General features: G+C 42.0%; 4 protein-coding genes across 9 annotated transcripts in view; 2 read left to right on the forward strand and 2 right to left on the reverse strand.

Moving 5' to 3' along the window:
* The window catches only part of srsf3a (serine and arginine rich splicing factor 3a), a 5,103-nt gene extending 381 nt beyond the window's left edge, over window positions 1-4,722 (reverse strand). The window contains exons 1-7 of the mRNA XM_080000369.1: window positions 4,611-4,722; window positions 3,862-3,905; window positions 3,554-3,761; window positions 3,305-3,439; window positions 1,114-1,152; window positions 321-407; window positions 1-238 (exon numbers count right to left, since the gene is read on the reverse strand). The exon at window positions 1-238 is cut by the window's left edge and continues 381 nt beyond it. Coding sequence (XP_079856495.1) covers window positions 211-238; window positions 321-407; window positions 1,114-1,152; window positions 3,305-3,439; window positions 3,554-3,761; window positions 3,862-3,868 — 504 coding nt within the window. The 5' untranslated portion in view covers window positions 3,869-3,905; window positions 4,611-4,722 and the 3' untranslated portion in view covers window positions 1-210. The remainder of the gene's footprint in view (window positions 239-320; window positions 408-1,113; window positions 1,153-3,304; window positions 3,440-3,553; window positions 3,762-3,861; window positions 3,906-4,610) is intronic.
* Window positions 4,723-11,367: 6,645 nt separating this feature from the next.
* Window positions 11,368-24,578, forward strand: fkbp5 (FKBP prolyl isomerase 5). Its single transcript, XM_080000360.1, has 11 exons — window positions 11,368-11,491; window positions 16,609-16,738; window positions 16,936-17,080; window positions 17,197-17,339; window positions 17,760-17,874; window positions 18,967-19,123; window positions 20,237-20,327; window positions 20,501-20,584; window positions 20,679-20,864; window positions 21,644-21,883; window positions 22,442-24,578. The coding sequence occupies exons 2-11, from the start codon at window positions 16,634-16,636 to the stop codon at window positions 22,538-22,540; spliced, it is 1,365 nt and encodes a 454-aa protein (XP_079856486.1). The 5' UTR covers window positions 11,368-11,491; window positions 16,609-16,633; the 3' UTR covers window positions 22,541-24,578.
* Window positions 24,579-24,767: 189 nt separating this feature from the next.
* LOC307230134 (sodium- and chloride-dependent GABA transporter 2-like) lies at window positions 24,768-46,260 on the reverse strand. 6 transcript variants are annotated; one of them, XM_080000356.1, is made up of 15 exons: window positions 46,092-46,260; window positions 43,209-43,516; window positions 42,931-43,065; window positions 38,639-38,779; window positions 33,396-33,480; window positions 33,166-33,298; window positions 32,714-32,848; window positions 28,966-29,069; window positions 28,293-28,417; window positions 28,084-28,196; window positions 27,752-27,889; window positions 27,566-27,668; window positions 27,324-27,424; window positions 26,868-27,038; window positions 24,768-26,757 (listed from the first exon to the last, which is right to left on the reverse strand). In XM_080000356.1, the coding sequence occupies exons 2-15, from the start codon at window positions 43,393-43,395 to the stop codon at window positions 26,641-26,643; spliced, it is 1,788 nt and encodes a 595-aa protein (XP_079856482.1). In that variant the 5' UTR covers window positions 43,396-43,516; window positions 46,092-46,260; the 3' UTR covers window positions 24,768-26,640. The 6 variants fall into 6 exon arrangements, with proteins under 6 accessions (XP_079856482.1, XP_079856479.1, XP_079856478.1 ...); XM_080000353.1 differs by adding an exon at window positions 45,877-45,932 and having other exon boundaries at window positions 28,084-28,417; XM_080000352.1 differs by having other exon boundaries at window positions 28,084-28,417.
* Window positions 46,261-63,043: 16,783 nt separating this feature from the next.
* LOC307230550 (sodium- and chloride-dependent GABA transporter 2-like) lies at window positions 63,044-67,432 on the forward strand (the record flags this gene model as incomplete). The annotated part of the gene is made up of 14 exons (XM_080000987.1): window positions 63,044-63,233; window positions 63,467-63,601; window positions 63,805-63,945; window positions 64,057-64,141; window positions 64,225-64,357; window positions 64,431-64,565; window positions 64,660-64,763; window positions 64,857-64,981; window positions 65,566-65,678; window positions 65,795-65,932; window positions 66,016-66,118; window positions 66,203-66,303; window positions 66,703-66,873; window positions 67,289-67,432. The coding sequence occupies 14 exons, from the start codon at window positions 63,044-63,046 to the stop codon at window positions 67,430-67,432; spliced, it is 1,818 nt and encodes a 605-aa protein (XP_079857113.1).
* Between the last annotated feature and the right edge of the window lie 4,657 nt (window positions 67,433-72,089).

Genomic DNA, 72,089 nt, shown 5'->3' on the forward strand with positions numbered 1-72,089 from the left:
CCACTCATTGTTAAAAATAAAAAAAAAAAGTACATAAACGCTTTATTAATTCAACAGATCGTTAACAGGATATTTTACCCCAAGAGGACGTCTTGATGGTGCCCTAAAAACAAACTATTTCTTAAAAAAAAAAAAAAAAGACAGGTTTGTATAAAAAGTTTACATTTTTATAACCATAACATCGTGGAACTGGACTTTCCTTTGATGTCTTCACTTTCTCTCGTTAGACCTGGAGCGACTGCAAAACAGATTTGTTTGGTTAAATATCAAAATTGAATGAATATATATATAAAAATGAAAGCCTTGTTTTACACACTTACCTCCTTGACCTTGAGAAGGATCTTGAGGGCTTATGGTTCCTTTCCCTGGACAGAGACCTGTCTCTTCGCCTGTCTCTTGAAGCAGACCTGTGTAATAAAATCCATCAACTAAACTGAAAAACTGAGATGAGACCTTTCACCAAATGTAAGTTTAACGTGCCAACCAACAACAAAGTCAAATCTCACACTGGAACCTAAATGTCCCCAAAGCGGTCAACTGATATGTAAATAGTGTGATTAAATGGCTATCCCCCCCCCCCCCACAATCCACTCAAAATGGATGGAATGACATGAACAAGCACTGCCATAATTATTAGTGCCTGTAAGTACCCGATTGTAGTTATTTGAGCTTCCATTAACATTGTGGAATTGTTAAAATTTCACAATGACTTTTTCGAGCCAAGTGTAAAAGGGAAATTTAAACCATGTTAGAAATTCAACAATAAATAAGAATTTGATGTGTATTCAAGTCAGTTTCCCTTGGTTAGCGCATGATGTCAGCAGTATAAATGTTTACGTTCCAATGTCAATAGACTTGTAATGACAAGTCTACATCATGATAGAGGAATAATAGCAATAGTTAATTGCAATTATTTGTATGACAATAGTCACCCAAAGATTGTAATGGCCCTAATATGCACTGCATTGACTACGATTAAAAAAAAGTGATTTAAAAATATAAAGTGGATGGAGAAAATAAATAGTTCAAAATCTGTGAATGTGCTTTAAAGAACGCGGTTAGGGAGAACAAAGATCAACCTGCTGAGGAAACGTATAGAGTGAAAAGGTTTACCTGCTGTGACTGCGGCTGAAGCTCCTCCTCCTTGGTGATCTATGTAAAAACGTAGGTGACAAAAGAATAGGATTTTGGGAATAAGAGTTTGTTCCCGTCATTATATGGAAAACCGTTGGCGGTCTCCAACCTTGAGATAATAAGGTTCCAAATCAAACCATATTGACAGCTTAAAGCAGGTTCGCCTGCATTATGACAAACCCATTAAACTCTGGAAAATGGAAATTTTGTTTAACACCAATCATGGAACCAGATTGGATAAAAGCGGGAAGGAAAAAAATAAGAAAATCAGGGCTCGACATTAAGACTTGTGTAGGCCAACCACTAAATAGAAAGCTGCCCGGTGCAGACTGAAAAAACAAAAACACGGAATTAGCATTTTAAGGCTAATCTCTTTACTAGATATTACAAAATTGGGTGGAGACTAGTTGAAATGACTAGTTGAGGCACAAATCAGCACACACACTGCTACTCTAATGGTTTAAAATTTTGAGTAAAAAGGATTGAAAGTACCAACTGGACTGAGAGACAAAGAAATTAAGAACTTGTGATTTTACTTCTCATTTAAGCTGTAGCAGTCATCTCCACTTGAATCTATTGTGAGAAAACTCGAAGAGAACTTAATGCCGAGCCATGAAAGCCTTTGGCACGAGTACATAGTGCACTTGAGAAAAATCGTACTATTCGATGTTTTCTCTTTCTGCTGTAGCCAAATATTAGCAGTCAAAAGTTTAATGGCCACAGTTTAAGCTCAAGATGATTTAAGCTTTAAACTATGGGAGGGACTTTTAAAAAAATCTTGTAGAATGAATGGAATAACTGCCGAAGGAAACTGGTCAAGCAGTTTCAAAGCTAAATTAAGCATTTAAAACTACAAAGAGCAGGATAAAAGCAACTTACTATTTTGGGGGATTGGGACAAGATAGAAATGACGCAAGGAGGCCAGACTGAAGGTGAGGGAGGTCGAATTGTAGAGAGGATTTGCCACATGATGCGAATGTTGGAGATATGAAGTTGCTTGGTTGGCTGGTTGGAGGGGATAGCTGTAGATTTTCCCTGCCTTTTGGGGGGTGTAAGCCATGGGCTGTTCCCGTAGGTAGAAGTATTCGGAATAGAAAACGTAAAGATGCCGATTGGTCGATAATGTGAGGTGGGCCGCTGTTGACCGAGTTTAGGTTGGAGGAGGAAGAGGAGGATGCTGGGAACTGCATGCTCAGGAACCGAAAGGTTGGAGCAACCTGGCGACTGGCGGCACGCCTGGTGAAAATACAGCCAGGCTGATTGGGGCACGCTGGTCAGCAGTCACATGATGCTGAAAGAAGACTAGTTGACTGACTCAGGGGGTGGTGAGAAGCGTGGTGGTGACTCTGCAATGGGGTTCAGTTTTATTAATATAGATGGCAGCTGAATTGAAATAAAACAAAATTTACATGCGTAGAAAGTAAGTCTCATGATTGCCTCATACCACTTTTTGACCAAGTACTGAATTAAAGGCCACAAAAAGCGCTTCACACTTCAGTGACATCACTTTAGCGGAACAGTCGCATTTTCAAAAATATATACAAATATAATGACAAGTTTCCCTGAAAAATTGTGATGGCTTTCCCTGACTTTGCTTACAACACAAAGAAAGAAAAGGCTACTTTAAATACAAAAATCGTTCTCTATAGCTCCAGTTAAATATTACAATATTTTGTTGTTTTTTTTTACCTTCACAGCAGATTAGTGACATTCAAAATCTAGGGAAGCTTTGAAAGCTGATAATGAGCCTGATCTGCACTTATATATATATATATATAATTTTTGGTTTAATCTAGCAGCCAATTGAAGATGGTCATCTTTCTCCCCATGGCTTTAAAAGTTGACAAATCCAGCAAGAGTAGGCTGGAAAATAAATTTTTCGCACCCAAATCGGGGAGGTTGATTGATTTATACAGTTCCAGGATAGGAAACTTTGATTAAAGCTAGAGAGGCATCACATTTTCAGGCACCAAAATAGTTGCCTGAAAATATAGGAAAGAAAAGGATAATTTGGCAGAATTAATGTCCAATGTTTCTCAAAATTCAACACTGAACAAGAATTTAAATTGGTGTCCCACTAATCGAAACCACCAATAATTCAGGGTTTAGTGAATGTGATTCATTCTTCATCATGACATTTTTACATAAACTTTCAGTGCAAGATACCTACCTGCGTCTAACAGGAGGGCTGCGGCGCCTGTAGTCATCTCGGGGGCGTCTGCTCCAGGATGGCGGAGGTCCACGGCTCCTTGAGCGCTTTTCTCCGTTGGATAATTCAACACGCACTCTACAGCCACACATATTCCTAAAAAAAAAAAAATAAATAACAAAAAACAATCAGTGGAAATGCAAAGATTTAAAAAAAACCTAAAAATTAAATTTACACATTATGAGCTTCCAGCTTAAATACATTAGTTACCTTCCGTCCAGTTCTCTCACTGCATCAGTTGCATCCCTGGGATCTTCAAACTCGACAAAAGCAAAGCCGGGGGGGTTCCTTGCAACCCACACACTCCTGAGCGGGCCGTAATACCCAAAAGCCCTCTCCAGCTCAGTCTTGTTCCCATTGTTGCCTAAGTTCCCAACATAAACCTTGCAGTCTAGTGGACAGTCTCGAAGAGAAGGATCTGAGAGAAAGAAAGAGAAGGACGTATGAGGCGCAATGTGCACTATTATGCCTTGATATCAAGCACATTTGAAATAGCATGAGATTGAACTCCAACATACCTCCCATTTTAACTTGTCCACGGAACTCGGAGTGCAAGACTTTCCTAGGAGGAGGGGGAAATTAAGGTTAAACTTCAGCAAAGGCAGTAACGTAGGAAAAAAAACAAAAAACGACTTCACAATTACAACGTGTTCATACAAATGAGGAAAGACTAAAACGCAGAGCGAAATTTTTTTTCTCGTTTCTTTGGACTAGGCCTTCCACTGTTGTACTTATTTTTTTCCATCCCCACGGATGTTTAAGTTTTAAGACGGGTAAAGGTTTGGGGTAAACATTTATTTTCACTCGGCGTCGACTGATGCTCATATTACACATCGGCATTAGCATTTATGCGATACCGCGGGCTAAGGAGGCAGCTAGCAGTAGCTATTTAGGGCTAAAACACTGTTATTAAACCGCTTATCCGGCCGGCATTATTGCATCACACTTTAAATGTAATCGATTCGACCAAATGAAATAGATATTATCTCGCTAACTACCAGCGCGGGGCACATTTTTTTATGCTAAAATTTCAGCTAACGCAAAAAAAAAAAAAAAAAAACGACAATGGCGGCGCGTCGGTGCGGCGCAGGCCCCACAGGCCCCGAACGACATAACACAAAACAAAGAGCTCATGTCGGATTCACTTTAGCCGCGAAGCAAAAAATAAAAAATAAAATAACCCCCAAAAAAAGCTCCGCCGTGTTGCTTAGTTGTGCGCTGTGCTGGTTATTTTGACCCTCATTCGGCTCAAAATCGGACGTTTTACCTGCGGTCGGCGGGCGAGGGCGAAGCGGCGCGAGGCGATTGTTCTGGACGCGGACGCGGAGAGGAGGGGCGCGCGCTCTCCTTATCAGCTTCCTGCCGCGGCTCCTTCCTCTTCTTCGAGCCCTGGAAGTGAGTGCGCCGGAGCACAGCGCCCTCTCTCGATGGAGTGAGAGCATCGCCACCGCGTGTTGGGGGAAAACCTGTGACGTGTAAAAAGAACACAAGCTGTATGTGCAAATGTATGTATGTATGTATAGAGACGTCTATATCTATATATTCTATTTACATCCTTGGGACCGGCATTAACCTCAAAAAAAAATCGATAGATAGACGGACAGTTTCAAGTTGGTGCTATTGTGCGGTAGTAGAAGAGAAGAAGAAAGAAGAGGAGAAACAGTCTTTATTTGTCACACCACACACCACACTACAACACGTGCTTGCACACACACACACACACACGTGCACATGCTTTGGATGGTGGCCGGTGAAATGGTTCCTCTGCATTTAACCCATCCTGGCCTGTCCTCCCTCCGGGGCCACAGCCAGGAGCAGTGGGCAGCGTACGTGGACGCGCCCGGGGACCAGGTGATGAGTGTCCATCGCTGGTCAGACGATGACGTGTGCATGTTTTTGAGGGGGGTCCTTACTGACGTGAGGTGGAGGAAACCCCATGTGAGCACGGGGAGAACATGCAAACTCCACACAGAAAGGCTCCTGTTTGGGAGATAACCCGCCGGAGCACGGTGCCAACAGCGCCCCAGGCGGGAATCGAACCCCAGGACCTTCTTGCTATCTAATGGCAGGATGAAGGTCGAATTTTTTTCCACTATGATGGACCTCTATTAACCTCTGCATGATGAGCCAAACCAGCAAGGAAATGCTTTTGCCCGCTCATTTAAGCAAAGTGTGTTTAGAGCACTCTTACATACTAGTGGCCATATTGGTGAACAAAGCTGCAAGCATCCTTATTACAGGTAATAACCTAAATAATCAGACATAGAGTTACTGTGATTCAATTCTAAAGTAGAATTGGCAAGGCAGATCAAAATAAATCTGCTTGCCAATTAACTGCAGTAAATTGAATGTTTTACTTTTTCTGACTATTATTAATCAATATTATTATCATTTAATATCAAACATTTTTTACTGAAATCACTTTCTATAATTGGTAAAACAGGTCATCAAGTAATGTACACAAAAACGACTAGATAGCAATAGGTGTACACAGTATGGGGAAATATCCAGAAAAACTCACTCTCTTTGTGAGTTAATGGTCATTTTCAAACGTCCCACCTATTTTAGATGCATTAGTGTTATAAGCTCATTAGTTTTATATTAAACTTTGAGTAGAGTAACATTAGGTCAAAGGGGACCAGGTCCTGTAATTTCACTCTCAATACACCAAATCTTTGATTCTAAATGATATAATGACAATTACTATGGCAATGCAACTCATGCAATGCCACACACCCTTTTCCCATTAATCTCTGTTGCACAATTTGCTATAAATATCTTTGCTGCAATATAATGGAATGAGTATTGGTACATTCACTGGAAAAAAAAAAAGGAAAAGGGTGTCATCTTTAATTATGTATTAGAGCTGTTAATTATTATTGTTAACACGATTAAACGTCATTGAGTGTAGATCACTGTTCCGATGTGGTTGTAGTTGTGATTCTAGCTTTAAAAGAGTCCCGTCCTCAGAGGTCAAGAGGTCATGGATAAAAGGGATCAGGGAGAAGATTACGCTAGTGAACGTACTGTAACACCGATGCCTCCAACACAAACAAAGAGCATTATGTTGTCCAGCTTTATTTTTGTCACAGGGCCCATGTTAGATGTTAGAGAGAGAAGGAGAGCGGGGGGGGGGGGGGGGGGGGGGGGCTGCGTCTCTTTCATATCCCCAGCATGTGTCCTTTACACTGCAGAACACAGCCGTCTTGACGTGATTAGACTGTTTGTTTTGGTGCTTTTCCGCCGTTGTCGGAGGATCCTGGGTTCAGCCGCTTGAGTCAGACATCTTTTCTTTATGCGCGGTCCACTCGGTGCAGTGTTTTCCGATCAGATTAGTACGGCACACTCTGTTCTGTTTCACTTCCTGATGAATGTGCTGACTCTATCCCTGAACTCTCGCTCGTGCCTCTGGTTACACTAAGATGGTCATTTCGACAGACACATTCTCACAACTGCCCACAAGCCCAGTGCTCGGAGCAATAGTTTGTAAATATTTTCATTTTTCAAGATAGTGGCAGGTTGCAGTTGGTATGATCATAGCCATACTCAATTTTATTTCTTCAACAACAAAATAAGTTTATTTTGTATATCTATTTTTAAAATCAAATTGGCCTGCTGGAGTATTGAACAACTTTGTAATTTTACTGTGAGTACTACGAGTACATGAATGACAATTCCCTCCGACACACTGTGTAACTGGCTCTCTCTTAAGGAGAACAAATAACACACATGATATTTGTGAAACTTGTCACAGTTCAATATGTAATAGTTCAACTTAAAAAGACCTTTCAAATGAGGAAACATACAAGCCAAGGGGTTTCACAATAGTTCCTTTTATGATATTCACAAAATGGGGTTTACTCTTTTCTCGCGTTGTGTTGTCTTCAGAAGATTCTTGCCCAAGGCAAAGAACCCTGTGGTTTTAGAGTTTCACGCCCACCTGTGCTATGTCTACATTATAATTAACAAGCACATCGTGTTTCCAGCCTCCGTACCACTTCTACCTGTGGAATTCAATCATGTTTACATTAGCAGACGTCCCTGCTGGAGCTGGAAATGATACCAGCTTACATAACCAGCTCCTGAATTAATATCATTGTCACTGTTGGCAACTTGTTTCGGTTGGTGGGAGAACGCGCTTACAGTGCCTTCCCATAAGTGGTAGTTCAACCTCCAAGGAACTGAAGTATAATTTTATGATGATGGAACAACAGACCATAGGGTTATAAATCCTTTTGTAGGAGCTAAATGGTGGCTTTGTTGTCCAGGTCTAGGGCATTGGACTGCACAAGTCCAAGTGCAATTGAGGAAGCACTATTTTTGTATATATTAATAAACAAATTAAAAAAAAAGCGATTTTCATCAATACAAACCCAACACAATGGAATATATTTCTAAATTTTGTATAACAGTAACTTAGATGTGGTGACTAAACTTATTGTTATAATGGGATTTAAATTGTAGGTGTTGTAGCGCAGGGCCATTATTTGAGGAGAAACATAACAACAAAAAATGTTTATAAGCTCCACTATTTTTGATGAAGACAGTCATTATGAAACTCCATTACTGGTTCCTCTAAATCAGTAACTTTCTATTTTTTCCGCATCGAGGACCCTCAATTTGATTTGAACAGACATCATTTGATAAGATTTTGTCTCTGGGACACCAATCTGAGAATATTTTTAATTGTTAGATATGATTTAGTCTAAACATCCACACAATTTCCAATAGGTCATTTACAGTACTGTATCTCCAGTTACGTCCTTCCAAAAGAGAGATGCGCCACATTGTGTCACACACACACACACACACACGCACACACACACACACACACACACACACACACACACACACACACACACACACACACACACACGCACACACGCACGCACACACACACTGGATACCAAAAGAAGAGAACTCAAATAACATCGAGCAGTTCCGTATTATCTCACTGCTCTGCATCGAAGGGAAGATCTTCTTCAAGATTGTGTCCCAACGGTCAACAGAGTTTCTCCTAAAGAGCGGGCATGTGGACACCTCAGTACAGGAGGGTGGAGTCCCAGGAGTACCTGGATTCCTAGAGCACACGGGGGTAGTGACTCAGCTGATCTGAGAGGCAAGGGAAAGCAGAGGAGACCTTGCAACACTCTGGCTGGACCTAACCAACGCCTATGGATCCATTCCACACAAGCTCATAGAAACATCGCCTCTGACACCATGTGCCAGAGGCGATCCGAAAACTCATTCTGCACTATAACAACAACTTCAGATTGAGAGTCTCTTCAGGATCATCAACATCGGACTTGCAACAGCCGGAGAAGGGCATAATCACCGGCTGTACAATCTCAGTGCCACTCTTCTCACTCGCCATGAACATGATTGTCAAATCAGCGGAGGTGGAATGCCGAGGCCCCATGTCTAGATCTGGTACTCGGCAGATCCCGATAAGAGCATTCATGGACGACCTTATGGTGGCAGCAGCATCTGTTCCTGGGTGCAGATGGCTCCTTCAGGGGCTTGAACGAATCATCTCATGGGCAAGGATGAGTTTCAAGCCAGCCAAGTCCTGGTCTCTGGTCCTGCAGAAAGGTAAAGTGGACCAGTCAAGAGCCTAGGGAAGATCTTTGATAGCTCCCTGAGGGATACAGCCACACTCAAACAAACCAGGAGCGACTTGGCAAACTGGCTCACTGCAATCGACAAGTTGGGGCTCCCAGGGAAATACAAAGCCTGGATGTACCAACATGGAGTCCTGCTGAGGTTACTCTGCCCCCCTTCTTGTTTTTGAGGTGCCTATGACAACTGTGGAGGCTCTGGAGAAGACCATCAGCCAGTTTCTGTGGAGGTGGTTGGGGCTCTTTCGGCCCCTATGCAGCCTCGCCCTGTATGGGAATTCCACCAAGCTGCAGCTTCCCTTCAGCGGTTTGACAGAGGAATTCAAGGTCACGCGCGCCAGGGAGGTGATGATGTACAGAGATTCCTCTGATGTTAAGGTTGCAACAGCAGGAATCTGTGTGAAGACCGGTAGGAAGTGGCAGGCACAGGAAGCAGTCGACAGAGCGGAAGCACGGCTGCGGCACAGCACTTCAGTCGGCAATGTGGCAGTGGGGCGGGCAGGACTGGGCAGTTTTCCCAAGCCACGCTATGACAACGCCAGAGGGAGGGAGAAGCGTCAACTGGTTAAGGATGAGATACGAGCAGAGGTGTAGGAAGACCGCCGAACCAAGATGGTTCAAGGCGCCTGGACTAGGTGGGAACATACAGGACAGCGTAAGTTCACCTGGTCAGAGCTCTGGAGAGCCGAACCAATGCGCATAAAGTTCCTCATCCAATCAGTTTATGATGTTCTCCCAAGCCCAGCCAATCTGCATCGTTGGGGCCTGGCTGGGACGCCGGCATGCCAACTGTGCCAAAAAAGCGGCACCCTGGAGCATATCCTGAGCTGCTGTTCCAAGGCATTGGGTGATGGCCGGAACTTCTGGCGCCACGACCAGGTCCTTAGAGCTTTGGCAGACACAATCAGCACAGCGGTTCAGAACAGAAAGAATCAGCACACCCCCAAGCAGTCCATCACCTTCGTCAGAGCTGGGGAGAAGGTACAACATCAGCCACGCTCCTCGGATGGGCTTCTTGCCACTGCAAGGGACTGACACCTCCAAGTCGATCTGGGAAAGCAGCTCAAGTTCCCTGAACACATCTCAACCACTTCACTGACAAGTCGTTGCACCGAACCCTCAAACTTCTTGGAGTTAAAGGACAGCTGTGCAAAAGAGCCATCAAAAACATCTTGGAGGCTGCTGAAAAAGCCTCACGGTGGCTGTGGATCCGGAGGGGAGATCCGGGGAGTAGCAGGCCACTTGGACACAAGCTGGGGACTGATCACCCCTGGCTGGGTCGCCCAGGTGAGGGTGTCTGATGATTAAAGACCCGAAACACCCTACGACCCCCGGTACATCACTGAAGACATGTCCAAGTAGCACCACATGGTGTATTCACAAACTGCTGTACTCTTATTGACTCATTATTCCCTTTACGTTTATGTTGAGAGCAGCAGAGAGCACTTTGAAATTGATGCATGAAAAACACAAGTTTGTGCATAAAGGACCAGACCCCCACTTGATTTGTGTCCCCCAGGCATGGGGCCGCTGGCAAGGTGCCCACTATTTTTCCACATTGAAGGTGGCAACGCTACACGCAATGGCTCAGACCCCCACTGCGTGTAGCGTTGCAGTCCCAATTTAATGAAGGGCCAACTACCCTGGACCCTGCGTATTCCATCTTCCTCTTCTTCTTCTTAATATAATAATAATAATAATAATAATAATAATAATAATAACAACAATTTTTATTTGACTAAAAATGGTCAACATTTATCATTTAAGTCAACACGTTTTTTATCATTTTAAGCCAACGCTTTTTTTTTTTTAATATATAATTTTATTGTAATAGACTTTCACTGTAGCTACATTTAACGCTCAAGTTTTATTTTAGAATTTTCCTTTTAAATCTACACTGAAGCGTGCGTGGCGGTGTGCAGCCGCCCCAGATGGCGCCGTTATTAGCGCGACTTAACGCCCTGAACCCTGCGTATGCAGCAATGTTCAGGAAGCGCCGCAGTACACGCTGTTCCCGGTAGCCGCTGCTGCTGCTGGGCGTGCGTGCGTGCGTGCGTGTCCGGTGTATGTGTGCGGTGGCGCACAACGGGTTACAGGGTCAGGGTGTCTATGGGAACACAGTGTTCTGAGCGGCGCAGCGGCTACAGTACAGCCGGAACATTGTGTTACTTTGTGGCCGCCTTCCAGGACCCGCCCCCGCCCCCGAATATTACACCGCGCACTCCCCTCCGCCGCCTCCCCGCACCCGGCGGCCCCCCCCTCTCCCCGCCTCCTTCCACATGTCATTTCATCTCGGAGCTGCGCCCCGTGTGCCGAGCGACGGAGAAATAAAAAAATAAAAAATAAAAATAAAAAAGGGAGGGGGGGGGGGGGGGGGGGAGGCGCTATGGGCAGAACATTTAGTTCCCTGGATGTGAGAGGGTGGACCTGAATGAGGAGGGTTAGTGGAGCCGGCTGGAATATCACCAGGAGCACAGCGGCGGCGGCGGCGGCAGCGGAGGTGCGGAAAGCGCTCCAGAGAAACCCAACAGTAAGTCTGAACATTTGTTTTGTTGTTGTTGTTGTTGTTGTTGTTGTTGTTGTTGTTGTTGTTGTTGTTCCCATAACATGTAACTTATAATGACACAGAGACTCGAAATAGAAGCCCCCACCTCCTCCCGCAGTGGTTGTGAATGAGGTCCCTCTGAACAACTTAGACCGCTGTCTTCTCACTGAGGACGTGGGTTGGATGGGTACAATTTCTTTTCTGAGCCGCTGGTTCTCAACGTGGGGGTCCCGGGGATCCCCCCGGGGGGGGGGGGGGGGTCCTTCGAGGTGTTCCAATAATAATTGAACTTCAGCGTTATTTCACTTACCATGTGTGAGCACCGCTAGAAAATGTACCATGTGTTTCTATTACGGCTTCACTCTTGACTACAGTAATGGTACAGGTGCTGTATGGAATGTTGGATTAAATCCTAACATATATAACAAATCCTACCCAGATTGGGGTTCGTGCCCTGATGTGTATCAAAGTCCTTGGGGTGAAAAGGCTAGAGAGTCACTGGTCTACAGGACATTATTGAGGACTCACACACACTTGGTTCGGGTGCTGTGTCTTCCAGTCTTCCAGTCTATATGCATAAAATAATGGAATTGGGTGTATTAAAAATGTGATGTTTTGGTAAAAAAATGCACTGTCTAAAAAAACAAATACATATATATATATATATATATATATATTACACACAAAACGCTGTGAGAACAAATAAAAAATAATAAAATATCACATGACACTCATTGTGTAATTGTACTTTCATTACACGGTGATGTAGCTCACATAATAACCTATTTTACAAGTAATAGGCCTACTTCCAAATTCTTGTTCTCTGTAAATTATAAATTCCTGCTGCATCAGCCTGGTATATGGTCTAATCATTCCTATTGCTTGACGAAGTCATCCCTTTCAAATTTTTTTAGACCCCAGCTAATTGGGTTAACCTCACCACAGCCTCTTATTTCAATAAATGTTAACTCTCAGCCGTGCTGGGCTTCACTTTGCAAACAGAGTTTCGACTGCTGCTCCACTGACAATTCCACAGACGCAATCAAACGTGTGGGGAGTAGAGACACAGGCATTCCCACTTTTTATTTATGTGTCTGTGCGTTACCATTTTGTTTTTTTTATTCAGAGGAGCCCTGATGTTCTTCATCCCGTGGTTTGGATTCACTCATTTCTTATCAAAGCAGAACCGTTGTGCCAAGCCACGTAATCACTATATTATTCCCATGACAGCCTTAGATACTACATTTTCTTGACACAAACATTTATTATCTGATGTCATTTGATGTCATTTAATTAATTATAAATATAATAATTATTATTATATTACGTGCAATTCAGTTAGCCGGTATCGTTTAACAGGTAATTTATCTCCAGTTATTTCCTTCCAAAAGAGAGATGCGCTGCATTGTGACTGAGTGGGATTCGGCTGGGTAAACACCATCTGACTGTGCCATGAAGCCCGGAATAGAAAGGACAAACTGTTCACCAACACACACACAGGCACACACACACACACACACTCAAAAATGTTTTGTTTTCTTTGCATTACGAGAGGTAGAGTGTCACCAAGTGTCACCATATAGGATGAGTGTGATTTTACTGCGTTAAAAATAATTGAATGTTTTGAAGTTAAGTTAATAGTGAGTTGGGGGTCATGGAAAAATGACCAATGATTCTGAAAAGAAAACAAAAAAACAGCAGTTATGCAGTCGGGGGTCTCCAAAATATTTTCCACAGAAACAATGATTCTGATTTAGCTGTCTGTGCCCAGGGTCAGGCGTCCTGTTTTAGAATAGACATATATAAATAAAGATATACTGTATAGACATGGACGTTTAGATATATACAGTAACATATAGATATAGATAGGGTCTTCTAAATGACAATTTAGAACAGAGTTATCTTTCGCGAAGGTGCCCCGGAGAATGCAAATAAACAAAATACAAAATACAATACAACATACAACACAGTCAAGATGAATAGAACAATCGTGCTGTATGACCGAAGTGATGGCTGTTACGTTACGTCCATTGAAACCGGGGTTTCCCCTATGACGTGTTTAATGCATATCACAGCACCTTATCAACAGCAAACACAGGGAACATGGGACCAACACAATTTGTTCTCAGATGTCATCGCTGAGAAGTTCAGATGAGGAAACGGCCGACCAGTAATGCACGTCAGGGAACCCGGGGGAAACATGTTCACACTGGTCTGTTTCCTCCAACGATAAGTAACAATATGTAATCGTGATAATTATAAGGAATTTTACACTATAATGAAACTATGTTATATATATATGTCTATATATATACATAGATATATATACCGACTGGATATATATATCTATACATACATACTCTATCTATATCAGAGTATGTCGGTGATTTTAATGTTGTGGCTGATTGATGGGTGTATATATATATATACCACAATGTCTCCTTATGGATTTAAAATATGAACCTTTCCCAAATAAGGTCAGAGCTTGTGATCTTAATTCATTAACACTACAAGGTTGTCTTTATCTTAGTTCCATGAGGACTGGATTGTACAGAGAGCGGATGAGTGCTAAATAGAATTGAGGCTTCACCCTCGCTGTGGTTACACTGGACACTGAAATTGGATAACCATGCGAGGAGAAAGATTAGTACGAAAGCTCGCAAAAAAGCCAGAGGCGACTTTTAAGCAACCGCAGAACTTCATAGGGGTCAGACTCCCAACAATCCCAAATCCTGCAGCGGGGGCCGGGCCGCCCCTCGCGAAAACGATCTGCTCCTGACTGCATCAGTGCACAGTTTATGTCACAAACCAGCTCAGAGAACTGTCGCATGGTGTAATAGGAACCAGGTTGATTTCGTTCAGAGATGTCAGTTCTAATGCTCATTCTGAAATCTACAGTATGTTAAGTGTGGAGGTAATTTAAACCCATTTCCTCCCCCAAAAAACACTATTCCCTGCCAAGTGCAGTGTGGTGGCTACACGTCTTCGGGCTGTTATATCTTCCGCGGCACTAAGGTCGTTGGCTTGGATCCGAGAATATGGAAAACGGCAGATACTGAGATGAAATATTTTGGGAAACATGTGTCGCCCTGTGCACAAAGAATTTCCTCTGATGGTGTCCGATTCGAAACTGAAGACGGTTGAAGGAGAAACTGAAGGTTTTTGCAAAAAAAAAAAAAAAATGGAACAAATAACAAGTACAGCGGAGCAGGCAGCACCTCCGTGTTAAGATCTTAGCGCTGTTCGTTTGAGTTGTGTCTAGTTTATATATACAGCCACTTCAAAGATGTCCGTCTGTGCCGTGGGTCCGTTTTTAAAGATACTATGTGCTTGTTTCCACTGTTTACTTTTCACTGGCAATTTGCTTTTGATGCTACAACTATGTCGCTGTTGTCCATATGATTGACCATTTCTTAAAGTGGACCTGTTATGCTCCGTTTTACACAAGTTAATAAGGGTCTCTGAGGTCCTCAAAACATGTTTTTGAAATTTCTCGCTGAAAATACCACTCAGATTATGCATTCTAGCCATTTCAACATGGCTCGAAATCCATCGTGTTCCCGATGCTCGGTTTAAATGGGAGGAGCCACTCTCCCGAGGCCCCGAGTTCTGTGAGCCAGTGGGGTTAGAGGGTTCACGCCCGGGTTCCGTTGTATTTTACTGCGTAAACCTTTCGCGGATTTTCTCTTCTCTGTCCACCAACATCTTTACTCATATTAGATCTACAAGGCCTCTTTTTAAAAGTTTGTCCGGAGCGGTGCGGAGCTCGGAGCAGCGCAGGATACCCCGGGATGCTTGGGATTGTTTTTGTTTCATTCGAACCTCTTAAAATAAAATAAATACATGCGGTTGTTTGGAGAAACGAGGAGTGGGATTATGCACCGCAGCCTACAGGACAGTCCTACAACTCACACACACACACACACACACACACACACACACACACAAACACACACACACACACACAGAAACACACAGCAAGTACATTTCCATTGTCTGCAGTTTTGTCATGGACAGTTGGTAATGATTTCTCTTTTAAAAGATTTGTGCTGGTCTGTGCAGCCAACAACAGAGCAGTTCCCATGATAAGCTCCAGCCATGGGTGGAGTTACTCAGATGGAGGGCGGTTCTAATCAGAATGACTCCCTCTGTGACGTCAATCAGGGCAGCAAATATGAACAGCTCGTTTGAGGACGTGTTTTCGTGTTGAAACAGGCAGCTGACTGGGTTGTCTTATTGCACAGTGTGCGTGTGTTAGCAGGCCCATCAGAGACCCACATGTATGTGCACACCCACTGAAAAAGTGAGCTTTTCATAATAGGTCCCCTTTAAGTAATGATTTCAAAATGTTACTAATGCTTCACACATGTTGGATTACCCGTGTTGTCCCGTGGAACATTTTACTGCATATAGACTGGAAGAGAGACAAAAACATAGTCCGGATACGGATACATTAATTCTTCAGTACAAATCTTGCAAACAGCAGGGTTTTACATCTTTCACGTTTCTTCGCTCTGTCCACATCCAACACAGAGCAGCGCTCTGTAATAAGAGGCCACCCCGCTGATGGCTAATGCAGCCGTAATACCAGGAAACGCTGTGGCATTACAAAACACAATTAAGGCCAAAAACTTGAGCAACACACACATGATGATGTTGAAAGCGTGGAGCGACAAAAATAATAAATCCTATTTTTCTAAACTTCACTTATCTTTACAGATTTTATATTTAGTCAATTATCATCATAAAATTGTGTCTATCTATCTATCTATCTATCTATCTATCTATCTATCTATCTATCTATCTATCTATCTATCTATCTATCTATCTATCTATCTATCTATCTATCTATCTATCTATCTATCTATCTATCTATCTTATATCGATTTATCAACCACATTAAATTAGAAATAACAGAAAAATAAAAATATTCCTCCCAATTCCTTCCTTGTGGCACAGCACCCTCTATAGAAAATGTAATCAAAATCTTCACGTCAAAAGACATGTTAAAAAAAAACATACTATAAAAAGTAATGAAAACAATATAAATGTGTAAATCAGTCGATGTTGGTGCTGATGTTTGTGTGAATTTGTGTTTACAGTATTGTGTAATGCCAACACCCGGAGATGACCACTGATAAGGACTTATCTATGGATGGCCAGACAGAAGCGGCCCCGTTTGCAATGAAGGGACTCGACCTCACGCTGAATAAAGACCAGGGAGTCATTAAGGTTTTTGAGGCATTCATGGTCATTTATCATTACAACTTGTAAAAAGTAACATTTGATTGTTGATACGACTGAATTGGAGGACTTACAGCTCTGTTCTTCTCAGTTCTTCTGCCAAATATTTTCCAGTCCACGTTTCACCGCCGCTCGCCGTGTTAGGGGGAGGGAATGACTGGAGACGGCGCTTTGTGTGTCTGCAGATAGTCAAGCGCCAGGGGGTGGATGAAGACAGGCCCATGCTCGGAGACAGGGTGACTGTGCACTACACCAGTAAGCTGCTCAATGGGAAGAAGTTGGACTCCAGCTTGGACCGAAAGGAGCCTTTCTGCTTCAGTTTGGGAAAGGGTGAGTGACAGCCCCGTACCGCGACTGAACCTTTTGAACCGATGCCTATTACGAGAGGTGAAGAAGCTTCCTGGACGTTTGAACTCAAGTCGCCGTCCTTGCTTGTCCCTGAACAGGACAGGTGATCAAGGCCTGGGACATCACTGTGCTGTCTATGAAGAGAGGAGAGATGTGCATCGTACAATGTGGTCCAGAATACGCCTACGGATCGAGTGGGAATCCGCCGAAAATCCCCCCCAACGCATCGCTACTGTTTGAGGTCGGTCAATCAAGTCACTTGAGTTTTTGTTTTTTACTTTTACGTGTACAACATAGATTCTCCTCCGCTGCGGTCTAACACAGTGAATTGGAGCCATTATTTCTTTGACTAAACACTGAATCTTTGTGCTAGTTCATTTAGTGGAATTATTGCTTTCATGTCCAGCAAAATATACAGACTTTTGTGCATCGAAAGCCTTGTTCTGCGTGCACTGCAAAGATTCTTGCGTCACAAGTAGTGGTGCCCCCAGAATAATTTTTCGGGTGGTCACATGGGGGCAGTGAAACTCTTGGGTTGGCTCAAGAAGCAGCCCGTAGCGGTGGTTCTCAGCCTTTGTGTCGTTGGAGATGAGCTGTGACATACTGTAGCTGAATTTCAGATCAAGTTCCCGGACATGACAGGCTTTTTGTGTCACTCCAGGTGGAGCTGCTCAGCTTCCACGGGGAGACGCTCACAGATGACGGCGGCATCACAAAGAGAATCAAGTCCAAGGGGGACGGCTATACGAATCCCAATGACGGGGCAACTGTTGATGGTAAAGCTTTTCTGTGGTTTATGGAGTTGTAGATATTGCACTTTATACCTGGGGGGTTACACTCTCATGTTTGCAATAGTCAAGTCAAGTCAAGTCACACTTTATTTATAGAGCGCATTTCATACCAGGGCAACACAATGCGCTCTACAAAGAAATACAAGAAAGAAAGAGAGAACGTATAGTTGTCAGCCGGTCATTCCAAAAGAATGCCCCTGCAACAACAGCAACAACAAAATCAACAACAAAGACAACATTAACAACAATCAAAGCGACTCCAACCACAGTGGCAGCAACAGCAACGGAAAACAACAGCAGCAGCAACATCGACACCAGCAGCAACAACAGCAAAACAAGATAAAAAAAAACAGCAGCAACGCACACGCAAAGACGTCACCGGAACCGGAAGTGTAAGCTCTCACCGGAACCAGAAAGTTCACTCAGGTTAGAGATGGTTAAGTAGAGGTATAAGGTTACGTTAAGTTGAGGTCTAAGGTAAGCGAGGGGTTAAGTTTAGGTATAAGGTTAGCAGCAGCAACGACAACACCAGTTAAGGTATAAGGTTAGTGGCACCAACAACAGCACCAGCAGCAGCAGTAACGACAACACCAGCAGTGACAATACCAGCAGCAGAGAACAGCAGCATCAAAAACAACAACAGCAGCAGCAACAGCAGCAGCAACAGCAGCAACAACAGCAGCAGCAACAGCGCAAAAGTGAAGACGTCACCGGGACCGGAAGTGGTAGCTCTCACCGGAACTAAAAATCTCCTCATCTGTATTGAATCAACAGTGTGTACCATCTCATCTTAACGAAGTAAAGCACAGCAAAGATGTCACCGGAACCGAAAGTGGTAACCCTCACCGGAAACGGAAATTTCGACTGTGTGCACCCTCTCATCTTAATCCCGTCACGGTCCTTAAATTAGCGTCCTTAAGTTACGGGTCTGGTTTTCAATCAGACCTCGGGAGGGAGATCCTTTTGACTCTCTCCCTCCGAAAAACACACCCTTCTTATGATCCTCTAACTACAATAGCAAATAATCACCCAGCCTTCTTTTCTAAAGTTCAGGTTTGACTTGGGTTGTCTTGGCAGTGCACCTGGAGGGAAGCTGTGGGGGTCGCCTGTTTGACTGCAGGGACGTCCGCTTCGTGGTGGGCGAGGGGGAGGATAAGGGCATTCCCCTGGGAGTGGACCGGGCCATGGAGAACATGCAGAAGGGAGAGTGCTGTATACTGCTCTTAAAACCCAAGTAAGATTGCCCAAATCATATTTGTGAAATGAAATTTTTGTTTTCCTCCCGCTATGCCTGAAAATGAAAAAATCTTTTATTCGGTTGAAATTCACTACTGGTTGTGGACCTTTAAATTCATATTCAAATGTCTTTGGCTTGAGTTAAACGTAAAAATGCTGTCAAAGCACAAAGGAATACAAAGATATGTATACTGTATTTATATATAATATTTAATATTTTTTTCAAGTGTTTTGCCCACATTTCTAATTAAAATATCTAACAAGATGTAAACTAGTTGTTTGCTTAAGGGTCGGTCTTAAATTATGAGTTAGATGTTTGAAATTATTGTCACTCTGTTGCCACCCAATAATAACATGCATTTTAATGAGTGCATTTTTCTAATTGAAATAATAGAAACTCGAATCAACCAGTAATGCAGCATGAGTATTTGGATTAAGGAGGCTATTTAGACCAACCCTACATTCTTAACAAGAATGACATTGACATTATATTGGGTTTTTGGAACCAATCTGAAGGCCCTCAGCACATGGAAGCCAGGAAACATCTTGATGGAACTGGAATGTCAATTAATCACGTCCCCAGTTCCACCGAGTTGTATTCCTGTTTATCCTGGCTTGTTGTTTTCCTGGCTTCTCGTTTGATTTCAATGCGTCACAAAGAAATGCCATAATGAGTATCCATGCACTCAAAAGGGTTATTTATAATGTATAATGTATGTATATACCAAATGAGACTCCCACACTTCATTAAAATCTGTTAATTAAGTGAAGCAATGTTAGGACCTTCATTAGGCCAAAAAAATAATAAAAATAAATACAATTTTATATATATATATATATATATATATATATATATATATATATATATATATATATATATATATATCAAATTTCCCTTGCAGTATGTGGTAGTCTCTTTTTTGAACATTTTGTGGGCTTTCAGTTTGTCTCTTACATTTTCCCCCATAATATTTACATTTTAATGATGACACAGATGACACATACAGAATTTATAATCATATGTTTATTATTATTATTATTATTATTATTATTATTATTATTTACAAATTCAAGTAACTTACTAATCAGCCTGTTTTGTGAATCTTTGCAGGTATGGCTTTGGAATAGAGGGTGAACCAGAATTTAAGATAGGACCAAACAAAGAAGTGGTGTATGAAGTGACCCTTAAAGATTTTCAGAAGGTGAACTTTATTTTTGTCTCAATAAAATTCAACTCAGTGAATACATAATCAAAATATTAAATACAAGGCTTTGGCATTGAGTGTTCTGGGAGATTTAGTTGTTTGAATAAGCAGAATTCTGACATAAATCTCAACAATAATCATCAAAACACTAATCAAATTCTTCCCTGAAGGCCAAGGAATCCTGGGAAATGGATTTAAAAGAGAAACTAGACTTGGCTGGTGAAGTTAAGCATAAAGGGAACAAATATTTTAAGGTAAATTCAGACACACTTTATTTCAAGCTTGTATTTCGCTCCATGTTTTATTTAAAATAATTATTAAGCCCTCCCCGGTGCTCTCTGCCGCCAGGCGGAGCGGTACAACCAGGCAGTCATCCAGTACCAGCGCATCGTGTCCTGGCTGGAGATGGAGTGCGGCGCCGGGGCGGAAGAGCAGAAGAAAATCCAGGATTTTCTCTTGATGTCACAACTCAACTTAGCGCTGTGCTTCCTGCGACTGCAGGAGTTCTCGCACGTGGTCGACAACTGCAACAAGGTGAGTTGCAGCAACAGAATATGTGACAGTTTCCACCGCAATAGCTCCTAACACACGCGTTCCCTCAGCAGAGACCGTTCTGCTGAGAGTCGTTACGGTTAGATGGATTCAGGGCAGAGATGGGCAAAGGTTTTGGTTCAAAGGCCAGATCGAGTTTTATGTTACATCAATTTCACACTTAGAATGTGACCAGGCAAGGGGCCACATTCTAAGTGTAACATTTATGATGTTCCAGCGCGCTCAATAAAGCAACTGCACAAGGAGTCTCACCGAAAAACATGTTGAGTTATTTCAAGTTTCTCAGAAACTTGTGTTTGCAAATATAGCTAATTAAGTTCATTACCAATACTTTTGCCATTTTTTTAAAATAGGCTAGCTTCACGAGCAAAAGTTTATACTTCCGTACCAGTACATTTTAGACACGTTTTAAGGCACAAAGATGCACTTAAATGGAATAAGCCAAGTTCACAATTTCATATCTCTCATTTTCTCATATACATATACATCTTTCATATTTATTTATTGGTCCATTGCGTCATTTCATATATTAAATTTTTCTCCCCACCACTGATTTAGTGGTGGGATCTCGTCAACATTTTTGATGAGATGCCTTTTTGAAGAGTTTTTTTTAAAGATTTTCCAAGTTTGAAATCTTTAACCCCTGCGCACACGTGTGTGTGTGTGTGTGTGTGTGTGTGTGTGTGTGTGTGTGTCTGTGTGTCTGTGTGTGTGTGTGTGTGTGTGTGTGTGTGTGTGTGCGTGTGTGTGTTATTTTCTAGGTGATTGAGACGGATGGGAACAACGAGAAGGCCCTGTATCGCCGCGGGGAGGCACATCTCTTCCGCAACGAGCTCAGCCTGGCTCTGGCCGACTTCCGCCGGGTGCTCCAGGTCAACCCTGCGAACCGAGCTGCACGCGCTCGCATCTCCACCTGCCAGCGCAAGATCAGCGAGCACTACGAGCAGGACAAGAAGATCTACGCCAACATGTTCCAGAAGTTTGCAGAACACGACGCCAAGGTCTGGGAATTCTCACATTTTGATGTTTTGTGATTTACGTGCAAGAAGATACAAGATCCAATTTTTCACAAAAAATAAGAGATTTTACAGGATTGTTCTTATCTTTGTAGTATGATTTTAATTGAACATTGCATTAACAACAATATATGATACAACACAAATAAATAATAAATAACAAATAATAATAATAATAATAATAATAATAATAATAATAAATCACATTTGTGTTTATTAGTCTGTTATTATTACTCTTAGAAAACATATTTAGTGCACCCGTTTAACAATAATGAATTATTAAATTAGTAATGTTGAGGCACTTTCTTGCTTTCTATGGCAGCACACTGACACCTTGTGGTAACTCATTTTAAAACAATTTAAGGGTCGACGCATGCATTATACTTGGTCATTCAGTATTTGACAGTAGATTTCAGCTGATATTTTTGATCTTTGACTTTTAAGGATGCACATTCCCATTTTTGGATCTAACCTGTTGACATAATGAATAACTCCCATCTCCATCACAGTTTGCACCACATCTTATTGACTTCTCCTCCACAGGTTGTAAAGATAAAGAGGAGGAAGGACGATGGCATGAAGAGCAATGAAAACAATGAATTTGGCAATAAACGGCGACGCAGGACTCAAGATTTCCCTTGACGGCAATAAAAGGAGAAAGGAGGCGGGCCTCCCTTTTTCCACCCAGACCTTGCAGCGGAATTGGCAGCGATGGAGCCGTTTCAGCCTATTTAAATTCAAACCTCATCATCCCCCAAAAAACCCCTCTCCTAGAGTGTGAGCAGGGATGTTCTTTCTTCTGTCCCATGGACTGCAAATTCATTATGACCTTCCCCCAAAGGTCTTAATGGAAGAGATGGAATCCCCATTAGACACATGCGAATAAATGTTTTATTCAGCGACGGTTGAATCTGCTCATGTGTTTATTGTGCTGTTCAGGGTTCAGAATAATTGTACCGTATTCCTGAACCGTACAATTTGGCATTTAGAAGCCCAACTTGCCTTTGGCACCGAGCCCTTCTTCGGCAGCTGTGTGCACAGGTTTCGGTTTTGATAAACGCGATTAACCCTAAGTTTAGGATTCAGACTTGAAATTTAAGCTTCTTTATTATGTGCAATATCTGCGTTGGGATTGGAATAAATAGCAAAAACACAGGCTCTTATTTTGTTTTGTACTGTAGTGTGGACAAATCGTCCAATGCCCATAACGATATAAATAAATCATATTACGCAATAGGACATATGTTAAGGACATATTTAAACTATTATTGAATGTTTTTCATACTAATTATATTTATATTTATATTTTTCCAAATTATGCACATGCAGAAAAAAGCATGATTAGTTCAATCCATTCCTCATTATTATGAGTATTAAGAGAAAACATTAATTGGGGTCAGCCAGCTTTGAAAAGAAGATTTCATTTTTAAATGATCAGAATCCCATGGAGACGTGTGGATTGTGAATGGAATTCTACAAAATAGCTGAGATAACCATAACCACCTTGTGTGCAATGCTCAAATCTCTGTTTTATGGCTAATGGCTTGTGGTGGTATGAAGCGGACTCTTCTTGCATGCTCCTTTCTAGTGCCAGTGTGGTTTAGATGGTGAATAATGAGCTTTAATTAGAAATGATCAAAACCACAATGCTTTCTGAGTTTGTTTGACAATTTTGTAATCTGTCTCGTTTCCAAATTCGGTTTATTCATTCATTCATTCACTCATCTTGTCTATTCATAATTTTCGTAGTTTTGTTGGTCTGTAGGCGAATGAATCAACATGACTGTGTGAGTTAGTGAGGTTTTGTAAGATAGTGCACTTTGGCAAAGATTGTAATGTCACCGCTGTTGTCCTTTCGATTTAAAGCCTGGATCAAATCTTGGCTGTAAATCCAAAATGTTAGATCTTGGTTGATTCAAAATCAAAACCATGTCTTAAGTAGTTTGTGTTAAAGGCTTGTTTATTTTAAGGAACCATGAACAGTGTGTGTGTGTGTGTGTGTGTGTGTGTGTATACATTTTGTCGAGAAAATGAAAATAATCTCTTGTCGGGAAGTGAAACACTACATCTTTGAAATTAATATTTGTAGGTGTTTTCAATTGTGTTCTGCTGGTTATAAACCTTCAAACATTTTGTACAGCATTACAGACTGGCACTAAGCGTATTTTCATGACGGTAGAAGAGCACAACAAATGTGAACATTTTATATGTGTATAATTTGAAAGGAAAAAACTACACCTGAGTACATTCCTAATGGGCGGATAAACTTGATGTTTTTGCACCGATATTACCACATTGAAGGTTTTTGAGAAATATTTCTGATCTTTTTGGAGATTATTCTGTAGAATACAATTAACAGGGTTTGATTTCTTGTTGCTTATTTTAGCCGATCATCTGCTGTAACCTTGGGAGTTCAGACCCGTCTACACCCACGTGGAGCAAAACAAACCAGCTTCATATGAAGAAGAGACTTGCACCATCCCTTGGTTTTCTAACCGAACACGTTGCTGTCGTCGTTCATTTGCTAGTGTCTGCGAATCAAACATTTGTTGCTTGTGTACGAGAGACATTTTGGACATTTTGCAAAAAGGAGAACAGCCGAACCCTCCCTGCACAACGCTTCCCTTTACAAGGACACAGAGAAGATCAAAAAACTAAATCATAATAAATAAATAAATAATACCCAATTTTTGTTTCCAATTGTATCATATCTAAAATTATATACACAATAGAAATACATTTGAACATATGAACACTGTAAAAACAACTTCTTACTAAGGTTCCCAGGGGGCAGAGTGTCTATCCTTTATATTTTGGAACTAAAGAAGGTAAACACATTTGTCAACACAATGGCACAATTCAAATTTCTTTTTTAATCACATTTGGAACATAAAATTATTTTGTTGAACTGTGAAAGGTTTGTGTTACAAATAGAACAATGATTATAAATGACACATTAGCACCTCAAGGTCAAGTCCAATTTTTCACATAAGGTCTATTGGTTCAAATGAATGCTCATTTCGTTGATTGTGAGCGTCAAAAAGAGGTCAAATCATGTTCTGACAGAGTTTTCTAAACGCCTAATTGAATTGAGGGAAGTCACAGAGAGCTTGAATTTTATTAGAAAATATATATATATATAAACGCAAAAGGTCTAATGCTACTGTTAACGCTATACTTGACCTCTTCAGCCATTCCTAAATTAAGTGCTTTAATGCTCATACAAAATAAATGCCATTTTTAATCAAAGATACACATATAAAATACAAAACAGAGTTGTATTCTTCTCTGTTGAAACTTTTGCCAGATAAAAACAGTTCATGTGTGTCTGAATGGAAGTCAATACTTCTCCTTTGCTTCATTCTGTCAGTCCAAAATGAATGCAAAAGCCAGACAGTGCAAATATACAAATTTCTGATGGCATCTGGAATTATAGGTGTTATTAAAAAAACAAACAAAAAAAAACATTGCATCATGACAGATTTTAGATTTTTGCTTTCAATTATAGAAACTAGACTTTGATTGGTCTCAAATGTGATGGATTGAACTACAGCCCTATTAGTCAATCTTCCAAAATTTATAACGTCAATCTCTATAAAGGATTTTAGCTTTTGAATCTATAATTAATTACCTTATCATTTATCTGATGCATTATTTTGCAGTTTTTCTCAATTACTTTAACACATTTTCTGAAACATTCTCAGCATTCTTAAAAGTGTCCGTGTGAGCCGCACCACCACGGCTCAAACTGCTGGTTTAAAATGTCATACTGTAGAATCAATGCCACAAAAATGATTAAGTTCCCTTTTATCGTTGCTTAAATCCATGTCAAAACGACACCAAATAGCAGTGTGGGGTAAAGGTGTGGCCATTTCCTCACATTCACCATGTGAGCAGTGGTACAGTTATGAACTTATATGACCTTTACACTCAACATGACCTTCATGCTACAGGAACAGAAAAATACAACCACAGCACAAACGCTCCACTCCCTGCTGTACTACCACACACACCCACACACCCACACACACCCCCCCCCCCCCACACACACACACACACACACACACACACTCCAAATAAGAAATAAAACAACTGAAAATTACAAAGAAAACTAAAAAATATATACGCGTGTTATATGTGTGTGTGAAAATTTAGCAGCATTTAACAGAAATAGATTGGACTTGAGGAAGTTTGGGCTTTTAATAAGGCTCATCATGTGAAAGAAAACGTCTCTTCGACGCTGGCAATGAAAATAGTTCCAGATCATTTGTTCAGTGTAGATGACACAAATATTAAGTCAATATATATCAGATTCCAATTAATGTTTCGTTTTAATTCGGCGTAAGTACTGCCTTAAGTTGGCATTAAATAACATCAAACTTTATTAATCCCCAGCAGAAATTCAGGACAGGCCAAGAGACCATTGTACAATGGTACAATTTCATACTCTGGATTTCAGATAGGGGTCAGTTGTACACGACTCCATGTACACTTTTGCTTGAATCAGGATTCAACATTTGCTTTTCAGCGAAAGCAATGAGAAACGAGCTTAGTGCTGGGTATTTCAAACCGACTCTTGAGAACTTTGACAGTTGTTTGACGTTTGTGCTGAATCAATTGAGAGACTTGAGACTGGAACATGACCAAGAGCACATTTGTTTTCCCCGTTGTGCTGCTTCTTGTTATAGGAGTTATGATTTGGGAGACATGCGACGGTCATGTGTCCACGGGTCTGCTCACGGTCACTCCCCCTCCGACGCCGTGCTGATGAATCTGTTCACTTCGAGACTTTCAAAGGCTTTGTCACGAGCTTTAGTCAAAGGGAGACTGTCTGCCGGCGTACACAGGAAGGACATCCTCTAAGAGGGACAATGTATTTGAGATGTTTAATAAAATAATGACAGACTGACGGAGATAATAATACAAAGCAGACATGAAGAGCGGACAGTGTCCAGCCTGAGCTTGGTACCTGAGCTAGTGTTCCAGGCGTGCTGCTGACTTTGGCAACCATCACGAGCGGAACCAAGAGCGTGGAGGAGAGTGTGAACCACCAGCCCATTGCACTACCCCACCACGGGTATTCAATTTCATTGTTGAACTTCAGAGGAGTGTACTTGACCAAGGAGAAGACTAAAGTTCCCTGGAAATCATTGAAACAGAAAATAAATCGTGAGAGCAGAAATGATTGCACTTTAAACTTGTTTTAAAGCTCACGTGCAATAACCTCTGCTTTCACAGTTCCATTTTCATGAGTACAAGTTATTGCATGTAAACTTTAAAACGCAAGTTTACTTTCACCTTAAAAAACAACAAACTAAACATTTTAATTGATCAATTTCATTACATTTTCCCACCACATAAGTTTACTTTAGTGAACTAGTTTATGAAATTGATCAAAATCGTAAAGGAGCGGTGTACAACATACCAAGCAGATGACTGGAGTTACGTATTTCAAACAGTACTTGATGATGGGCCAGGGCCGATATCCAATCATGTCCTCTATGATATCATAAAAATTGTCTGCGCCTGTAGGTGGGATTAAAATAATAATTTACGAAGGAATGATATGATTATTCGATTTCCTTAGGAATGCCAAGGGAGATTGTAAAAATCTTCTGAAAGAAAAAGGGAAGATACTTTTAGATTTATTAAATTTGCACAGCTCACCAAAGACCCATCCAATACACACAGACTGCAGCAATGCAAAGAGCAGTAGAGTCATCCCGCTGCAGGCGTAGTAATCGAACAACTGAAAAATGTACAGTCCACCCTGCGCGAGGACAAAACAAACAGTTAAGCCTAATTTGTTCACCATGTTGATAGAAAACACGCTAGGATCTGAGATGATCTTACTTCTGTGACCATCACGAGGCCGATGAAGAAGCTGCCGACGCTGATGGCGAGCAGGAGCAGTTTACGTCGATGGCCGACGTGGAAGAAAGACGGATTCAGGTCGGAGATGGCTGTCATCAAAGCCTCCATACCTACAAACTAAAGAGTTCATTCATTTATACACATTGCTTTCCCCCCTGCAAATAATACATGAGAAGATTCTGGGAGAGCTCAGTATTTTGATGTAATATAAATTAATGAATGTCATCACCTTTTAAGCACTTTTTTCTAGTATATAAAATTGAGTCTACACATAATACATGTCACACGTGTTGTTTTCATTCCCTTCTTACCTCACTGTCTAATCCAAGTAAAATGATCATTACGAAAAAGAAAATTGCCCAAAGCTGCGGAAGTGGCATCATAGCCACTGCTCGAGGGTAGGCGATGAATGCCAAACCTGGACCTGCAGCAAAGAAGCAGATCTGCAACTTGAGTGCAGCACTTCGATAAAAAGAATTAACATTGAATTCTAATGAATATGCATGTAACTGTAACTCACCTGACTCAGCCACTTTTGATATGTCCATGTTCTGCTCATAAGCCATGAAACCAAGTGCAGAGAATATGGCAAAACCAGCTACAAAACTAGTCCCGCTATTAAGAAGGCAAAGGTAAACACAGTCCCTGGAAAAGAGTTAATTATTAAGGTAAGAAATATGTATTGCGTTGGATGCATTAATGTGGATAAATATTTGTGACAATGAAATGATTATTATTAATAGAAAATATTGATGAGTCGATTAATGTATAACCTTCATTTCAGCATTAAGATTGATTTAAAGTTGGAGTGAATATACCTTCACACTAACATGCATTATTAGATGGTCATAACCTAAATAATTAGTAATAATGGAAACAAACTCAGAATATTTAATCACACACACACACACACACACACACACACACACACACACACACACACACACACACACACACACACACACACACACACACACACACACACACACACACACACACACACACACACACACACACACACAGCAAAAGTACCTATTGCACCCACTTAAAAATAAATGACACAAGTGCAAGTCATTTTAACTCAGATTTAAGAGACGATTCTAATTATTAAGCGGTAGATAAGGTATTACCACTTCTATGTATTAACATCAATTTATATAACATCATGCTGTTCACCTACAAATCAGACTTACTTGTAACAGTTGTTGTTGTACTTATTGTAACTTCCAAGTGCAGTTAGACACCCAATACAAATAGCATATGAATAGAATATTTGTGTTCCAGCATCCATCCACACCTAGAAAACCAAAATATATATATATAAATACCAAGCTATTACTGACAAACTTGAACCACGGTAAAACAAGTGGTTCACAGTTAGTTTAGACCAGCGATTCCCAAGCTATGGGCCGCGGCCCACTGGTATTGCAAGTGGGCTGCCAAATTAAGGGCAAAACACAGATTTTATTGAAGTAAATAAATAAATATCACAAAAACGTTTTTAAAAATTAGAAAAAAACCCCAAAACATTTCATGGTATTTTTTCTTTAAAACCTTCACAAATGCATCATCACTCCTAGATAGGAACTTATAGTAGGGCATACTACGATCAAGCCGGACCTCGATCGACGTGCACATTTTTGAACTTGGGGTTATAATTAAAATGGATGGTTGGCTAACATCAGGGACACTGAAAATTAAAGAAGCCATTGGTAACATCCACAAGCGAAGTCCCGGCGGTACATCGGACAGTCCCGCCTGTCAAACCAAAAAAGAAAGGTTCGGAGAAAGCGTAGTGCTGAACATCTATCATTGGGATTTTTTTGAACAAGCACGGAAGACGAACCATTACCGCTGTGCGTGGTGTGTCCCAAGATTTTATCAAACGAAGCTCTGAAGCCATGTAAACTGCGCTGTCACCTCGAGACAAAACACCAACAGTACATGTCCAAGCCGCTTCAATTCCATAACAAACTCAAGGAGAATCAGGGCAAGAAGAGAGTCACCGAAACATCATGTATGGGCACCAAGAACGCAAAAGGCAGCGGAAGCGTCCTTTCGGGTCGCCCGACTCATAGCCTGGCAAGCTAAGCAAACAATCGAGAATTTTTTTTTTGTGCCGAATTTAATTCTGCCACAAAAGAGATAGTGGGGGTGATGTTGGGAGAGAAGGCGTGCAAGCCAATCAACCTCATCTCATTGTCTGATAACTCAGATGCAGATGTCAGATGCAGGATTGACGGGATGGCAAAGAACGTGTCAGAACAGCTGATAACGAGCATATGAGAGTCATTTTTATGCTCTCCCATAGGATGACTTGACAGACATCACAAACACGTCAAACATGCTTGCCTATGTAGGATGTGAAAAGAATGGAGCAGTTTTGCTAATCTTTCCCGATGTGTTTGACATTCTGAACGCGTTCATAGTTTCAAACGGGATTGATTGGTCCAAATGTGTGGGAGTGAGCACTGATGGGGCCCATGCGATGCTGGGCCAGCACAGTGGAGTCATCACCCGGGTGAAAGCTGTGGCTCCACTCGTAGCATCTGTCCACTGCAGATCTAAAGACTGTTCTAGGCTCCCAGGGGGAAGGTACTGATGTGACTTTTTGAATTGCGTGATGAGTTGAGGGTGTTTTTTTCTCGACACAAAGTTTGAGCTCGCACATTGCTTCAGTGATTTTGAGTGGCTGGCTGAATTTGGATACCTGGCCGACATTTTCAGCCACTTAAGGGACTCAACCTCAGTCGCCCACGAAAAGCAGTGACCATGTTCAATGTCCAGAATAAAATAGAAGCGACCATGAGAAAAATGGAGATGTGGGCCAGGCGAGTTGACCGGTCAAACTTTGACTCGCTTGAGAAGCTGTCTGATTTTCTGACAAAGGGCACCTGCGTGGTTTGAGGACCAAGCTGCGCGAATAGCTCCCGATCCCAGATGTGCTGTGCAGCTGGATCGAAAACCCTTTCGTCAGCCACAGTGACAAGACCCTCGCAGGCCTGGGCGCACAAGACAAGGACAATCTTGTGGAGCTCTCCTGCTTACAGCGCATTGAAACTGGCTTTATCGCAGAAGTACCTGACAAACTTTTGGTTCATGTTGCTTCTGAGTATCCCCATCTGTCCTACAGACCTGTGCAATTTCTGATGCCTTTCCCCAACGACGTATCTCTATGAGACTGGCCTTTCGGCGCTTGTTGCACAAAATACAGGAATAAACTGAATATTGATCCAGATCTTCGCCTGAGACTGTCGTCCCTTAAGCCAGACATCATCAATTTGGTGTCTGCCATGCAACATCAGCCTTCTCATTAGGTAAGTTAATATTAATGTGCTCCTGTAATAGTTTGTTTTATCAGCGCTGGCATGAGTGGTTAGGCTACATTCAAAACACTGCACCCTTCAGACAGCGCTTACTAGATACCGTTACTAACAAACCCATATTTCTGGGTTTCATACTTTTTCATTATTTATTGAGCAAAATAATTAAACATTGAATGCATTAAGTATGTGAACCTCTCAGATTATCAATTCAATAAAGGGGATAATGAGAGTCTTGTGTTTCATCAATTGGATGGAGTGAATCATGAGGGAGTTGGGTGGAGATGTCCTACTTAAAAATAATAAAACTGGGTCTTCACCATCCAAGTTTGGTCTTCGTCATGAAGGATTGTGGAAGCACGGCATGCTTTCCATAAAGGAGGACCTGAAGACTTCAGAAAAAGAGCAGTTGATGCTCATCCCAAAACAGATTCTAAAGACTTTGAGCCAATCCACTGTCAGACAAAGTGTAGAAATAGAGAAAATTCAACACCATCGTTACTCCCCGCAGGACTGCTTGTTTAGAAAAAGAGCAAGGGAGATATTCCGGGAGGTTACACGGCCCCCAGGGTAATGTGCAGAGGTCTGGCTAATGTCAGCGTCCATGAGTCCTCCACCAGACTGACACTGAACTGGAACTGGCATGCGGGATAGCAAGGAGGAGGCCAATACTCTCCAAGAGGAACATTTCTGCCCATGGAAAGTTTGCTGAAGACCACTTGGATGAGCCAGGAGGCTATTATGGAACCATGAATTACAGATTCTACCAGCAAATTCCAAAAGAAGAATATCAGAGTATCTGTCTGGGAACTGAAGCTCAATAGCAGCTTGGTCATGCAGCAGCACGACAACCCTACACATACTAATCCATTTACCAAAGATGGATTCAAGCGTGAAAGCCACCAACGTCAATGGAAGCAGCTCTGTAAGGAGGAGCCAGACAAAATATCTCTGTGGCAGACGAGGGGGCGTGGCTAAGGCACGGTCTGTGGGTTACAGCATGGGCTCATCCCCGTGCTAGTACAGCTGTTCTGACTCAGTCCGGTCAGCCCGCCGGCGCTGACCGGTCCGAGTCGGCCGGGAGGGTTTTCTTCTGTGTTTGTCTTGCAGTGGGGATTGCGAGGCGGACGCTGACGCTCCGTCACAGTTTTGTTTTATGTTCACGTTTTGGCCAGCGAGCCTGGGATGTCTCTGTCTCCCTCCCTGAACCCGTGTTGGTGGACGGAGTCCTCTGCCATCCCCAAGCCGATGTGCGTGACTGATCAACAGTTACCACACATGTTTGTCTGAGGCCACTGCTCAAATGGGTCACACCAGTTACTGAAAGCAAAGGTGCACTAATTCATCTGACAGACATTTTATGCTGGACCACTTTTCCCAGTGAATAAATGAAATTTTAATTTTGAAATTAATATTTTTACGTTGGATGATTTGACTTTTTGAATTTGGTCTAATTCTTCACAATGATTAATAAGGGAATGGCTCCTTTCATGCTTTTTGCATTATATCAATATATATTTTTTTACATTTATAAAATAATGTAATACAGTATACAGTAAAAAAAAAAAATAATAATAATAATAGTTAAAAAAATAAACACGACATGTCTTTCTTTTACCATGGGATCGGTGAGCCGAGATGGGTCTGGGTAAAGGTAGAACTTTATTCCATCTATGGCGCCCGGCAACGTGACACCACGGATAAGCAACACAACGAGCATCACGTATGGGAACGTAGCCGTGAAGTAGACGACCTGAGGGAGAGATATGCACGTTTCAGGGTTCGGTTTAGACTCTGTGGATATCCAAACCAGTCCTGGAGTTTAACTTTTGCTGGTGAGCAACGTTACATAGGAAATCCAAAAGGGTAAATTGTTTTTCACCAGAGTTGGGTCATAGTTTGATAAACAGATGTGTGTGTGTGTGTGTGTGTGTGTGTGTGTGTGTGTGTGTGTGTGTGTGTGTGGAAAGTAAATAAATGAAGGTAGCATCTGTCAGGTTATTTAATTGATATACACAGCTAAGCAATCAACAGTCCCCAGTCAAGAGAAATGTGTTTGTTTTTACTTACCTTTCCCGTGGACTTCACTCCTTTCCAGACACAAAAGTAACATATAGTCCACGACAAGAGAAGACACAGAGCCAGTTCCCATCGTATGTTGCCCAACTCATGGACACTTCCGGTTACATTCAACACTCTTCTCCTGAAAATCCCATGCAGGTTACAATTCTCATATATACACCTTTCCCGCTCACTGTTTCAAAATGATGTTGGTATTTGCTGTTGCTTTGTGTACTTACTCCCAGAATTCCCTGACTGGCGAGGTTGCATTTTCTGCTACAGTCCAGTTGAAGTCGGGCCTTCGATCAAACTCCACACAACTCTCTTTTGGTATAAAAATGCATCACATGTTAGTAGTAGTAGCAGGTTTGGCTCTAAGACATATACAAATGCCAGACTTTTTAGGAGCATATAACACAAATTGACAATTCAACAAAGGGATTATTTATTCTGCATTCTCTTGTCGACATGCAGACTATCGACCATTCAGTATAGGGCTGGACGATCTGGGCAAAAATGTTATCACAATATGTTTTAATATTGATTTATTAATTAATTATTATTATTATTATTATTATTATTATTATTATTAATAATAATAATAATAATAATAATAATAATAATAATAACAACAACAACAACAAAAATAATGCTTAGTTTACAGTTTTAAGTGTATTCTCATGGCTTTACCTTAAACACTGAATAAATAAAATATGTAAACAAAAAAGATAAATAAAATCTAACTATATAATATATCAATTAAAATATATAATATAATAGTCGCTGTCGTCTGAGAGAAAAGCTCCTGAATCTGCGCTCTGTGATTATATCGGCCGATGTTTGGAGCTGGGACTCTCTCCGACCGTGTCACCAGACGTCACTGAAAATCAGGGATTCTTTCTTTTATCGCTCTCCTTTTGCGGGGAAAGGGGCTGGTGGGGGGTTGGGAGGAGGGAGAGTTCAAGCTCAAGTTGGCGTTTGAGGAAGAACCGCTGCGTCAGCTCCGATTGGGCCTCGACCCCGCTGCGCGCTGCCCCGCCGGAGAGCGACACGGCCGGGGAGAGAGCGGTGGAAGCACCGGCGCACCTGGAACCACACTGGTCAGACGATTGGCTGTTGGTGTCACATGGTTGTTTCTTTGCTGTATGATTGGCTGTTCGTGTCGCGTCTTTGTAGCTAGAGGAAAATGGACTGAAAACTGTATCGGAAATAAATCTCATGAATATATCATCGTGATCGTGGAAGATTTTATCGTGAAAATGATCGAAATCGCTTTATCGCCCAGCCCTATTTCGGTACGGAATGAGGTGAAGACTGGAGAAATAGAAAAAAAGTAAGGAAAAAAGGAAATTTGTCCTCTGCATTTAAGGAGAAGCCACAGCACGGCACCCGGGGAACTACTCCTGTTATATAGCCAGTGTCTTGCTTAAGGACATCAGCAGGAGTGTGTACCTGGCCTGAATGTCTTTCCGGATTTTCTTTTAAGTTTATTGCTGTTTTATATTCAACGCTCATTTCCAGCCTTCTTTCCAAACTGGACGTGCGGATCCATACCCCATCAGGAGTTTCGTGCAAGTACTCACTCTACATACAGTATTCCAGTTCATACACCTATTCTTCGTCAGATAATGTGAATTCTCCCTCGATTTCAAAGTCTGACATTTCATATTTCTTAAAAAAGCACACCAAAATGTGTGACCCATCAAATTCTGCAACACAATTTTTCCCTGTGTATTTACTACACATCTAGCGCACAACAAAAGGTATTGGAGGCAGATGATCCGCTATGGCGACCCTTAACGGGAGCAGCCGAAAGAAAAAGAAGAAAAAAGAAGATTTACTACACACCTAGAAGATTGAAAGGATGATGAGGATTACTTGGCAATGTTCTCCACACGAGAACATTGCCAAGTAATTAACGCACTTGACTGTAGTAAAAAAGGCCACAAATATTTTAACAGGAATTTCAACAGACCTCACACATATGTCAACACAATGCTTTTACAGAAATGAGAATGATGTAGCAGAGATGTTCCCAAACATGCAGTCATCCTCAGCGTCACTCGATTCAACAGCAACACCGCTGACAACACTGTGGCACAGCAATGAAAATAGTGCCAACGAACAGCAAATTTAATTTAAAACTGAATATAATTTTCTTTGAACATCTCTTTGAATCTGCAGAGTTGGACTGCTGTGGCAACATGTCGTCATGCCTCAAATGTGGAGTGCATTTTTGCACTGAAGGCCGATTGGGGATTTGTCCTCAATTCCTTGCATTGAACTCCTGGTGGAGGGATTGAGCATTCACTGTGGAAGAAAGGCTGGACTACTGCAGGAAAAAAACAAAAACTACCGATATACACTTATAAACCTTTCCTTTAAGGTTTAGTTTTGATTCTTTAAAAATGTGTTGTTTTTTTTCCCTTGAGGCCAAAGGGATGTTCTGAACCTTTAACGCTTCTTGATGCTATTGTGACAGATGTCCAACAGTTATTTAGGGTCAGAGTGTCACAGCTGAAATGATATAACCAGGGGAATTGTTTACAACTGTTCTTTTCTCCCCCGCAATGCTTTGTGTTTCCAAGGAAATATTTGGCCTTAAAGTCTCATCTTACTGTCAATGACAAGAGCCACACTCTCGGTTCTGTCTGAATGCATTTGTTTGACACGGCAGCAGTGACTTATGTCTTAGTAACTTAATTGTTGATTTTAAATGCTTCCTTAAATATATAACAATAAATAATATCTAAAGGCTTTCCTCCAGTACTGCATCTCGGCTCAAAAAGCATTCTCTCTCATGGACACGGCAAAGAAAACACAGCCCTCTGAAACGGTTTGGAAGGTACATTAGCTTTGCTTTCTCCAATACGGAAACGTACGTAACGTAACTTGATTGACAGATGTAGTTTGAGGTCACTTCCTGTTTGAAGTTCGAGATTGGACTTCGACGCCACGTCATTTGATTTCATATCGGACAAAATGAGCTTCCAGAGGCCGAATCCCTCAGCCTTTGGAAACGTGAGCGAATTGTGAGAAGAATTTCCTTGTTTATACACATTATGCAGCTTTTTACTTATGAGAGTTTAGCCGTTTTTCATAAAAACCCTACATGCCTGTTTAAATATTCTTCCCCAAGTCTGCTTCAACACTGGAATGGACATACAGTGGTTTGGTGAATTAATTACACCTTTTCCCACCATAGTTGAACAGTGAGTTATATAAAAGTCAAAGGTAAACCACCAAAGTAAATCTTTGACGAATCAACAGGGTTCCAGTCTCAATTATGAAGTTAATGCAGTTAAAACCAAAACAGATTTGTTTTGTTTGTCTGAAGCTACATTTTGGGGAGGAGGGAAAAGGGCAAGACGAACATTGATTTAGCCAGATCCTCGAGACAACCAACAGTGAATAATGTCCCTTACACAAAATGTGATCGCTTTAATGTGAGGGGAATATGTTAAAGTTGTAGTGGTGCATTTGCACCAAAAGGGCAACATTAAGTTCTCTGTATTTGTGATCGAATCTGTCTGCTGGTCAACTGGGAGTTGGATAGAATTAATGAGTGTTCCAATGTGAATGTGCTAATCTTGCCAATCTTAAGATCGAAAAGGCGCAAGGGAGAGTGCAGCAGGAACAACAAAGGAGACTAATTGGCCACCATCGGACAAACAAATCACCCAAATTCCAGAGATTAATGTGGGCTCAGTCCACACAACGTGAGAAGGCGAGTGCCATTTTAAACAGTGTTCTTAGCAGTGCTGAAGTACGTTTCAGGAAAAAAAAAAAAACGTTATCGTGGTCTAGCAACATGGCTTACACACAATGTTATTTCACATCTAAACTCAAGGTAATTTTTTATTTTTTTTTAATATGTCGGTGGAAGGACACAGAGATTATCAGCTGACATGGTACACATTACACGACAGGGCTACAAAGTGGCCAACAAGGAACTACAATAATTTATAGTAATGACTAACTGGCAGTGGCATGATGTAAAACCATAGAAAAGTGAGAATTTATATACGTATAGCAGACGCAGTGGAAAATCAGGTAAATCAGGAACTTGTCTATCAATTGGGGCGCCTGAGGTAAGTGAATTTAAGTTTAATTTAGGAGGATTTAAATGTATATTTAATACAACACAGACAATTAATACTATTATATAATTATAGAACCCAGAATCGTGATTGTGATGCCGCCCCTTGGGGCCTCCTGTGCAAACACCTCGTGTTGATTATCAACATTTTTGTATTTTTAGAGCTTATTGTGCGTCATCACCGGGTGTCATGACATTTCACTGCATATGACCGTATGTATATGTATGTGACAAATAACCTCTTGCATCATATAATTCCAGAGATTTGATCAAAAAAATGATTGTAGAGTTTCAATTTCCATCATTATTTTATGATAAACTTTGCTATTAGGGCTGTAGGAACGAAATTTGAAAATAGAATTTGAATATTAAAAAAATGAATATTATTCGAATGCTAAAATTGCCATTTGATTGTCTATTTATTTTTATAAATAAACAATTTATTTTAAATGTTTGGGCTAACGTTAACAAATCAATTCACATGTGATGAGCAATAGAGTTCGATATAATTTCATCCAGTTTGTTGCACAGTGAACGCACATTACAGAGAAATATTCCCGGTAATTGTGTGCCAAGTCCGCGTTGGCGGAAATGCACAACAGCACTGGGGCGTTTCCCTCTCCTCCTGCATTTAAGTGTTTCTACAAGGAGAGTGCGCCTTTGACCAGAATATCCAGTAATTCCACAGATGTTGCGATGAAAGTCGGAAATAAACGATCAGTGAGGGAATGTCCTCTAGTGCAGAGGTTCCCAAGCACCGGCTCGTGGACCGCGGGGCATTTGCCACCGTGCTGTGAGAAAGCGGGCGGCGGGATTTTTTCAGGAGCGATCTGCAATCCGCTCCGCTGCAGCAGGAAACGGAGTAAATTAAAATACATTTAGAGTTGATATTTGCTTTGTTTGGAAGAAAGATCGCCCTGAACGGAGCTGAAGAACCCTGCGTAAAGCCCCTCCAGCACTTAATTTGAGCATAACAATTTTGAATATATTAGAATATAAAAAATAAAGCATAAAAACTTGAATGGGATTAAAGAGGAATATCTGCAGCCCTATTCGCTATCAAGTCGTTTCAGACACAGTTTGGTCAAGCAACTATCTTCTACAGTATATTCACAAAGCAATCACATTTTTTTTTTTACTTTTCAGCTGTTAAGTTCACAAGTGAAGTGAATAATATGACCCATTTATAATAGAAATCCCGAATGGAACTCACTCTGTCGCCCACCCAAACACAAGGGGAACATGCAACTTTACACGGACAAGAAGCAGAGAAGAGATCCAAACCAAGGAGATGCAAGGCAAATGCTCCCCATCGTTATGCCCCGATCAAGGTTTATTTAGTTATTTAATTGGTCATTTGTGTGATAAAATGTTGACACGTACCAGTATTCCAGCTGTTTTTGCAGCTGGCCCAGGGGAGTTCAGAGCTGAAAGAGGAGAAGAGGTAGAAGAAAGCCCAGGCCAGGATGATAATGTAGTAGATGCTGGAATATAAAACCACCACCTGACTGCCATAACCCATCCCTGGGAAGACAAAGACAGATAACAATTATTTACAAAGTTCTCACTTGTTCTGATAAATAGTTCTGAAAAACACTTTTGCACATTTTAGTATTTTTTTCCGTTTTTATCATAATGTACGCCAAAAAAGCATCGGCAGTTACCTCATACGGCCGCGATGCACTCATAGATATAAAAATTTCCCTAAACGAACAACTTTGGGACTTTTTATCCGTGGGAGAAGAGTGGCCGGCGTAAAATCCTACAAGGGAACACTCTCAATACCAACAACAAAAATGGAGCCGCTGTTCCACGAGCGGGCCCACGAAGGAAGCACCGAGGTAAACGAGGTGGCATTCGGGTCAGAATGAGGACGCAACCTTAACGTCCACTTCTGCCAAGCATCCTTCTTGCCAATGTCCAGTCCCTGGAGAACAAGATGGATGAACTTCGAGCGAGGATAAAATTCCAACGAGACACGAGGAACTGTTGCATCCTCTGTCTGACGGAAACATGATTGAACCCACTGGTGCCGGATGAAGCCATACGTCCAGCCGAGTCCTTCTCTGTGTTCCGCGGCGAAAGAACGGGGGAGTCGGTGAAATCCAAAGGTGGAGGCGTCTGCCTAATGGTAAACAACCGCTGGTGTAACCGCGAAAACACCAAGTTTCTCTCCCACTCCTGCTCGCCGAACCTGGAACAGCTGACCAGCCGTCCATTTTATCTCCCCCAGGAATTTAGCACGGTCATCATTACAGCCGTTTATATCCCACCACAAGTGGACACCGACGCAGCTCTGTCGGTCCTGTATCATGTGTTGTGCGGATTTCAAAACAAACATCCCGACGCGGCTGTGGTGGTGACTGGGAACTTTAACAGGGCCAACCTCAAAAAAGTTCTGCCTAATTTCCACCAACACATCACGTGTGCCACCAGGGGAGATCGAACTTGGACCATTGCTACACACCTTACAAGAAAGGATACAAGACCCTCTCACTCCCTGCTTTCGGAAAATCAGATCACACCACAATCTCGCTGGTTCCCGTTTACAGGCCTCTGATCGTGCGAGAACTGGTGGTGACGAGGGAAGTGAAGCGGTGGATGCACCAATCAGAGGCTGCGCTTCAGGACGCTCTGACTGACGTAGACTGGGACATGTTCCAATCAAGTTCAAGTGACGTCAACGAGTTTACGGTTACGGTTTACGGTTACACTAATGTTGTTGTTACACTAATCTCTGTCGCAATGTAGCTTGAATGTCATTCTCCCTTGTAAGTCGCTTTGGATAAAAGCGTCTGCTAAATGACTAAATGTAAATGTAACGGAGGTGGCGGTGAGTTTTGTAGCTACGCTAGCAGATAATATCATTCCCACGGTGAAAGTTCGGATATTTCCAAACCAGAAACCATGGCTTGATAAATCCATCCGCTGCGCTCTGAATGCTCGCACGGCCGCTTACAACGACAGTCTTGTATCCGGAAATATGGACAATTACAAAGCGGCGTCGTACAATCTGCGGAGGGCGGTGAGGGACGCTAAACGGGCGTACGGAGAGACTGTGGAGCTACAGATGGAGCGGGGGGACACAAGACGCTTGTGGGAGGGGCTGCGGACGATCACAAACTACAACAGCAGCTCCTCCCCAGCCACGAGTGTGGACGCCTCCCTAGCCAACGAACTGAACTCCTTTTATGCGCGGTTCGAGTCTGGCAACAGCACCGCTAGCTCGCCGGCTAATTGGAGTTACACCGCTGGGGATGAGTGCGCACCCTCAGTGTCCGTGCACGAGGTCAGGAAGGCTCTGATGCAGGTGAACACCAGGAAAGCTGCGGGCCCAGACGGCATATCTGGGCGAGTACTGAAGACCTGTGCTAACCAGCTAGCCCCGGTGTTCACTACAATATTCAACATCTCCCTGGCTGAGTCAGTGGTCCTGTCCTACTTCAAGAGGTCCACCGTCATCCCTGTCCCGAAGATCGCCTCTCCTGCCTGCCTGAATGACTACCGTCCGGTGGCCCTCACCTCGGTGGTCATGAAGTGTTTCGAGAGGTTGATTAAAGATTACATCTGCGCCTCCCTCCCCCGCACGTTGGACCCGTTGCAGTTCGCGTACCAGCAGAACAGATCCACGGATGACGCCGTTTCCCAGGTACTGCACAGCACGCTCATGCATCTGGATGGCCAGAAGGGGGCCTATGTGAGAATGCTGTTCATCGATTACAGTTCAACCTTCAACACCATAGTCCCCGCCAGACTGGCTGTCAAGCTGAAGGAGCTCGGACTGAATGCTCCGCTGTGTGCCTGGATCCTGGACTTCCTCACAGCCTGCCCCCAGGTGGTCAGGGTGGGGAAGCACACGTTAAGCGTCCTCACACTGAATACAGGATCCCCCCAGGGTTGCGTCCTCAGCCCCCTACTGTACTCCCTGTACACACATGACTGTGTGGCCAGGTCCAGCTCCAACACCATCATCAAGTTTGCTGACGACACCGTTGTCGTGGGCCTGATCACCGACGGCGATGAGAAGGCCGACCGCGAGGAGGTGGCTGACCTGTCACTCTGGTGCCAGGACAACAGCCTCCACCTGAATGTCAGCAAACCTAAGGAGCTGATTGTGGACTTTAGGCGAGGATCACAATCGAGGACGCACGTGCCCTTGGTGATTAACAGGATTTCTGTTGACAGGGTGAGCAGCTTCAAATACCTGGGAGTCCACATCACAGAGGACTTAACATGGACTTTACAAACAGACACTCTGGTGAGGAAGGCGAGGCAGCGTCTTTACCACCTCAGGCCGCTGAGGAAATTCCGGGTCTCGGTGAGGATCCTCAAGTCCTTCTACTCTGGAGCAGTGGAGAGCATCCTGACAGGCAACAACACTGCCTGGTTTGGGAGCTGTACTGCTCAGGACAGGCGGGCCCTGCAGAGGGTGGTGAGTTCAGCTGAACGTACCACTGGAACTACCCTTCCCCCCTTGCAGGAGTTATACACCAGGAGGTGTAGTAGCAGAGCCTGCAGTATCATGAAGGATCCTAATCACCCCAACAACAGACTGTTCCAGCTGCTGCGGTCAGGCAAGCGCCTCCGCAGTCACACAGCGAGAACAGAGAGACTGAGACAGAGTTTTTTCCCACAAGCCATTAGAACTGTCAATACTGACCTCTCCAGGGGTCCTCACTGAGCCATACACATAGGCTCTTGAATCTTGAATCTTGAATAGTAATAATACTATGCTGGGGTGTACAATTTTCAACAGCTTCTCACTTAGCTGTTCAAAGGGTACTTATCAAACTCAATAAACACTTTGTGAAACATCACGATCCTATTGCTTAATGTAAAGTGCTTCGCTGGGGTTGCTTTGTTGTACTACTGTAAACCAAAGTAAGTAACTAAGTCCAACGTCAAAAGTCTGTGGATGTTTGTTGTCACAGCCTGTGTGCAACATAGGTTGACTCAAAAAAAAACAAAAAACATGGGCACTCCAGGTGGCTTTTAAGGATTTGGATGAGTCTGCATCGAGAACCTGACACATAATGAAGCCAAAACGAACTATATCTCAGTTATATTTAAGTTATGATAATAACTTAGTTATAATAATAATTTCAGAGATGCTAGAACCCTATCAACCTTACTGAAAGGAAGTCAACCAAAATGGAGAGGATATGGCTTGTTGCAAAAGAAGATGATCAGGTGCATTTTCAGGGGAATGGAGTGAACCCAGACATTACATTACATTTAGCAGACGCTTTTATCCAAAGCGACTTACAATTGTTCAAACACCGACGGACGCAGCCATCAGGAGCAATTAGGGGTTAAGTGTCTTGCTCAAGGACACTACAGCATGCTAGCAGGAGGAGCCTGGGATCAAACCAGCAACCTTTAGATTACTAGACGACCAGCTCTACCTCCTGAGCTACCATCCCCACCAGACAACACCGATTGGAAAGTTCTGGGTTCATGTACTTGTGTTCAAAATTCAGAGACAAAGGCGCAGATAAACGATTAGCTCATGCAGCTTTCATTAACAGTGGACACGAGTCCAGCCAGGACGGTATGGATTTAACTTCGACAACTTAAACATTAACTTGAAGCATGTTTCCATGAGCGTCTTGTGACCTTGACAAATCTGTCGATGTACAGTATGTAACCTTTCCTTATTAACTTTTCACGTTCACCTTCAAACAGAGGGCAGATCTTCCTCCAGCAGGTGATGCTTCCTTGAGCAGTGTACTGACCCAGAGACGTCTCCAGGAGAAAGAGAGGAATTCCACATGTAAACAGAAAGAGCACATAAGGGATGAAGAACACCCCTTAGAAACAAGGAAAGTTACTCTCGGTGTTTTAACGTTAAAGTTATGTTCTGCATTTTGGGCAAACTGTTGTAAAAATGCACTCTAATATAATATTAAATACAATATTTTCTGGTCTTTAATGCCTATTCAAGTCAACTCACCTCCTCCATTTTTGTAGCACAGGTATGGAAATCTCCAAACGTTTCCGAGTCCTATTATTTGTCCTGCGACAGCTAGAAGGAACTCCAACTTGTTCGACCACTGGCCTCTTGTCAGGATTTTGGGTGAAGGATGAACAAGGCCCATGTCCTTCTTTGACATAACCTTGTGATCATAGAGCTTGTCCATTATGCTGAACCGCGGAGAGGTAGAGGGACGGAAATGGAAGACCAGTCTTCAACGTAACACGAATCAAAGGCAATAATAGGACTGTCGTGGAAGTTCCAGCCACTCAGGTGGTGGTAGATGCCTGGGGTGAGAGAGTTAAGGTTAAACAGAACAACTGTCACTTAGTCTAAGTTCATGCATAGAAGATATATCAGCATTGAGCACTTCACAAGTCAAAGATAAAAAGCAAAGAACATCTCCCTCGAACTCAGTTGGGCGGGGGGGGTTAATGTGGCCTGGGTCATGTGGGCAGTTAGATGATTTTGCTATCTAGGTCTAGATCATCTGGTACAGTGCGATAAGTCAGGCGAAGAAAGGCGACTTCACTCCCACGCAATTAACACCCCCAAAAATGCTAAAACCTAAAACACTGAATGAGCTTAGTCTACTGAAACTTGGACAATGAAATGTGCTTATTATGAAATGCCTCCTATTGAAACAAATCTTAAGAATGATCAAATACTCACATTATTACTGACTCAAATCTGAAAGGGCACTTTATTTTTTTATTTTATTCAATATCCCTGCAAGTTTTATTCATTAGTGAAAGTAAGTCTCAAACAGTACAGTAGCTATTGGAACCAGAATCACACCCAAAAGTTGTGATAACCTTTGAAACTGCCTCTACTCAAGGCATGTTACGGGGTGATGCTCACATGAATGTAGTTGAAATACATTTAAAGTCGCATTCTCTCAGATATTTCATTAATCACAGCCATAACATTACATATTACTATATGAGATACATACATGTGAGTATTATCTTACTGAGCTGGACAACCATATTGGATTCCTTTTAAAACTTGCATCTTGAAAATCTGCGGCACAACAGCACAGATCACTCCATCACAGTTCTGCCGTCACTGGTGTCTTTGTGTTGTCTGGTATTTGTTGTGGGCGTGAAAGACACAGGCTACAAAATATGTGTGTCATCATGTCTCTTGAAAATATTGTATGTGTAAATCAGGTCCAGATCTTTGGGCTTTTTGCATTGTGAGGCCACCCCCAAATGTTTGGTGCTAAAATGGTTGATGCTGCATGACAACAAGACAATATTCAAGAGTTTTTTTTTTTTTAATTTACCCAAAAGCCATGTACACAAATCCCTGTCCACAGCAACTTCAGAGCATAGGGTCAGTGTCATTACATCTGTCATAGGGTCTGACAGGATTATCACCCGGCCCACATGAGGAAATACAGTACACTGACAATGATATTTGAACAATGATTATTGTTTGGATTTGTTTTTATTATCCTAGCCATGCGAAAGTGCGTGGCCCTAGGAAACCGTGAAACCCACAGACACAAAGACGAAAGAATTGTATTCGGCACAGCCCAGACATGCTGTGGTCCAAGTTTGATCAACATTGGAGAATATCTTTAGAAGGACCAATTAAAAAAAACAAAAAAACAACCCTTGTTCTGAGGGAAGAAACAGATGAGGCACCAGAAGTAATGGAGCAGCAGAACCTGAAGTAGTGGAGCAGAGCGCTTTGTGATATCAACATCCAATTTGCTATATATGTGCAAGATATGACTCTGAATGGGGCTTTCACAAGTCGGACGCACTGCGCTCTAAACTCCTTGGTGTGTACTGGTCGCTCTACACTGATCTGCGTGGAGGTCCGGGGCACTGCGCAAAGGTTGTGACCGTAGTAAGTGATGCTGCGTTCGACGGAACCCTGAAAACGAATGTGTCTGTAGGAAGTAATGCTGCGTTCCAGGGAACCCTGAGAACAAATTAGTGTCTGTAGGAAGTGATGCCGCATTCCAAGGAACTGTGAAAGCTAATTTGTGTCGGTAGAAAGTGATGCTGCGTTCCGGGGAACTTGGAAAACTGTATTCCGTGTCGGTAGTACCCAGGTCTGTTAACTTTGTAAACTCCGCCGTCTCCTCCGACAAATTTGGTCCAAGGAAACAAAATGGCCCACACCAGCCAATCAATTGCAGCATCAATTAGACGGGGTTAGCGATGGCTGATCTTCATTAAATCTGATGGTCATATGCACCAATGTCCCTACAATTACTCTGTCAAACGTGGGAGGAATCGTCCATTAGTGGGGGCTATAGTGCCTTTTTTTTTTTTTTTTTTTTTTTTGCCATTTGGCAGTGACTTCTACACTGCTTCATGTAGAGAAAAACTTTTCCCTGGATTCTTAAATGCCGATTCTATCTTAATTATGTCTTCAATTGATCCCGTTATTGCCATTGGTGCGACTAACCTGGACCCCATGCATTGCCGCCTGCAGTTGTATTTAGGGGTACAGCACGAAGTGCGGGAAACCCTATTCTTTTTGTGCGGATTATTATTATTATTATTATTGTTGTTATTATTATTGACTAATTATTATTGTCCTTTTTCCAGGCATGCTCCGCGGCAGCCTGCGCATGAACCAAAACAAAACAGCTCGTGCTGCTGTAACGGCGTCCTCCGCCGCTCACCTTTGCCCTACATTCTGCCGCTAGACACCGACGGAGCCTTTCAAAGCAGGGCATGGCTGTGTTATCCAAGAAAAAGAACAACACTGATTGAAAACAACGTACAGTGAACACACACACACACACACACACACACACACACACACACACACAGAGAGAGAGAGAGGATATAAACAAACGAAAACGATCTAAAGAAGAGACAGATGAATGGAGGGTACCCGGTGGCGCTAGCTGGCTCCGCTCTATGTCACCATGAGCCCGAGATGGAAGCGGTCGGCCGGTTCTTCTTTTGCAGCGGTGCAGCGCAGACTCGGCGGTCTCTCTCCGGCTTCTCTAACTCCCAGTGAGCCCATGTGGAGAGCCGGGAGACTTGCTTTATGTGTAGAGAGGGACTGTGCCCGAATGAGCGACTCGGGGCGGAGCCTGTCCAACAAAAGTCACATCCATCTATTAATAAGAGCGGCTCTGTTTAAAAACTACACCGCTTTTTAAAGTGGTAATCCGCAAGATTATTTTGTTACAAAAAAAAAAAATCCCCTATTTGATATTTATCTCATATTTATTAATAAGAAACAGCCATTCAATATATTTGTATTATGCACATGGTCCTCTATATACTGTTTCCATTATTGGTGGCTTGGTCCCCCTTTCCCGGGAAGAACTCAAAGATGGGCATGGGCAAAAAGTGAAAGGCACAGGATGAATTTGGTAATGCATAGTAGCTAGTTGTGATTTGTAAACTGTCAATATGGATGAACATTCACAAAAAAAAAACCCAAAACGGCCCCTTTGAATGAAAAAATGATGCCTACTTGTGCCCACTTGTACTTGCCCCACACCCCAAGTGAAAGCAAAAGCAAGAAGAATCAACAAGAAAGCTAAAATAAGCCTAGTAGCACTGTTGACTCGGACAAGTAAAAGTAAATAAATAAATCCAAACTTTTCCTTTAATAACATTTTATTGCTTTCTTTGGGTTTTGAGGTCGTAATCTTCACTCTCCCTTATATGTAAGTTGGTAGAAAGCTCTATGTTAATAAGAACCATTTGATTAGAATTAAGTTTGTATTCAAGTGTAAATAGATATGATGTCATGCTCATGACATCTTAATGTCAAAACATTCATTTATTCATTTATTTCCACAATGTCCATTTATTCTAACTATATCATAGCATTCAATTATGTTGCCTTATATCAGCGGTTCTCAACCTGGGGGTTGCAAGATTATTTTGGGGAGTCGCAGGATGGTTATCAAAAAACAAAAGCTGAGTTAAAGCTGCTTATTTGGTCTGGTATACCGTGGACACACAGAGGACAGAGGAAGTGGTGAACACGAATGGGGATGGCCTCCCTGCTGCTTGGAGTTAACTACATGTGGGCTCTAGTCAAACCGACAATAGATAATGGGTTCCTCCCATTAACCAGACAGGGCTGCGCCTTTCTTCTGTCAATGGCAGCAAAGTATTCACAGATTATGATTAATTCCAGTGAAAGAACACGTTGTTTTCAAGCCAGGAGCTGCTGTATGAAATATAAACAAAGAACGCTTAACTCACACACTAATCCAGCTACGTAAACAAGCAGTGTGTTCGCCACACTGTGCCATGAAATGGGATCAGAACACAAATCGCTACTATTTCACACAGAGGTCAGATGGCTCTGACAGTGGGGGGGAAAGTGTTCCCAGACTATTTGAACTGCGTGAAGAAGTCCGTATCTTCCTATCAGATTGCGGTTCCGCCCCCGCTGACAACCTGATTGACCCCAAGTGGTTGCCAGCCTGGCATATCTGGCAGGCCTATTTGATAAACGTAACTCTCTAAACATGTCCCTCCAAGGCACGATTACCAATGTCCACACTCATTTCCGACAAGGTTACAGTGTTTACTAGGAAGCTGCAGCGGTGGGCTGAGTCGAGGAGGGCAGAGTTGAAATGTTCCCTGAGCTCAAGGACCCCATGGACAACGTTGACATAAGCATCCAAACAGTGAATGAAGTGATTCGCCCCTCGCCTCGGAAGCTTGCTTGAACGTTTCAATAGGTACTTCCCCTCGAGGATGCGCTCTTGGACCCTCGCCTGCGCACTGGAGGAATCCTGGCTGTCAGTGGCTGCGGAATAGCCAGGACTATCGAAGTCTGCAGTGGATATATTTATTCCTCTTGGATCTGCGTATCCATATGGGAAGACCTGTTCCTCGCTGAGATTCATCAAGAACAAATATAGATCGTGGCTGAACAGTGAATGCTATTCCTGTTACAAAAGGGGAAATAAATAATACACGCCTGAACAGGTCTGACCGTTCAAAGAAACTGAATCAACAGACTGAGAATCGCTGTTACAAAAGGGGATAAAATGCAAGATGACATGATAACAGGCTACAAGCCTACAGCCGGCCTTACTGTTATAGGAACTACACTAAAAAGGTATTTGCACTGCGCTTAAAGGAGGAGGTACACTTCAAAAGATAATAAAAGATGTAAGAACCACCGGTGAACCCAGAACACCGTCAGCAGAATACTCAATAAGAACACAACAAGAACTCGGCGGTGAAAGAAGCACCAACGCAACGCAGCGAAAGGAGTTGGGAGTGGCTTTGGTCTACATGAAGATGAAAAAAGAAAAAAAAGATTAGAAAAAGTTTGAATTCAAACTCAGTCATTTATTGACAGTACCCATATTTTCACAAATACTGACTGGGGCTTTTATTTTCCTCAACCTCCATCTGGGTGCTGTACTCCTCAAAATAAATACATCTAAAATAAACTTGCGTTCTTTTTTTTGTTCGGAGACACAGTATGCACAGTCACTCTCACCAGAAACACAACCCACTGTCCTGAGCCGAGGCGGAACGTTCCTGAGTTGGGTTTAAAATTTTGTTTGTTTCTTACAAGTAGAAACTAATGAAGACAAATAGATCTGAAAGATGGGCTAAAAAGAGGTGCACGCGGTGCAGCGCCGGAGGAAAAATAAACAAAAACACACATGACTCAGATTCAGCCTTATTTACCGGTTTATATTTGAGGAGATACAGTCTGTACATATAAAACATGCTCCGAATGTTGCGGCTCCGGAAAAAAACAAACTTGTTAAACCGGGAGTAGGAGGAGGTTGGCTGACCCGGCAAGGGAAGTCAACGTCCACCCCCTGCCATGACGTAACATAATTTGACCCAATCGCGACAAGGGTAGGCATCACGGTAGAAGTCCACCGGACGCGTTGGCGCAGCGGACTGGCGCGGCGCGGCGTGCCGTAAGTGCACGCTCACTATTAAATCCAAATTAATCCACCGCTGCAGCTCCACCGGCCTTGATCGACGGCCATCCCAGGTTGATATTTTCAGACTGGACACCTCAACCCCGGGGCAGTTGTAGCCTCGCGGCGGGCAATAAAAGCGGCTTCGTATTTACACTGATGCGCCGTCTGCGTCTCCTTCATTGTGTCCGTCTGATCGACCCCGCCACGCTTCGGTATTGGCAAGCTGTGTTAAAAAATATTTAAATGGCCATTTTTTCCAACGGCCCCGCCTCTCTCTACGATGACATCGTGGTCCACATTGTGGACCATGCACCGTTTTTATGTTCTACTAAAAGATTCAAAGTATTTCTTTTTTGGTTTGGGAACCTGCCTCCGGTCTCTGCGTTTTGGGTTTACTATTCACCTACGCTTGTGACACTGGGCCTGCAAGGAGTGGGTGCAGCGTACGTTCGCGGCACCCACACCTCCGGTGGACTTACGCTGTCAGAGCGAGAAAAAGACAAATGACCAGGTTCGCCTCGGGGGCTCACGCTGAGAACACCGCAAGAACCCATATCACTGCGTGAATTTCTCCTTAACTTTTTCTGAAGACGCCTTTTTAGTCGTAAAACTTCTACTTCTTGTTAAGTGTACCTCCACCTTTGAGCCGTTTTGCAGGCCCAGTGTCACAATCGTAGGTGAATAGATAACCCAAAACGCAGAGATGGGGCAGATTTCCAAACCAAAACAGAAATACTTTTAATCTTTTAGTATAATACAAACACGGTGCATGGTCCACGAGCAAACTCCAGGACGAAGCAAGGGGCCTCAGTCAGGCAGGGTTGTACATAACCAACCAATCAAACAAACACAGGTGAAACAAACCAAATCAGAGTTGCACAGACAAAACATTCATTGCGGCCTCTGCTGGACGCGTGAGGAACTAGCAGGCTGGGAGCCGGTTACTGAAGAGCAGCTACCTTAATAATATGACGTGTATCGCCCCTAGTTTTTGCCAATTGCCATTATTCAGCTATATATATATATATATTTTTTTTTTTTTTTCGTCATCTCCTGAAAAATTGCTGCAAATACAAAACAGGGGACAGATGTGGCTTTGACATAAGAACACACTCTGAGCGTCTCTTCTTTTTGCCAAGTTGCCATTCACTGTTGCACTAGCTCCGTCCCGTCTCCCCCACGTGACGTCACGTTCAGATTTGTGGGCAATGTCAGAATTGGGCTAATTGCATTAAAAAAAGAAAATAATTCTTAAATGGAATTGCCACACCATTTTCCCACACATTCATCCACTGGGTATGCCAAGCTGCAAGTTGCTCTTTGAATGCTATTCGGCCAAATAAACCCACAGCAGCAAAGGAATAACAAAACCACTTTAAAGTGAAGCAACATAACCGACGCCTGTTAAAGTAAAAATCATTATATTCTAATATACTGTATATTAGAATTTATTGTCTTTTTTCTGTGTATAACAGATAAGCAAAATGATCACCTTGTAGAATCTGGACAGAGGATATTTAGTTTATTTAGGTTAATTGAGGATATTTTGTTCCTTTCCCTTATTTGTTTATTTCTTTGCTTATTTAAAGGATCACCATAAGCTGATGCTATGGCGATCGGCTAGTCCTACTGGGGTACACACCTGACATACTGTACATACAGTACCAGCTACCTACAGTACCATACTGTATCCATTCATTCCATTCAGATAAGCAAAGACCTGTTGCAAGCCTGTCAAGGACCATGTAACACATTACCTGATGTACATTCAAATTACATTAATATACATGAAATTACATCAATTTACATAAAAAAGTGCAACTTACATTGATATGATATTGAAAAAATATTCATACACACTTCAAAGCCAGTCAACACTGAACAACACTTTGGTAGAAAAACAAATTAAAGATCAATATATAGATATTTAAAAAGAATGAGAATTACAACTCATGAAGCAGAGTATGAATATTAAAAATAGCACAGTTATACCTCCTACTATTCAGTCTGTCATTTGCATGCCAATAGATGCCTCTGCATATTCTTTTTAAAATAAACTATTAGCTGCTAGTTCTAATAAAGCCAGGACAAATCTAGCAGCCCCGTTTTGTGTGACTTGTAATTTGGAGAGATTTGTCTTGGATGGAGACGACCAAACTGTTGAAAAATTGCACAGTTGGCACAAAATCAATGATTTGGAGATTTTCCCAGCTTGTGATTATACGTAAGGAAAACACTTTCTTGTGACTGCAGTGCCGTAGCCCATTTTTGCCTCGGCCCAGTAATAATGTGCTCAGTCCTTGATAGGTAACGGTCAATGACTAGGTCCAGCAATTAAGCTTTGTCCACCTGCTGTATGGGTTCATCAGATATGGGAAGCACCAGTTTAGGCTTAGAAACCAATTTGTGTTGTGACCCAAAGACAATACCTTTAGTTTTGCATATATTTAAGGCTAATTTATTTGTTTTGATCGAATCATATACTTGTGGTGCGAGGATGGTGATGGTGTGGCCCCTATCCTGGGCCTAGATAATTTGGGCCTCAGGATCAGTTTGGCTGTATACCTGTTGCTCGTTGGTTGGTCTAATGAGCAACAGCTAAACCCCCCCCCCCCCCCCCCCCCCCCCCGCCCCCACACACACAAACACACAGGCGAGGAGCCATTGTCATGACAAGCTGCCCATCTGCTCCTGGCCTTATTCCACCTAGCCCACTCTCTACTATAAACTTGTTTGTCTGAAACCCCGTCGTCTGTGTCTGTGCCGGAGGTCCCTGAAATTGCCAATTGAGTGGTGTGCGGCAGGCGAAACTGCCACAATACTATATTCAACTCGCAAGATAAAACCTGATTGAATTCCTGGCATGCGGTTGCTGCATAATATACAGTACAGTGGAGTCGACAGCATACATTGTTATACCTGCATTTTTCACAGCAGGGGACAAGTCATTCATAAAAATTAAGAACAGGAGGGGTCCCAGACAACTTCTTTTAGGTGTACCACATGCTAAACGACTACAATTCGATAGACTGCCGTTGTAAAAGACCTTCCAAGTTATAGAGGAGAGATAACTCTTCAACAAGGTAGTCGCAGATGGGCTAAAACCATAACATTTGGTCTATCCAATCCAACCATCATCTTGGCCAATTAAAAAAAAAACCTTCGTCTGAATCGTGTCCCCTTTCCAGAGCAAAACAAACGTTCTTTCATGATTCCCTGGAAGTAAGATATTTATCCTGGGTTTCGGTGACTTACGGAGAACCATTAAATAAAAATAGAGCAAATATTCACATTGATTTCAGGGCTACACTCTTTCGAAATACAAAACTTATTTTGCTGATGTAATTAGACCAGCTGTCATTTGCATGGCTTTCTTTAGCATTAAAATAATATCTATCATCCAGAACATGTTTTAATTATATTAAAAAAACAACACGAATAACACATCATAAATGTAATGACTTTGTGGGCAGAATGTTACTTGACAGGACAAAAAGTGTGAGCGTGGTGAAAACCAATTTATTGTGTGCTATTGTTCTTTAGAAATGCATTGTAATGTTACACTCCAAGGAGAGGAAAACCCACCTTGTGCTTCATGCATAACAAAGGGAGCTGAAACTGGAAAAGTGTGTTCTCTCACTTGAAATGGAAGGCATAGTCTTACACAATAATAAACATGAAATAATCTGATATATTTAAAAAAATAAATGTTAAAAGTGAGTTTTTCTAAATGTAAAATGACTACACAAAGCTGACCTCCTGAGCTTTCACAGAAACGACAGACGACATGTTCACATTGTGAGCCAAGACAGTGCATCTGAGTTACCATGCTCTGCAACCTGTCTGCAAAGATAATGGCATACAATATATGTTAATGTGTGTGTGTGTGTGTGTGTGTGTGTGTGTGTGCGTGCGTGCGTGCGTGCGTGCGTGCGTGTGTGTGTGTGGCCCTCATAGCTTGGTTTCAAAAGAGGACTGGTTTTGGTCACTCCTCTCAAACGCTGTAGACAAATCCTGCATTCATTGACTCAAACAGCCAGCGATGTTTTCTTCCTGAGAACAATTCTGTCTCAACACCACAGGTAAAGTGACTTTCTTTGGGGGTATTATATAATTGCCTTTGCATCAAATCCATGGATATGAATTATAACGATTTGTAAGCCAGAATTGAGATTTAACATCAGATTTCAACACAGCATATGCAGGAGCTTTTACAAATAGGATAAAAAATATGTAAAAAAAAAAAGCCAATTTTTAAAAGATGTGCATTTCTTTGTTGGTATTAGGGATGGGCGTTACCAACATTTTTCCTTTCGATTCGATACCATTAGTTTATGGTACTTTCTTATCGATACTGATACTGATACTTTTTGCCCCTTAAAGGAAAATCACATGATTGCACGGTGTTCATTTGCCCTTGCAATGAAGTTAATGAATTAACTTCATTGCAAGGGCAATGTGAAATATGAATAAAAATCATTAACATAAATACTTGAAAGAAATGCTTATAAAATGATAATAAAATAGATCAATGGGTACATTTAACAAAAATACGATGAAAATAAATCTTTTTTTAATTATAATAAAAATAATTAGACTTCAAATTAATACAAAATTAATAAAATGTCTTAAATTGAAAGATCAACATAGTGCTCAAGAACCTGCATCATCATCATCATCATCATCATCATCCTCAACATCAGCAGCAACAACATAATCATCAACAACAAAATGCTAAATGATAATTTCACTAGTTTGACCTTGACGTTATTCTGACATCATCCCTGTGAATTATGAACAACACTTGAATTATGAATTATGAACAACCCTTTAATTATGAATTATGAACAACACAACAACGCACTGAACATCACTAAGCAGGCACCAGTGTATTTCAATGAAAACAGCTAATGCTCAGTCATCTCTTCTAGATAATGTACAACAGCATATTCACCATTCATCATTCAAGTTTTAGATTGGTGTTTAGGCAAAGCAACATGTTTATATTTTTAGGTTTAAGCCGATTTCGCCGCTGACGAATTGTCTCTCCTACTTTTGCCTCTCAGCTGGAACTTGGGTTGCAACTGTTTCAAGATTTTTTTGCCATTTTACTGAGCAATGGAAACACTGCCTAATTGCTTTTACCCACAGCAAAGGGTCCTCACTCCTTGAGATTACTTTTTCCTCCAAGGAATCTGCGCTTAATGTAATCTTAATGGACGCGCTTGTGTTTGCGTTCCGATTTCCCTGAGAAGCCATCACACGCCTATCATGCTCCTGCCATAACCCTGTCTTTGATGCTGAACAGTCCCCACTGTTGCCTTCAGTGTTTGCGGTGGGTGATGTCACTGGCAAGGTCGTTTCCAGAGAGGCAGTGGCGGTTGTTGGAGAAACGAGGGGTTCACTGCTTGTTGCCTGTCCATCACAACTGCCCAGCATTTGCATCTCACCAATGAGGCTTGATTTAATTGTTTCGACATTTCCAGTATCACTAAAGACAATGTTTTTGAACCTTGTGTCTAGAAAGGTGCTGGCTGAAAGAGCATGGTTGAGCTCAATATTCTGAAAGCAACTGCAGCTGACATTGTATTTCTTTAAGCTTGTCAGATGCTTTTGTGCACTGGTGGAAGAACTTAACAGTCGCAGCACATTTCTCCAGGATGGAGTCCAGAACTGTGTCAGCCTTTATGGCATCCTTAACAACCAAGTTGAGGGTGTGTGAAAAACACAGAATATGTTTCCAGTGGCTTTTCCTCACAGCTGAGACCATATTGGCTCCATTGTCTATAACAACTGCATGGCCTTTGTTGGCATTGCTTCTGTCATCAGATAACTTTGTGAAGTTTAGATATATTGTCCGCTGTGTGCTGTACAGCTACATGAGTGGTCTCCAGATTGCAAGACTGCATCTGCCAGTTTTAAACAATAACATGTCCTGTCAAATATGGTTCAGTTGTTCTTAATGTCCACACATCAGTGGTTAAAACCACACTGTTGGCAGAGTCCATGGAGTCTTTCAGGGCTGATTTGACTTGTTCATACAGCTTGGGAATTTTACCCACCATCAAGGCTTTACTACCAGGGATGTGGTATCTGGGATCCAACACCTTCATAAAGTGACGAAAACCGGCATTCTCCACAATTGAAACAGGTTGCAAGTCGGCAACAATCATCTTAACGAGGCTCTCTGGAATGTTTCTGGCTCTTTGGGAATCATTTGAAAGGAAAAGTTAGTAAAGTTACCAAATTACAAAAAGGGAAATCAAAATGTTATCACAATTTATCATCATGCGGCAAAATGTAAAAATGACGTTTATTTACCGGCCTATTCAGATATTTGTTCTAAGCTCAGATATTTTGCTAACCTAAAAATTGATCATTTATCGCCTGATATATACAGAATTTTTACTTTCATTAATAACATCCTAGAAACAAAATTCAATATTTTCTGATACATACAGTACGAGCATATGAACCTTTACGTTTGTAAACTAAATAAAAGAGTGGTAAGCATGGCTTCATCCAAGATTAACATAGTTCATATTCACATTTGGGATAGTTTAATAAAATAATGGTTCATTCAATTTTTAATCACTTACAACACATTAACCGTCACCTGTACCTGGATATTCTTTGCCTTTCATGAAACTCTCCTGCAATGTCTTCTGACAGACAGCAGGTGGTGCTGGCTTACTAGTTGTCTTCATGGCGATGTTCAGCCTCTTTAAAGGTGTCAGGGTGCATTGTCTTTAAATGCTTAAAGAGGTCGCTAGTGTTGCTGCTATGTGGCACCACTTTATTGCAGACGGAGAACATGGCATTGCCTATGTTCGTGGGAGAAAAATTGCACCACACTACGCTTCTTTTTCTCTCTCGGCCATCCATGCTCCCGCGGCGCTGCTATGCTGAGCTTACTCTGAGCGGCGGAGTTAGGATTGAGGCTTTCACACATAAATTGAACGCCTAAAACTCTCAGAAGTGAAAACAAATTGTACGTTTTATATTAGCACAGTAGTATCGCGATATTTAAAAAAGTATTGACTCCAAAATATCAATACCAGAGTATCGATACGCCCATCCCTAGTTGGTATAGCATTTGTCTGTTTAATTATTTGTTTTTGAAATGTGTAAATCAAAGTTCACAAGCAGATATTGTGTGATTTTTGTACAATGCAAATTCAATGCATAATTGAACACAATAAAAAAGAAAGACAATTTTTTAAATCTCGACCATGCTTAATCTCTATAATACAGGTGTACGAAATTATTCATTTTTTTAACCTGTGCTGTCAGCATGCTGGGCATACAACACAGAGTATTTGTGCCATTGCATTTATGATGAGTTAGTCTGCAAGTGGAGTTAAACTTCTCAACCTGCAACGCAACTCTTTATTTATTCTTTTATCATCAAGAACTGCTGCAATAACTCTGTCCTGTGGACGACTTGTAGGACGACAAGAGCACAGCTTTTTGTTACACAGAACTGCCACCAATCCCCCTCTTTGTAGAAAAATCTTACCATGTTTTGGTCTACAAACAGCTAATCATCATCACTACTCCAAGAGGGGGAGAATCACCATGGGTGACACAAATTAACATAGAACCAAACAACATGTACATGGAAAAACAATCATAGAAATGTCAACAACATGTACATGGAGAAACAAACATAGAAATGTCAGATGACAACATGTATCGACAAACAGAGTCCAGGAAAACTGGAGCAGCAATTCAGCACGTAGCCTCTTCCTGTCATAGCTATGGCAGTAAATGAGGGAGGAAAGGAGAGGAATGAAACCAGGAGGGTGTTCGGGGGGGTGTTCGGAGCAGGTTCTGTATGGGTGCCTGTTTGTTTAATGTCTCGCCACCGCCCATTTGATGCTCTGTTTGTAACCATTTAATTATGAATTGAAGATGCTTCGCTAAATAGTAGTATCTGAAGTTTGGGGCTGCTAGGCCTCCACAGTCTTTATTTTTCTGTAGTGTTGCTATAAATATGCTGATATTGATTAATGAGTCTAGAGTATTAAACCAATTTACAGTTGGTTGCACTGGGGTCATTGAAAATATATAATACATTTTTGTTAGTATGTTCATTTTCACTGCTGTTATCCTGCCAATTTGTGGTATGGGTAGATTGTTCCATCGAGTAACGTCTTCTTCAATGGATTTGAGCAATGGAGTAAATTTAACTGTAAATAAATTTGACAGTTTGGTGGAGATATCAATACCAACCATCTAATGTTGCCCGTTGTGATGGTTAAGGGACATTTCTGGGTTACAGCATTCCAGTCTTCCCCCTAAATGGTAAGACCATAGTTTTAGTACAGTTTATTGAATAGTCTAAGATGGCTAAAAATTTAGATGTAAGATTGAACACTTCCGGTAGGGATGATATTGGGTTCTGTAAATATGACAAAATATCATATGCATATAAACTGATTTTGTGAACAGTGAGTTTCCTGTTTGTATGCCAATGATATTACTGTTTTGACGGATGGATGCCGCAAGGGGTTCAATAAAGATGGTGAAGAGTAAAGGGGAGAGTGGACATCCTGGTCTTGTGCCGCGTTGTAGAGTGAAACGCTGTGAAGTGTAACCATTGGTGATGACGGAAGCAGATGGTGAGTTATACAGGATTTTGATCCGTTGAATGAGTGACTCTCCAAAACCAAATTTGTTGAGGGTGGAAAAGAGATACTGTATGTTTTATTAACTCTGTCAAATACTTTTTTGGCATCTAAAAAAGCAATAACAGTATTTAAGTTATTCCTTTGAGATATGCTGATACGATTCTCCCCCTGTGTCTCCTTACCTCCCCATGTGCTCTTCTTCGCTCCCCATGTGGTCTCCTTCCTGACTCCTGTCGTTGTGCCAGGCTGCCTGGGTACCTGTTCTCTGGCACTGTTGATGCGTGGGGCGCTCGTCACTGGGGGCCAGCGCTATGGGTGGGGGGGGCCATCTGCCACCCTCTGTTCTGTGGTCTGCATGCGCGACGGCCGGGGGCTAGTCAGGGGCCTGTTTGATGGTGGCGCATGGCGAAGGTGCATGGCGTTCTTGCTGTGGGTTGGGCGCCTGCGGATACAGGAGGTGGGCGTGCTGGGGCATCAGGTGGCTGCTGCCTGGCCTACTGCACCCCTGTTTGGTTGCGCTTCGCCTATCTCTCCCAGCGCCAAAACTCATACTCAGCACATACACCACACAACAGTCCTAGGGGGTATTGCAGGACGGGTGGGGTGCAAGCTATGTGGGTGCGGATGTGCGATCGTGCCCGTCACGCTCCTGCCCCGATGTGCTTCTCGCATTAGCTTAGAACACAAACTTGTGCACAAATCTTACTCCGAACGGGAGGGGTGCAAGTGATTCGGGTTCGACTTGCTTGGAGGACTCGTTCCTCCACACCCCACAATTTTAACTGCAATTGCCACCAGCACACATTGAGCACTGGGGTTTTTCGGGGTGGTGGGGCGCTGGTGGGTTGGTGTAGGGGTGTGGTTTGCCGGGGGGATGCTGGGTGGGCCCCCTGCTGGCTGGGTTTGAGTCCTGGTGGTTTGCACCTGGTGGTATCTGGTTTGCTGCGACCTAGCGGAGCTGGGGAGAGCACTACCGGGTGCCTTTCGGGACCCCTGGGGGCCGCTTGCTGTTGTGGGTGTGGGTTGGGGTGGGGGGGGGGCGGCTGTTGGCCTTTGCTGTCAGCCTCCCTCCTGGCCTGCTGGTGTCGGCCGGGCTGACATCCAGGTGCCCTATGCTGAGTACACTTGGCTACGTGGATGGACGCTCGGGTCTTGTGGCTGGTAACAGTTTTTTCGATATGTATTGTCGTTTGATGTTTATGTTTTTCAATTTACATGTAGTTGTTTGTTTCTATATTTATGTTTTTTCTATGTAGATGTTGTTTGGCTCTATGTTTATTTGTCTCACCCGTGGTGATTCTCACCCTCTTGGAGTAGTGATTAGTTGTTCATAGACCTAAACATGGTAAAATAGTTAACCAAAGAGGGGGATTGGTGGTGGTTCTAGGGAACAAGAAACTGTGCTCTTGGCATCCTGCAGGTCATCCACAGGACAGAGTTATTGCAGCAGTTCTCTGTCCTAGATGCAATGGCATACAAATACTCTTGTGTTGTATGCCCAGCATGCTGGCAGCACAGGTTAAAAAAATAAAATAAAATAAAATAAACAAACAAACAAACAAACAAATAAATAAATAAAAACGAGATATGCTGATACACATATTGCTTGATAAGTGTCTGCCCTTGACAATTGCCTGTTTCGTAGGCTTAATGGTCTATAACTGGAGGTGAGGGTTGGGTCCTTATTGGGTTTGAGCAAAACTGAAATGAGAGCAGTATTCATGGGTGGAGGCATGGTGGAGGTTTACTTAATCTCGATAACCATTCTGATGAATAGTGGGGATATGAGTGGCCAGAAATGTTTATAGAATTCCACTGGGTAGCCATCTGGTCCAGGGGATTTATTGTTAAGCATAGAAAAGAGAGCTTTCCTGAGTTTATCTAAAGTTAGTGGTTGATCTAATGTGCTAGCCTGCTCTGTGGATAGTAAAGGGAGGTCGATATCAACAAGGAATTAGTTAATGTTTTATATATTTGATTCATTATCTAAGTGATATAGCTTATTATAAAAGTCTGTAGTGTATGAATTAAATGAAATTTGTCCATATGATCTTTATCCTCATTATGAAGCATCAATTGCAAGAGACCGAGAAAAAAGATAGTAACAGGTAACAGTTTTAACACTAGCTTTTAGAAGTGGTTGCCAAGTTGGAAATCTTTGTAAGTATGTGGTTTCCAGGACTCAAGAGCAGAGAAGAACCGGTGGCAGATGGAAAAAAATACTTGATTTGATGTAGAAAGTCCTCTGAGAAAACAAATAACAAAAACAATACTTCAACCAGAAGGCAAAACCTAGAGAAGAAAGCTACTTGTCACTATGACCAGGAAAAAAAGGGAATCTCCCTTAAACAACGTAGATGGCAAGCGGAGAGGAGCTGGTTGCGACACTATGATGGAAGCTTAGTCCGAAGACTAGTCCAAGCTCTGTCCTGACTCAGTCCAAGATGAATCCAACAATTGTCCAAACTCAGCAACTGGAGAAAATGCACAGACGGTCTTTAAATAGCTGGATTGGAAGTGCCACCTGTTCCTTATGATGTAAAGCTTTGTGATGTCATACGTTATGATGCCGTCTCCTGGAACGCGCTCCGTAGCCATGTGCCTCTCCATTGTGACAGTAGATTGCATGACGAACTCCTCCTCTGCTCGGACCCCCACCTCAGATTGCTGGTCTGGGAACAGTGGTGGCTGAAACCCCATCTGGTACTCAAAGGGAGCCCTAACGGTTTTAGAAAATTGTAGAGAAATGTGGGAATACTCTGCCCACCCCAAATGGGTGGATGTCAGGCAGTGCAGTGTCGTCTCCAAGTCCTGATTGACACTCTCAGTTTGACATTGGACTGAGGATGGAATCCCAATGAGAAGCTAGCGGTGGCCCCTAAAAGAGCAGAAAGCCTTCCAGAAGAACCACATCTCGGGGAACATCATGCAGGAAAAACCTGTTCTCAATCATCAGAACAGAAATTTTACGAGCAGACAGTTGCTTGTCTTATGTGATAAAGTGAACTGCTTTGGAGAACCTGTCAACAAACTGGCAGTCTTTCCCTTGAACTAGGAGTCCAGTGATAATATCTATGGAGATATGTGACCAAGGTAGGTCGCTGTGGAACTGGCAGTGGGGCAAAGTAGACCTGGTGGATGCTGGCGGGATGTCTTGTTCTGGGAAGATAGGGTCTTATGGACAGCCAACAGAACCTCCTTTGGATGAATTTGAGTGTCCTCCCCCATCGGGATGCCTCACCAGATGAGAGAAATGCCCCCACTCGAAAATTTGTAATCGGGACCTGGCTGGGACCGACATCCAGTTCTGGCTCTCCTCTAGGGTCTGGTAGGTCTGTTGGGCAGCCAACACCTCTGCCTCTATTCCCCACAAAACAGGGACAATGATTTGAAAGGAAGCAAGGATGGGTGCTTTCGCCTTGCTGTTCTTACTGACAGACCAGAGAGTAGAGCCAGTGAGGGGGGAGGATAGAACCCTGCATTTTATTGAGGACTTCAAGCAGATCAGCATAATCAGACGACACCTTTCGGATCTACTGCCTGGGAGTTAGCAGGCGGCATGCTGTTGGTGATTTCATGGGTTGGGCAAAGACAGGTCCGCTGACAAGAAGGACCCCACTTCTCCAGGACCCCTGCAGCCCAGCTGATGAGTGGGTTGTGCTGGACGAGCCACGGGAAACCCAGAATCAAGGGGAATGCCGGGGAATCAACAAGATGGAATGTTATCTCCTCGTGGTGGTTGCCCTCCAGGACAAGGTGGATGGGGGCAGTGTGAAGGTTGACCCTCCCAGACCAGTGACCCTCCCAGTGACATTGATTGTCCTGTCTAGCCTACTGAAAGGTATTCCAGGGCTTGAGAGGTCAAAGAGAGCTCCTCTGGAATCAACGAATGCAGAAAGGTGACCTGTCTGGGTTCCCCAGGAGATGGATGCTGACAAAAGTATTTCGGACACAGAGGACGTTAGTATGGCAACTCGACCCGTCAGGACTCCCCTCACTACTTTTACTGGGCGCCTGGGACAGTGAGACCGGAAGTGGTCAGCAGCTCTACAGTAGAGACTGACAACTCCCTCCTGTGTGGACAGCCACGTTACCCCAATCTGCATGGCTTCTACTGTCTCACCTAATGAAAACAAACCAGGTAAGTCAACAGGAAAGTGGGCAGGAACCTCGGTCTCTCAGCTTGCGACAGCACTTGCCTGGCTTGCCTGCCGGCAAGCTTTATCAGCTGCCAATATGTTGGCATATAATTGCCGCCAATTTCCCAAACTTATTGGTTTACCCCTGCCTTGGTGCAAGGAGTAGTTGCTTGGCCGCCTCCTGTCCAGTCACTGGATGGTCAAACAACCGCTGAAGAGGCGCTAGGATATAGTGCCTGCTTCCATAGTGCAGTTTCCCAGGCAAGCGGCCGACCAGAAAGAAGTGTCATCAGGAAGGATATTTAAGTGTTTAAGTCAGCTCATTAGAAAACTTGCAATGTTGAACTCAAATGAGTAACTCACACTGCACCAGGAACTCTGCTGGGTCCATTGTTGGGACTGTTGGGATATTGAGTCTTGCTGTAAAGATGTGGTTTCCAAGACCCAAGTACAGAGAAGATCCAGAGGCAGATTGAAAATAAGACTTGATTTAATGTAGAAAGTCCTCAGAGAAAACAAATAACAAAAACAATACTTCAACCAGAAGGCAAAACCTAAGAGAAAACAACTTGTCGTATTACATATGAGGAAAAACACGGGTAGTCCCTCAACAAGCTTTGTCCCTAAATCCATCCACTATTAGTCTTAGCTCTGTCTGGACCAAACTCGGACCAAGATTAATAATCCAACAATATTCCAAGACTCAGCAACTAGGAAAACTGTCTTTCCAAAGCTTTATGATGTAAAGCTTTGTGATGTCATACTTTATGATGTCGTCTCCCAAAAGGAGCTCCGTGGCCCTGTGCCATTCCAGGTGGGATTGTGACAACCTCAGCTTTTGGTTACAGAGACTGACAAAATGGTTGCAGGATTTTAATCATTTTACAATTGAGTGATAATGATCCTGTACAATAATAATCCATATTTCAATGTTAAGAAAGTGATATTTAGAAATATGAAGCATATTAATTAACTTCATCAACTAAATCATCAACTTGTTTGAGCTGTGTTCAAAGTTTTGCTGGAATAGCCTGATTTGAAATAATACAGATGAACTGTTGTAACAGGTAACACACTCTTAGCTTCACAAGTGTTAATGACGATCAATCAATTCTGTAACTATCAGTTCCCACGAAGGCCAACATGGAGCCCACGCGTCCAGCAAACAACAAGATGCTGAGCCCTGGGAGCCTCGCAAGGCGTCCTCGGCTCAAGCCTCTGGAGAGGGAACGCTGGGACAACAAGATAGAATTCCTTCTGGCCGCAGGCGGACACATCATTGGTCTGGGAAACGTCTGGAGGTTTCCATACCTCTGCTACAAGAATGGGGGAGGTAAGCACATGGTAACTTTTATTTGGTTCTACTTTATTTTGTATTAACTTTGATTTGAAAAAATAAAAAATAAATTGGAAATAAAAAAATATTCAAGAAAAGACAACGTGAAACAAACTTTGATTCTACATTATGTAGGAGCCTTTCTCACTATGTGTACTTGTTGAGTTTGTACAAAAACTGAGCATAGTAATGATTTTAAGTTAATCTTTGTTTTTTCTTTTTTTTTTAAGGAGTTTTCTTCATTCCTTATCTTTTGTTCTTGTTCACCTGTGGCATCCCTCTGTTCTTCTTGGAGACCTCATTGGGTCAGTACACCAGCCAGGGAGCAATATTATGCTGGACAAAGATATGTCCACTCTTTGAAGGTAAATCTGCTGAATGTTTAAATTTTCTCCTTTTGATTCAAGTCACTAGAACTAATATCAGAACTTTATTTGTTGTGGTGTCAAGGTCTTTGAACACTGGCCTATTTTACGTTTCTCTCTTACGAGAAACCTCCACTGATTGAATGAAGTCCATAAAGTATAATATATATAAAATATAACAATATCCCCCTTTCCCCAACCAGGTCTGGGATATGGAAGCCAAGTGGTGGTGTTGTACACTGGAGTTTATTACATCATCATACTTGCTTGGGCATTCCTCTTCTTATTTAACTCCTTTCAGGCTGAGCTTCCCTGGTCGAGTTGTAAAAACAGCTGGAACACAGGTACTTTAATCCTTTTTACACTTTTTATTTGATCTGCCAGGTATTAGGTTCTCGTTGTAATCTTCCAAGACACAGAACACCAATATGAGTCCCCAATATGTACTTTCCCAGACGCCTGCTTTGAATACAGTAGCAATGACACACTTGACCAACACCACCCCAATGGAACCACGTCTTCGGTTGTAGAATTTTGGGAGTAAGTTGATCAAATTATAGCCCACAATCTTCCCGGCACGGTTTGAGTTGTTTTTTTAAATTATTATTATTTTTCATTTACAGGAGAAGGATATTGGGCTTGTCGAATGGAATTGAAGAACTTGGCAACGTCCGCTGGGATTTGGCCTTATGTTTGCTACTCGTGTGGGTGATCTGCTACTTTTGTGTCTGGAAAGGAGTCAAGTCCACAGGGAAGGTAATTTCATCATTTTATAATGTTTGTTTTACAAGTTGATTTTTTTCCCACAGACTTGCTGTTATCTCCCCAGGTGGTGTACTTCACTGCCACCTTCCCATACTTGATGCTGATCGTGTTGCTGGTTCGAGGCCTCACGCTACCAGGAGCCAAAGATGGAATCATCTTCTACCTCTACCCAGATCCTTCCCGCCTCTCAGATCCAGAGGTACCAGTGTTGACGAGCACTCTGAAGCAATGACAACTTTCTACAGGTATGACAGTAAGAATCTCCACAGAACCAACCTTCTCAATACTTCCAGGTATGGATGGATGCTGGGAGCCAGATCTTTTACTCCTACGGTGTCTGTACAGGCGTCCTGATAGCTCTAGGGAGTTACAACTGCTACAACAACAACGTCTACAGGTTTTTACTTTCTTCCTGTTTGTGTTTGCGACTCTTGTGACTTGGGCTAAAATGGCGGAGTTTGACGTGACACGACTGACACTTTTCTTGCAGAGACTGTGCTTATCTGTGCCTGCTGAACAGTCTGACAAGCTTTGTCGCTGGATTTGCCATCTTCTCCATCCTTGGCTTCATGGCCTATGAGCAAGGCATGGACATCTCCATGGTCGCTGAGTCCGGTACGACCTGCGGATAATGCTGCATCTGTTTCTGTGGCTGTTTATAAGTTTACAAGTTTACAGTACAGTCTGTGTGTAGACGACCTGAACAATGCAAAGTAAAATATACAATTCTATACAACTACTGTTAAATATCATGACAGTATGAAAAAATCATGATGTGATATTTCGGCCGTAACAAATGACAGTGGAAAAACCCACGACAATATTTTCTCTCAATTGACACCATTTATTTTTCTCTCTTGTCGTTTTAAATCTCCTTTCACCTTTAAAAAATATATGATATGGATTAATTAATCGATTAATTATATAATTATTATTATAACGGCATAGATGCCGCTCATACCTATATATATTTTAGTCCTGTTTGTTGCATTATGTCCTTTACACCTGGGCAAAACCCAGAAGCCAAGTTAACAGTTGAATCCATTTGCAAAGTTATCATGATGGTGATGACATCAGACAATTTAAAACACAACATTTACAAGAGGTTTAAAGCGATGAATTCAAACAAGATTATACTTTTGTAAAAGTCAAAGGCAGATGGTAATTGTTGAACGAGGCCGCTAACGTTCCTTTTGCAGGTCCTGGTCTCGCTTTCATCGCGTATCCCCGCGCCGTGGCCCTGATGCCGTGTCCTCAGCTCTGGGCCGCTTTCTTCTTCATCATGATCATCTTCCTGGGATTAGACAGCGAGGTCAAATCAAATACGGTTCAGCATTAAAACCATGGCGTAAACTGAAACCCAGGCGATTAAGAATATAGACGAGATTTATGTTTCAGGCATTCATCAATGATATGTTGTTATTCCAGTTTGTGTATCTAGAGGCTTTGGTCACGTCGCTATCCGACATGTATCCGTCCTTCTTTAAAATCAAATACCGGAGGAAGCTGCTGCTTCTTGTGATCAGCACTGGAAGTTTTCTGATTGGACTTCTCATGGTGACAGAGGTCAGCGGTCATTTAACACACTTCACGTTAAAACATGGTCATGTCTCTGTGCGGTTTTTAAAGTTCTAGCTCTCGCTTCGCAGGGCGGACTTTACATTTTTCAGTTGTTCGACTACTACGCCTGCAGTGGAATGACGCTCCCGTTTTTCGCAATCAGCCAGTCTGTCTGCGTGGGATGGATCTATGGTGAGGGACTCGTAGACCCCCAGAGGACGTTCTTCCAGAATCCCGAATATCAATCTCATTCAATTCTGAAATTATTTTTTCCAGGTGCAGATCGTCACTACGACAACGTGCGGGACATGATCGGCCATCGGCCCTGGCCTTTAATGAAGTATTGCTGGCAGTACTTCACACCGATCATCTGCATTGTAAGTAGTGACAAAGATGAATACAAAACAAATGTTTGATAACTGTGAATTTGTGATGCGTGGCCCTCTGGATTCAGCCTAAAGATCTGTTGAATATCTAAATAATGTCATACATATAATCAAATATTTGGATTTGAATGGGTTCAGAACCACTGGGTTTCATACCTTTCCCTCTCGTTTTGAACCGTCTGCTTTGATTATAGGCTGGATCCCGTGGTGTTTAATTGTATATTAGGCCCTTCGTGATGAGTTTTGGAAAAGTGTTTCCCATCCTGCTAATGGTCTTATTTGCTTCTGTTGGCTATTATGAATCAAAAGAAAATAGACATACTGATGAACACCTGCAGCGGCATAGTGCATATTTTCTGTCTCTATCTTGCTATTTCTTTCTCTCTTTAGTGCACATTCATATTTTCGTTGGTCAAATACACTCCTCTAAAACTTAACAACACCTATGAGTATCCCTGGTGGGGCTACGCCATCGGTGGATTCTTCACGCTTTCTTCCACACTCATGGTCCCTCTCTGGATGCTGTACGCCTTGAGCGTCACCCCCGGAACTCTGAAAGAGGTAACGTACAGCCGTCCAAATTTAAATTGTGAATTTTGGCATCGAGATTCACAGGAGCAGACTGTAATACTGAGCTTTCTTCATTGTTATATGTTGGCCCTACTTTGTCTAAAGTTTTGCTTAATTCTGCGATTCCTTTGTAGATTGAATCACCAATCTCTATTTTTTAATAAATGCTAATTATGGTTCCAGCTCTTATTTTTTTGTCAGAGGTGTAGGTTCTAGTGTAGGTAGTTAGACGGGTTCAGAAAAATCCCGTTGCGACACTTTTGCCCCAGCCATGTACTTTTGAAAATCCTGGGGGTGGATTTTCACTTTCTGAACCCCGGATTTCCCTGCCACCTTCTGTTTCGTTGCTGGGTGTAATACTGAGCACCGTTGTAAAGTCGAGGTGTCGTTGTGTGCCGTCCCACAGAGAGTGAAAGTGCTGTGTCGCCCGGCAGAGGACCTCCCCCAACTCGCCACAAAGAAGGCGCTCAGCCATGATGCGTTTCAGTCTTTTACAGAGCTGTGCACACTGCGCACGACAGACGCTCAAAGACACACACACTGTGTCTAAACTGTGGAGCGAGAGAGAACAGAACGCTGAGCCTCCCACAGCTGGAACAAAACCAAAAATGGAAGGATGTGTCAGTGAGCAAGATGCCCTGTCAGCACAAACTGATCCAGCAGCTTGTATAACTTATTGTGGTATAATAGTTTGGGATAACTTTACTCGAATTTATAAAAACAAATCAAAACAAAAGAAGGTTCTTTGTTCTTTGTCTGTTCTATGTGGAGACAGTACTTGTTTTATTTTATTTGTTGTATATTTAAATATTATTCGCTCTTTTTGTCATTGTCCAAACTCTAGTGTCTAGAGCTGTGGTCTCAACCTCAAATGACCTGGGGGCCACCGGCCAGGCTGCCTTCTTCTCGGAGGGTCGTGTTGAACTTCAAGGGAACAACTTGAAGTTCAAACCACCCTGTATTGATTTATACTGCATTGCAGTTAACTGTGTCAATACCTGTGTAATTATCTCATGAGATTGATAGTCCAAATGTGCTGTATTTATTTGTAATTACAGTACATCAGCAGGACTGGCCGCATGGAATTTGTTAATACATGAATGTAATACTAGTAAGAGCTCGTGATAACCAGTTAGTTGTTGTAGTAAAACATTACATTCGATGTAAATAAAGATCAAATTAGCAGATATGAGCTTTTTAAATAGTATTGTGAACTGTTATGTTCTTTTCCAGTGTTATTTACTTTTTTTTTTTTGATAGGGAATGCACTCTGTATTTTGGACAAAACATGGTTGATCCAAAGTCTTTCCCCCTTTGTTGTTGTGTTTAAGACCTCTCCGTTCTTCAGATTGTCAGTAGATTACAAATAAACCCACATAAATAATGTGTACATCTATGAGTCTTAAAGATAAAATCTGGATGATTTGACATGATGATGACATTGATCTTCACAGACTTCTCATTCCTCCAAGTCGAGGTATAGATAGGCAAACCCTCGTCTCATCCACAAGACCCCTGTGTTCCCATTGAAATGTCTTGAAGTGGAATACTAGGAGGGGAGCTGGCTGCGAGAAATTAAGAATATATCGAGGTTATTTTGAACCCGGAACACAATCATACCTATGTACAAATATACAAATGAAAATGAGCCCATAAGTGCATTCACCTGGAATAAGACAGGACAACATTGAAAATAAACACAAACCTCTTCTGGTTCTGTGTCCTTTTCTACACCACAACATCCCAATGCAGATGATCGTGGCCTTCCTCGCTTATTAGTCCTAATGCTGCTGTAATATTCTTCAAAACAGGGTTTTCATGCTTTGTACATCTACTTTTATATACATGTTATTTTTATGTCTTTATATTTGTCCTTTCCTCATTGAGCATGATTTTAAGGTTATTTATTTGGAAATGAAGCTGGAAGAGCCACACCAGTGGTTAGAATGTGATATCTGGTCTAGCAGTCCCTTTTCAGCATGGAGGAGGCATATCCCATCATACCAATATTTTACCTCATGTTTGGTCTCCCCAAAAGACTCATGGGAGTATTTGAACATTGTGGACAGCCTGCACTTAAAACTTGCCAGCTGCTCTTAGGACGATGGTTGTCAACTTTATAAAGAAAATAGTCTCCATGTAAAACTACTTCACTACTTCTCAATACAATGAAGTTGTCTGTCTTAAATAACAAAGATACATATACTTACTATGTGGGAACAGAATACACGGTATTATATTCGTGAACACATTGAGAAATGTCCATCTGAGCAAATTACACAAGAGAGATTATATCAAGGAAGCAAATAAGTGATTTTAGGCTTCACAAACTGGGGAGAGAGAAAGAGAAAGAGGATTGGAGAGAGAAAGGGAAACTACGCATCCATTGAGCTTAACATTAATGCATTGTGTCTGTAAGGAGGCAAACATAACGTCCCAGAAACTGACTGACCCTGTCTGCTGTGAACCTTGGTACATCTTTATCGTCTTCATCACCAGGGGTTCCATCCTGTGCTCATTATGCTGATAAATGACAGAAGAACAAGACAGCTCGGGGGGGGGGTAAAATTATTACAAGTAATTTTACAAATACCAGTTTATCAAACCATATTTTCATAATCATAATTTCATAATTGTTGAACTATTTTTTATGGATTGTTTTATTTAATGTGATTTTAATGTGAAGTATCTTTGTGCATTGAGATCTGCACCATATAAATAAAATAGATCATTATCATTATTATTATTATTTTTTAAATTATTATTATTATTTTTATTATTATTATTATGAATGCAAGTTTTTACATGCAATTACAACATTCTAACAGTAGAGGTTGCAAATTCCCCCTTTGCGTAATTCTCTTGTACTTCCGCGTTACAAGGTTGGGAATTGAACTTTTATGAGTCAAACGTTGGTCGTTATATTGTGATTGAACTGAACTGTTTTATCATATTTTGTCGTTCGAACAGACATCGATAGCAAGACAACAGGAACAGTTATTTTTCGCAATATTTGAAACGGCCGCAGCGAGTCCAGTGAAATCGCACCATCGCGTGGCCGAATGGACTTACTGTAGTGTGTCGTAGTGGACAGCAGAGGGCGCCGTCCCCAGATTTCGAATCATTTCAGATGTACTGCAATTATACGGTCAAAACAACAACTGTCTGCGCAACAGAGTCGCCACAAGTACAACTGATGAACTCATGTGTTACTAACTTTTGTGTGTATTAACTTTTGTTAAGTGTTGCTCTGGACATTCCACAGATCATGCAAAGGACAGAATTGTTGTGGTGTTTTCCTTGCGATCATTAAAGATTGGCATTGAAGGTTGGGAATTGGAACTCCACCTGCAGATTCATTACGTCTTGGTTGCTGTTGCATGCAAATACCCTCTGTTGTATGTCGGCTGACAGCACAGTTTAAAATAAATACATAATAATAATAATACATCTAATACTACTACTACTACTACTACTACTACTACTACTACTACTACTACTACTACTAATAATAATAATAATACAATAACAACAAAAACAACAACAACAATAATAATAATAATAATAATAATAATAATAATAATAATAATAATAATAATAATTATAAAAATTACAAAAATTATAATTATAATGAAAAGGGAATCTGTTGTTTTTGACTGTGTAGGCATGATCATGGTAAATACGAAACAAATGCAGGCTGCAATCTTCACCACCAAATGACAATATTTATGTTCTGAGCAAGGAATATTGAAAAGCAGCCATGTTTTAAGATGAAAACAATTCACAATATACACAATAATCACAATAATCTTGTCAAAAATGAATCTAGTTACCTACGTACCTCCACCCACTTCACCTCTATCTCTAGGACGTACAGTATAGCAGCACTAATTCCCATAGTGAATTAATAATAATACCCTTAATAATTTTTATTGCATTTCTTATTGTTGACTGTTATTGCAATTAAGAAAATAAAAAAAATTAATACATCTTTAAATTTTGTGATGGTAGGTAGTTGCTTTGATACGTCTAAATATTTGTCAAATCAGTTTTATGACCAGTGCAGGATCAGTGGCTTAAATGTGTTTTATTTGTTGACTTTTCTTTGTTCCAATCGATTTGATAGCCGTTAATTATGGATAAAGGCGACACACACAGACACGCCCACTGGTGGCTGCTTAAGGAATCTCAGAATCAGTTTCTGATTCTAAGCAAGCAAGTAACAATCAAAAAGGTAATATTTGCCAACCTGCCTGTAAACGCCCCCTCCCAACAAATAGATAAATAAGTAACCAACGAAACATAAATAGACAAATAATAAACAAATACGTGTATCACTGCAAATTCAAATAGAGAAATGTCAGAGTGCGCATAAGTAATAGAAAGTAATAATCGATCCCTATCCCTGCAGGAGGTAATGCTGTAATGGGATCGGAGAGAGTGGCGCAGGGGTTTCAAGAGACCACAGAGAAGTCACGCTTCAGCACGCCCTCCCTCTCGCCTTTGCACCGCAAGATCATTTTCCCAGAATCAAGCCTTTTCACATGCATCATACCCATACCCCGACAACAGATAGACAGAAGTGTCTTTAATCGTAGTAAATGTTCCATTTCAATGCAAGATGCTGTCGTATTGCGGCAACTCGGTGCTGCGTACTCTGTGTGTTTTTTTACTTTGGCCTTCCAAAGCAAATTCCAATCCACCGCGTCGCCATGGCTATAAGCTGTGAGGCGTCGTCGTTATGAGGGAAGCGATGCCACCCTTCATTCACGCAATATCCAAACAAGTAAAAAAAATAAATAAATACATTTGGTCAAGAAGCATTTTTTAGTTAGTGAGCACAATTATGTGTATGTATGTGTAAGTATGTGTAAATCTAATTATTAACCGGGAGAAATACGCTTCAGAAGAACCAGCCTTACACAAAGCCTCATATTGTACCTTCCTCCACTTTTTATTTGAATTGGCCTAAAAGATCATACAGAATGCTTATCCAAACAGTGATGTGACTTTTCACATGTAATTGTGTAATTTCTTTGCCGTGAGAAGCTCAGAGGGCAGACTGCACATCATGGATAACACGTTTTTCCTCTTTCCAGTTCCGTCACATTACGCGTCTTCCTGACCCCCGCGTACATAAGCCGTGATTCCTGTTTGCCACTCTGATTTCCTGTTACACTTCCAGGCGCCGGTATTAAGCGCCGGCC

The sequence above is a fragment of the Zeus faber genome, assembly GCF_960531495.2.
Source record: "Zeus faber genome assembly, chromosome: 5".
Taxonomy (NCBI): domain Eukaryota; kingdom Metazoa; phylum Chordata; class Actinopteri; order Zeiformes; family Zeidae; genus Zeus; species Zeus faber.

What these genes read in the sequence shown, in the direction of transcription:
- fkbp5 (XM_080000360.1), top strand. Translation starts at nt 16,634, where the DNA reads ATGACCACTGATAAGGACTTATCTATGGATGGCCAGACAGAAGCGGCC. An exon ending in CTGCTTCAGTTTGGGAAAGG is followed by an intron (nt 17,081 to 17,196) that starts GTGAGTGACAGC and finishes GTCCCTGAACAG; the next exon opens with GACAGGTGATCAAGGCCTGG. An exon ending in TGGTCGACAACTGCAACAAG is followed by an intron (nt 20,865 to 21,643) that starts GTGAGTTGCAGC and finishes GTTATTTTCTAG; the next exon opens with GTGATTGAGACGGATGGGAA.
- LOC307230134 (XM_080000352.1), bottom strand. Translation starts at nt 43,395, where the DNA reads ATGGACAAGCTCTATGATCACAAGGTTATGTCAAAGAAGGACATGGGC. An exon ending in GCCTCGTGATGGTCACAGAA is followed by an intron (nt 27,669 to 27,751) that starts GTAAGATCATCT and finishes GTCCTCGCGCAG; the next exon opens with GGTGGACTGTACATTTTTCA. An exon ending in CGCCTGGAACACTAGCTCAG is followed by an intron (nt 26,758 to 26,867) that starts GTACCAAGCTCA and finishes TGTCCCTCTTAG; the next exon opens with AGGATGTCCTTCCTGTGTAC.